Below are 72,089 nucleotides of genomic sequence, written 5' to 3'. Positions count from 1 at the left end.
AGTGCATAACTAGTGAGGAATTGAGGGAGTTCTCTAAGGCATGTTACTACATTCAAAATGTGTTTTAATTGATTAAATGCGAACTAGTGAAGGGTGACTATGATTAAGTATGTGCTTAAGGGGAAGTAAGACTAAAAGCTATGTGAGTAATGATTTTTGACATGTCATGTTTCATTGGAAATCCCTGAGGCAAACGTTGGAAGGTTTAGGTTATGTTTTGTTTGTTTTGTTTCGTATTGTTTACTTTAGTTGTTTTGTTTTGCTCGAGGACTAGCAAAAGTTAAGTGTGGGGGAATTTGATAGGAGCATATTCATGCGACTTAATTAGCTTGTTCTCGTGCATTTATGTTGTGTTTACTTAGTTGTTTTAGTGTTTAAGGCCACTTTTGTGTATTTTCAGATTATAAGGCCAAAGTGTGCAAGAAGATGCAAATTGGAGTCTTTTGGAGCGAAAGAGGAGTGAATGAGTTGAAGACTTGAAGAAACGACGAATTCCTACTCCAACGATGAATTCTTACCAAAACGAGGAATCCTGCTCAAACAAGGTTTCCTATTTTAGGAAAGTTAACCCTAAGTTTCCCGTTTTGGTAACCTTTCCTAATCTTAAACGTCCGTATTTTCTAGCCACTTTGAAGTCCTTGTAGGCGCTTTAGGACACAAAACGAAGGCCCTAGGGCCTCTAAAACCCTTTGCCATGGGCTTTAGCCCAATTCCTTTCCCTTGCCGTGCAAGGGGGGCATTTTAGGCCCATTCCATGCTTCTAAACCCTAACCCTAATTCCTTGCAGCCACTCTCCCTTTTATTTCTGAATTTTAACCTATTTCTCTCCTAAATTAAACCTAGCCGCACCCTAGGGGTTCAAATTATTCAGCCATATATTCAGCCACACCTTTCCCTCCTAAGCCGCACCCATTCTACCCTAATTCACTCTCTAGCCGTCACTTTCCCATTCATCCATAAGCCATCTGATTGATTCATTCAAAACCATCTCAGCCATTCATTCATTATTCACCCTAACTCTAACATGCAGCCACCAACTCATTCTCCCTCCTTCAATCCGTGCATCCATAACCCTAAAATTCCATCTAAGCCGCACCCTTTAATTGAACCTAGAATCCCATCCATTCATTCTATTCAGCCACAAATCTATCCTAGCCGTACCTTTTGTTTTAACCCTAGAGCCTATTCTATTCACTTCTAATTCACATATTATCATTCAGCCACCTTCATACCCTAATACACTTCAATCCACAGCCACCTTCACACCATATTCTCTCCATTGCCGTGCTATCCCCCTTCCATTCCAGCCAATTTCCACACACTTCCCACCATTGCCGCACCATTAAACCACCATAAAACCATCCCTAAACCAGAAACTCATCCCAAATCATCCCACAACCAATCTGCCGCAGCAAGGAGAAGAGGAAAGAGGAGCTTCGACGCGCACCAATTCACGTGGATTCGTTGGGCGTTCTAGGTGTAATCAATCCTTTGTGCTTTATGTTTAAATTCAATTGTATTTCTCTTTTTGTGAACATGAGAGGCTAAATCCCCCTAGTGAGCTAGGGGGTGATTCGAAACCATGTTTATGCTTGCATTATGAATTGATTACTTTTGGTTGGAATTTCATGAATGTTGGATTCAATTCGTTTAACTGTTTGATTGATAACTTGTTTGTGTATGTTTATTGAGAGTGCACGCTTAATGTTCATGCATGAATTTGACGCTAGAATATAAGTGAGTTTCACCTAATAGTTATGAACTTATATTCACAAGTAGTGGAGGTTGCTTATAAACAATCGCGTTAAATGAATTCTTGGCACTAGTTTCATGCTCATCATAGTAACGAATGCCTCGTCAACACTTATAGTTTTCATGATGCTTTAATGATCTTTAATTGTATCTTTATTGTGCTTTTCACGTAAAGGACTTTTGGAGAATGTTTTGAATTGCGTTGCGCTAACCCATCCAATTCATTAACTTAAGGAGAACTTGACGGTTAATTTAAGCGGACCTAATTAACCCGGAGTGTTGAGTTTCATAATTCATCGAAAGACCAACTGAAAATCAAAGTGTATGCAAGTGTGACATGTGTGGAGAAGAACCTTCTAGCTAGCATTCATCCATAATTTCATTCAATTCATCTTTAGAATCTGCCTTAATTTACAATCTGTGCATTTAATTTATTTTCGTCAAAAACTCAATCCCCCTTTACTTTACTGTCCAATTTAGTTAGAAAGTGTCTTAGTTTGTATTTATAAGTGTTTTGATTCATTTGATTACATAAATTCGTCCAAATTCACCAAAGTGCTCAAAACTGCCCAGAAAGTGATTTTAAGGCAGTTTTGAGTGTTTTGGGGCTGTTTTGAGTCTTTTGATTTGTTTGAGTGTTTTTATTGTTAGTTTTGCATTCTTTGAGTCTAGTTTAGTGTTTCAAACTTTATTTTACGTTTTTGAGTCAGTTTCCAAGTGATTTAGTAATCCCTCCTAATCCCCGGTCTAGAACGATCCCTACTTGCATCTTTACTACAATTGTCACAAGAGGGTTTTAATTTGTGTGCTTAATTAGTTCGCATCAGTTACCCAAACTGGAAACCTAGGGTTAACTTTCCTACTTCAAGTAGGAATCCTTGTTTGAGTAGGATTCCTCTTTTTGGTAGGAATTCATCGTTGGAGTAGGAATTCGTCGTTTCTCCAAGTCTTCAACTCATTCATTCCTCTTTCGCTCCAAAAGACTCCAATTTGCATCTTCTTGCACACTTTGGCCTTATAATCTGAAAATACACAAAAGTGGCCTTAAACACTAAAATGACTAAGTAAACACACATAAATGCACGAGAACAAGCTAATTAAGTCGCATGAATATGCTCCTATCATGCCGCAGCAAGGAAAGGAGAAAGAGGAGCTTGGACGCGTAGAAATTCAAGTGGATTCGTTGTGCGTTCTAGGTGTAATCAATCCTTTGTTCGTTATGTTTAAATTCAATTTTATTTCTCTTTCTGTGAACATGAGAGGCTAAATCCCTAGTTAGCTAGGGGGTGATTCGAAACCATGTTTATGCTTGCAAAATGACTTGATTACATTTGGTTGGAATTTCATGAGTCGTGGATTCAATTTGTTTAATTGTTTGATCGATAACTTATTTATGTATGTTTATTGAGAGTGCACGCTTAATTTTCATGCATGAATATGACGCTAGAATATAAGTGAGTTTCACCTAATAGTTATGAACTTATATTCACAAGTAGTGGAGGTTGCTTATAAACAATCGCGTTAAATGAATACTTGGCACTAGTTTCATGCTCATCATAGTAACGAATGCCTCGTCAACACTTATAGTTTTCATGATGCTTAATGATCTTTGATTGTATCTTTATTGTGCTTTTCACGTAAAGGACTTTTGGAGAATGTTTTGAATTGCGTATGCGCTAACCCATCCAATTCATTAACTTAAGGAGAACTTGATGGTTAATTTAAGCGGACCTAATTAACCCGGGGTGTTGAGTTTCATAATTTATCGAAAGACCAACTGAAAATCATCTTGTATGCAAGTGTAACTTGTGTGGAGAAGAACCTTCTAGCTAGCATTCATCCACAGTTTCATCACATTCATATTTACATTCTGCCTTATTTGCAATCTGTGCATTTAGTTTAATTTCGTCAAAAACTCAATCTCCCTTTACTTTTGTGTCCAACTTAGTTAGAAATTGTCTTAGTTTGTGTTTCTAAGTGTTTTGATTCAAGTTATTACCCAAATTCGTCCAAAGTAATCAAAGTGCTCAAAACTGCCCAGAAAGTGTTTTTAAGGCAGTTTTGAGTGTTTTGGTGCTGTTTTGAGTCTTTTGATTTGTTTTAGTGTTTTAAGTGTTTAGTCTTGCATTCTTTGAGTCTAGTTTTTGAACTTTATTTTACGTTTTTGAGTCAGTTTCCAAGTGATTTTGCAATCCCTCCTAATCCCCGGTTAAGAACGATCCCTACTTATACATATACTACAATTGTCACAAGAGGGTTTTAATTTGTGTGCTTATTTAGTTCGCATCAGGTGGAAGCAAAAGCCACCCGTACTAACGATTCGAAAGTGGTTGCAGATTTTGTGAAGTCTAACATTTTTGCTAGGTTCGGAATGCCTCGAGTCCTTATAAGTGATGGAGGTTCACATTTTTGTGATCGCACAATCGAGGCACTGCTCAAGAAGTACAACGTTACACATAGGGTTTCGACACCCTATCATCCTCAAACAAGCGGGTAAGCCGAGGTGTCGAATCGGGAGATAAAACAGATTCTTGAGAAGACGGTTGGGCCAACAAGAAAAGATTGGTGCTTGAGGTTAGAGGATGCATTGTGGGCTTATAGGACCGTCTACAAAACACCCATAGGAAAGTCCCCCTTTCGGCTTGTTTATGGCAATCCAAGTCACTTACCTGTGGAGTTGGAGTACAAGGCTCATTGGGTCGTGAGGAAGTTCAACATGGATGTAGATAAGGCGGGAATTCATCGTAAGCTTCAATTGAATGAACTTGAGGAGATACGAAATGAACCTTACGACTAGCAAAAGCTAAGTGTGGGGGAATTTGATAGGAGCATATTTAGGCGACTTAGTTTGCTTGTTTTCGTGCATTTATGTTATTAGTTCTTAGTTATTTTAGTTCTTTAAGCTTCTTTTGTGTGTTTTCAGGTTCATAAGACGTATTTGGCGAAAGGATGCAATTTGGAGCCTTTTGGAGCACTTGTGGGCACAAATTGGATAGCTTATGCTTGGAGCAAAAGGAATGGACGAAATTTAAGAGTTGATGTCGCAAGGATTCCTACTACGACAAGGATTCCTACTACAACGAGGATTCCAAGTACGAGAAGGTTTCCAAATTGAAGGAGGTTTCCCACTCACATGAGGATTCCTAGTTGGACGACGATTCCAAATCACACAAGGAGTCCTACTTGAAGTAGGAAAGTTAAACCAAAGTTTCCTATTTTGGTTGACCTTTCCTAAATCAAGAACGCTCTAAGATTTAGCACTTAAGATGGCTCCCGAGCACCCTTGGACAACAAACAAAGGTTCTTTGCAAACTTTCCCTTCCTTGCCGTGCAAAGAAGGTTGTTTCCCTTTCTTTGTGTAAACTTCCCTATTTTCCATGTGTTAGGACCTTTCCCTTATTCTAATACCTCTTGCTTTGTGCCTTCCCTTTCCCTAAGCTATGTGCCGCACCCTTCCCTTGTGTTTCCTGATTTCAATTTCTTATTTCCTAGTTTAATTCACTTTCCTAGTTCTAAAATTTTCCCTAAAGTCCTAATTTCTGATTTCTTGCAAGGAATTGAATTTTCCTTCCTTCTTTTGCACCAATTTCGTACCTTACCTTAAATTCCCTTTCCTTGCTGTGCAAGGGGTTTAATTTCTGATTCCTTGCAAGGCAAGGACATTCCTTACTTGTTTAAATTCGTGCATCCCCCTTTTCTGATTTTATTTAGACTTTATTCACTTACCTTTTCTGTTTAGACTAGGAAATCTGAATCATAACTCAATTAGGTATCTTATTAACTTCCCAAAACACATATAATCAGCCTTTGGCCGAACCCTAGGGTATCATTCACCACCAAAACTCGTCCATTCACTCCCACACACATAAAAACATCCCAAAACACCACTCTGCAACCCAGAAATACAACCAGCCGCTCCACCTTCTTCCACCATCATTGCCGAGTCTTCCACCCCCTTCCAACCCAGAAATTCATAACTTACTGAATTGATAACTGGAAATTGATTTACGTTGCATATATTTCATGTGTGGAGAAGAACCCCTTAGCTATTCCATCATCCATTGGTTTATCACAATTTGTCTTACAATCTGTCCATTTAATTTAATTTCGTCCAAACACAATCCCCCCATATTTTGTTAAGTCTTAGTCATTATAATCTGTTTTATTTTGTGTTTTTAAGTATTTGGAGTCACAAACACTTTCAAATTCGTCCAAATCAAGTTTTAGTTTCTGTTTGAGTCAATTTGATTGTTTTAGGCAGTTTTTAGTGTTTAAAATCTGTTTTGAGTCATAGTAGTCTAGTTAGAGTCTTTAAGTTTAGTTTTTGTGTTTTTAAGTCAATTTATATTAGATTAGCACCCCTAGTTAATCCCCGGTTAGAACGATCCCTACTTACATCTGATAGGAGCATATTTAGGCGACTTAGCTAGCTTATTCTTGTGCATTTGTGCTATTATTTCCTAGTTAATGTCGTATTATAACTCATTTTCGTGTGTTTGTAGGTCCTATGGGTCAAAGTACCAAGAAAGTGCATTTTGGTGCATTTTGGAGCAATTTTGGACACTATGTGGATAGCTTACATATGGGCCAACATGGATGGACGAATTTGGAGTTCAAGAGGCTAGAAATATGATAAGAAGATGAAGAAATTAAACTCAAGACAAAGTGGTTAAGGAATCAGCTCAAAAGGGGAAACATTATCCAAAACCTTATCTAACCTTATCTAACCTTATCCAACCTTATCCTATCTTATCCTAACCTAATCTTGTTCCACCTTAATCCTAGCTGCAAGTGGACCTAAAAACCTAATTTCTAGAAGCCTTATCTGACCCTAAAAGGGTGCCACACCCTTCCCCCTTTTATTTCTTCTAGAAAACCCAAAATCAGCCTCAAAACACCTAGTTTCTAGAAGGCCCAGTTTTGGACGAATTTCCTAAACCTTTTTCCTTTTGGATTCTGATTTGTTAGGCCTTAATCCTTGTGGATTTGGGTATACAAATCCTTTTATGAAACTAACTAATTGGGCCAAACCCTCTCCTAAGTGGATTTAACTTGCTTGTGCCAAACCCTAGGGCACTAATCCATAAAATCTGCTAAGTGTAACCCTAATCTACTTAACCCTAGGACTATATAAACATAAAATTAGCCAAAAATTCGTAGCACCCCTTAATACCATTCAGAAACCTTGTGCCGCAACCCCTATCATCCATTCTTCAACCTCCATACACCTCCATACACCTCCCTACACATCCATACATATCTGCCGCAACCCTACCACCATAATCAACCATCCTCCATCCCTCTAAACAAGAAAACACTATCCAAAACCCCTAAATCATCCACACACACCTTGTGCCGCAGCAAGGAGAAGGAGGAGAAGCCAAGCCGTGCGTCAAATCCATCTTGGAATTGCTGAGCGTTTAGGTGTAATCTTTCTTATGATTTCAATGTTTAATTTCAATACTCTTTGTTTTGCAAGCATGAGGAACTAATCCCCTTTTGGCTAGGGGGAATTTCAAAACCATGGTTATATTTGCATGATGATTTGATTACTTTCAGTTTTGATTTCATGAATGGTGAATTTAATTTACTTATCTGTTTTAATTAAAACTTGTTTATGTATATGAATTGAGAGTGCACACTTAATTTGCATGCATAAATATGATGCTAGGGTATAAGGAACCTTCACCTAATCGTTGGGAACTCATATCCATGAGTAGTTAAGATTGTTGGTCGCAATTATGTTAAGTAAATTCTTGGCATAAGTATCATGCGCTTTCATAGTTACGAATGCCTCGTCAATACTTATGATTTCCATAGAACCTAATGATCTTTGATTGTTTTTCTATTATGCGCTTTCATATAGAAAACTTCTAAGGAATAATTTGATTGCAATGTGCTAAATCCATTCAATTCAATGACCTAAGGGAAATCTGAGAGTTAATTTAAGCGTACCTAATTAACTTGGGGTGTTGAGGTTCAAAATTCATTGAATAAGCAACTGAAGATTGTGTTGTATTCAAGTATGCCATGTGTGGAGAAAAACCTCCTAGCCATCTCACTATCCACCTAATTCTATCAATTTCGCCTAAATCTGCCTAGTTTACATATTTGTTTTGTTTGTTTGATTTTCGTCCAAAACCAAATCCCCAATTGTCTTAGAGTGTCTAATTGGTCCAAATATGTTTTAGATTGTGTTTTTGAGAGTTTTGAGTCAAGTTAGAACCAATTTTCGTCCAAGTTTGTGTTTAGGCTCAAAACTGCCCAGATTGTGTTTTTAAGGCAGTTTTGAGTGTTTTGAGCATATTTTGAGTCTTGTGAACGTGTTTGAGTCTTTTTAAGTGAGTCAAGTGTTTTAAAGGTCAGTTTTATTTATTTGAATCAGTTTGGAGTGTTTAGCAATCCCTCCTAATCCCCGGTGTAAGAACGATCCGTACTTATTCATATGCTACAATTGTCAAAAGAGGGTTAATTTGTGTGTTAAGTTAATTTTCGCATCAAATTTTGGCGCCGTTGCCGGGGATTTGTAAAATTGCTAATCCCTCTGTTTGTTTGTTTATTTTTGTTTTGATATTTGATTTAGTTTTATTTCTTTGATTTTAGGTACTAGAGAAGCAAGACATGGCAATTGCTAATCTTCAAGCTCAAATAGGGAATCTTACTTCTCAGTTCTCACAGTATGCCGAAGGGTCCACAATCAGGGAGGATCACTATCCCCTCCCATTCATTGAGCCATGCTATGAACACTTTGAGAAGCATGCCGTGGAGGACAGATCCCTCTATGCCGTGGGTACTACTAGTGAAGCTTAGCATGGAATATTCGTCCGGCTGGAAGACGTTAAAGCAAGCGCTTCTTGGGAGGCAACCCATGCATTCGACAAGGAGAAGATGGAACTTCCACTCCAAACCCAGATTTGCGTTTCTAAAACCTTCTCCTTGCTGTTTATTTTATCATGCTTAGTTGATTGTTATTTGTTTGCTTTTATGTGAGTCTTTGTGTGAAACATTGAGGACAATGTTTGATTTAAGTGTGGGGGGTAAACAAGTGTTTTTATGCAAAATTCGTGGGATTCTATCACCTATCACTTCTAATGTTGTTTCTCACTGTTTTTAAGTGTTTTTAGTGCATTTTAAGCTGTTTTGGTGTGTGTTGAAGTAAAAATCCGAAAATTTGAAAAAAAATTGAAAAAAGTGTTTTGAAAAAGCCAAAAAGAGTTGTTTTTGTGTGTTTGTTTGTGTCTTAGGGTACCTTCCAACACAATGATGAGGATTTGGTTTTTAATGCATGACTGTTAAAGAGAGTTACAAACAATGATGGAAGTTGATTTGCTCCTTGGTTTATGCTTGGTTGTAGTTATAGTTTACGAATTCACATGTAATCACAAAGGATAAAATCAGTTTTTGTAACATGCTTGAAGGAAGAAACTCAAACTAACGCTACAACCCTGAGAGACTTGAGCCTAAACATTTATTTGGAGAGTTATTAATATGTGCATTCTTGTTTTCTAAAAGTCGTTGCATGATCTCATTATTCTTTGCTTGGTTGCTACTTAGAATGCGTTTCATCACTTTAGTTCCAAATACTAGAACTCATACCCGTTTCATTCAAAGCATGAAATTGATTAGCATAACAAATACCAAGATGAAGTTGTGTAGTAGTCACCACCATAGCCAAACTGCCGAATCAACCCTTGTCATTTGTATTGTAGGTTTAAACCCCTTTGAGCCTTATTTAGCCTAATTTCTTTGTTAACCACATCACCCTTACCTAGCCTAGAATAGGACTTTCCATACCCTTGTTCTTGAAGTATAGTGGAGCATAACGTAGAAGGAATTCCTTTTGAGTGACATTTATGCAGAAAACAAGTGTGGGGGAATTTATTTTGTAAGTGTGTGTGTGCCAAAGTCTTAAAAGAGGCACAGGAAAAAGAAAAAAAAAAGCGAAAAAAAAAAAAAAATTTGTGAAAAAAAAGAAGAAAAAGAGAAGAAAAAGAAAAAAAAAGAGTGAAAATAAGTGAGAATGAACTCACAAGTGATGATTGTTGAAGAAAGGGTCCAAAAAGTTTGAATATGGCCCTAAGTGTTGTGTGATTTCCCCTTGGGTGTTCAAAATTGACTTCTGCGTTCTAAAGGGAATTCTAAGTGCCTAATTCAATACTTTGCTCACTATTGCTTTAAGAATGTTTGTTTATCCTTTACCTTTCGTTGTTAGTCAATACCCTAGCCCCGTTACAACCCTTTGACTTCCGTCTTGATTGTTATGTGTTTCAATATGTGGAGTTTAGAATTGGTTTGAGCATATGGTATCCCTGGTTCTCGCATCTAAGTAGTAGCATTCCATTCATGAGATCATATACATGTCATTGACATAATTCCAGAAAGTGCTTTCCTTGTTATAACATATGTGAGTGTCGTCTACATGTTTACATCAATCTCCTCACATATACCTAGTGTAGGGAGTGTAGTTAGAAAATCTAAGTGAAAACAGAGAGTATATCCAGTGAGGAATTGAGGGAATTCTCTAAGGCATGTTACTGCATTCAAAATGTTGTTTTAATTGATTAAATGCGAGCTAGTGAATTGTGACTATGATTAAGTATGGTCGAGAGTAAGGATTGCTTAAATCTATGTGAGTGGTGATCTTTGACATGTCATGTTTCATTGGAAATCCCTGAGACGAACGTTGGAAGGTTTAGAGTTATGTTTTGTTTCTTTTTTTTATTTGTTTTGCTCGAGGACTAGCAAAAGATAAGTGTGGGGGAATTTGATAGGAGCATATTTAGGCGACTTAACTAGCTTATTCTTGTGCATTTATGCTATTATTTCTTAGTTAATGTCGCATTACAACTCAATTTTGTGTGTTTGTAGGTCCTATGGGGTAAAGTATCAAGAAAGGGCATTTTGGTGCATTTTGGAGCAACTTTGGACACTATGTGGATAGCTTACATATGGGCCAACATGGATGGACGAATTTGGACTTCAAGAGGCTAGAAATGTGATAAGAAGAGGAAGGAATAAGCTTGGGACAAAGTGGATAAGGTAGGAGCTCACAAGAGGAAACATTATCCAAAACCTTATCTAACCTTATCCAACATTATCCAAAACATCAAAACCTTATCTCATCTTATCCTGTCCAAACCTTATCATGTCTTAATCCTAATTGCATGGGGACCTAAATGGATAATTCTAGAACCTATTTCTAGAAACATCCTATTCTAGAAGGCCCAAATCTGCCACAAAACCTATTCTTTCTAGAAGCCCTAGAAAAGTGGCGCCCCAAACCTTTCTAGAAGGCTTGGGCTTGCCTTGCAAGCCAAGCAACCCTCTCCCCTAAACCTGCCGCACCTCCCTAGGCCCAATCCCTTTGGGATTCTGATTTCCAAGGCCTAATCCTTGGGGATTTGGGTATACAAGTCCTTTTATAAAACTATGTCGGCCAAAAACCTCTTCCTAAGTGGATTTGACAACCCATGGCCAAATTCTAGGGCCCTAATCCATAAAATCTGTTAAGTCCAACCCTAATCTACTTAACCCTAGGACTATATAAGCATAATTTCAGCCAAAAATTCGTACCACCCTTATGCTAGACAGAAAACCCTTGTGCCGCACCTCCATTCTCCATTCTTGACCTCCATACACCTCCCTACACATCCATACACATCTGCCGCACCTTCCCCACCATAATCAACCATCCTCCATCCCTCTAAACAAGGAAACACCATCCAAAACCACCAATTCCAGCACCCACACTTTGTACCGCAGCAAGGAGGAGGAAGAGGAGCCAATCTGTGCATCGAATCCATCTTGGAATTGCTGAGCATTTAGGTGTAATCTTTCTTATGATTTCAATTTTTAAATTCAATACTTTTTGTTGTGCAAGCATGAGGAACTAATCCCCCCTTTGGCTAGGGGGGAATTTCGAAACCATGGTTGTATTTGCTTGATGATTTGATTACCTTCAGTTGTGATTTCATGAATGATGAATTCAATTTACTTATCTATTTTAATTAAACATGATGCTAGGGTATGAGGGAACTTCACCTAATCGTTGGGAACTTATATTCATGAGTAGTTAAGATTGTTGGTCACAATTATGATAAGTGAATTCTTGGCATAAGTATCATGCGCTTTCATAGTTACGAATGCCTCGTCAACACCTATGATTTCCATAGAATCTAATGATCTTTGATTGTCTTTCTTTTATGCGCTTTCATATAGAAAACTTTTAAGGAATAATTTGATTGCAATGCGCCAATTCCATTCAATTCAATGACCTAAGGGAAATCTGAGAGTTAATTTAAGCGTACCTAATTAACTTGGGGTGTTGAGGTTCATGAATTCATTGATTAAGCAACTGGAAATTGTATTATGTGCAAGTATGCCATGTGTGGAGAAAAACCTCCTAGCCATCTCACCATCCATTTAATTCCACCAATTTCGTCCAAATCTGTCTAGTTTAAAGTTTTGTTTTGTTTATTTTATTTTCGTCCAAAATCAAATCCCCATTTAGTCTAGAGTGTCTAATTAGTTAGAATATGTTTTAGATTGTGTTTTTAAGAGTTTTGCATCAAGTTAGAACCAATTTTCGTCCAAGTTTGTGTTTAGGCTCAAAACTGCCCAGATTGTGTTTTTAAGGCAGTTTTGAGTGTTTTTAGCATATTTTGAGTCTTGTGAACGTGTTTGAGTCTTTCTACGTGAGTTTAAGTGTTTTAAAGGTTAATTTTATTTATTTGAGTCAGTTTAGAGTGTTTAGCAATCCCTCCTAATCCCCAGTGTAAGAACGATCCCTACTTATTCTTATGCTACAATTGTCAAAAGAGGGTTAATTTGTGTGTTAAGTTAATTTTCGCATCACATTGTCCATTCCGGAGGCGGAAAACTCCTTGATTGTACGGTTGTCCACTGCCATGGCTTGGACCTCTTCTTCCTCCCTTGCCATGGGCTCCTCTTCCTCCTCAAAGTTAAAGGCCGAACTAGAACTTGATGGGTGAAGTTTTGGGTCCTTCTTCTTTCTTCTCAAAGTGCGCTCAAAATCGTCGTCAAAATCCAAGATGTTTGCATGAATAGGTTGAGAACTACGAGTCATAAACTAGTACCTACAAACAAGAAAAGAAACACGGTCAGTAGCTAAAACAAAAAGATATGAAAAAGAAACAAAAAGAAACAATGGGGCATTAGCAAACTTTGCTAATCCCCGGCAACGCCGCCAAAAATTTCATGTGATAAATAATAGTACTCAAATTAAACCCTCTTTTTGACAATTGTAGTATAGATATAAGTAGGGATCGTTCTAGGCCGGGGATTAGGAGGGATTGCTAATCTAATGAAAACTGACTCAAAGACACAAAAACATGCTTAAAAACACTTAAACAAACTCAAAGACTCTAAACTAAACTTATATGACATGAAACAAACTTAAAAGACTCAAAACAACTCAAAACAATCAAAAAGACTCAATTTAGACTCTAGGACTTAATTTAGACGAAAATAGAATTGGTTTTGACTCAAAAGACGCAAAAACACTTGTTAGGACAGATTTGAAACAAGCAAGTAAAGGGGATTGGGTTTTGGACGAATTTAAGAGAAAAAAAAGTAGCTAAAAGACTTAAAAGCGAATTGGACGAATTTGGGAAAACCAATGCATGATTAAATAGCTAGAGGATACTTTTCCACACATGATACATTCAAACACAAGTTGATTTCCAGTTGCTTTTCCAATAAACCATGAACCTCAACACCCCAGATTAATCGTGACATCACTAATTAACCCTCTGATTTTCCTTAAGTTATTGGATTGGATGACATTATACGACAACCCAAAGCATTCTTCAAGAGTACCCTACATGACATCATAATAGAGATACAATCAAAGATCATTACGTTCAATGAAAATCATAAGTATTGACAAAGCACTTGTAACTATGACATCATGATACTCATGCTAGGAATTTACTTAAAATGATTGTGAAAACAACCTTAACTACTTGTGAATATAAGTTTGTGACGATTATGTGAAACTCCCTTATATTCTAGCACCAAATTCAAGCATGCAAATTAAGTAGGCCTCTCTAATCAACATACAAGAATAAGTTATCCATCAAACTGATGTGAAAATTACTTAACACACAAATTAAACCCTCTTGTTGACTATTGTAGTAGATATGTAAGTAGGGATCGTTCTTAAACCGGGGATTAGGAGGGATTGCTAAACACTCTAAACTGACTCAAAATCGTAAAAACAAAGTTTAAACACCAAACTAGACTCAAAGAATGCAAAACTAAACTATAAAACACCAAAACAAACCAAAAGACTCAAAACAGCAAACAAACACTCAAAACTGCCTTAAAAACACTTTCTGGGCAGTTTTGAACACTATACTCAAATCTGGACGAAATTAAGTTATCACTTGACTCAAAACACATAAAAACATCAACTAAATTGATTTCTAACTAATCTAACACTTTAAATTAATGGGGGAATTGGTTTTGACGAAAATTAAGTAAATTAAGACAAGGACAATGAAAACAGATTCTTTAGACTAAATTAGGTGAATTGATGAATGATGAGCTAACTAGAGGGTTCTTCTCCACACATGACACACTTGCATTCAAATTGATTTCCAATTGCTTCTTCCAATAAATCATGAAACTCAATATAGGAGCATATTCATGCGACTTAATTAGCTTGTTCTCGTGCATTTATGTTGTGTTTACTTAGTTATTTTAGTGTTTAAGGCCACTTTTGTGTATTTTCAGATTATAAGGCCAAAGTGTGCAAGAAGATGCAAATTGGAGTATTTTGGAGCGAAAGAGGAATGAATGAGTTGAAGACTTGAAGAAACGACGAATTCCTACTCCAACGATGAATTCCTACCAAAACGAGGAATCCTACTCAAACAAGGTTTCCTACTTGAAGTAGGAAAGTTAACCCTAGGTTTCCCGTTTTGGTAACCTTTCCTAAACTTAAACGTCCGTATTTTCTAGCCACTTTGAAGGCCTTGTATGCACTTTAGGACACAAAACAATGGCCCTAGCCCACTTTAAACCCATTTGCCGTGCCTTAACCCTATTTCCCTTCCCTTGCCGTGCAAGGGGGGGCAATTTTGTCCCCTTTTATGCACTTAAACCCTAACCCTTTTTCCTTGCAGCCACTCTCCCTTTTATTTCTGAAACTTAAACCTATTTCCCTCTCAAATCAACCCTAGCCGCACCTTGCCTCTGTAATTTCTGATTTTTTCCTAATTCTAGCATCCTTTAAATTAATTTTAGTTAATAAAAATAAGCTAGGGTTAATTTCTGGAACAAAACATATTTCAAACCCTAGGTTTTACACACTTAGCCGCACCTTTCCATATCCCCCCTTGAATCTGATAGGAGCATATTCATGCGACTTAAATGGCTTGTTCTCGTGCATTTACGTTATGTTTCTTTAGTTATTTTAGTCCTTTATGCTTCTTTTGTGTGTTTTCAGGTTCTAAGGGCAAAGTATGCAAAAGGGTGCATTTTGGAGTAGTTTGGGGCGTTAAATGGATTGCATATACTTGAAGCCAAGTAGATGGACGAAATTGAAGACCAAAGGAGGCCCTTTGTACCAAAAATTCACACCAACACATCCCATTTCAGATTGCATTCCAATCATTCCAGCCAAGCCACATGCACTCCCTTTAATTTATTCAACCTAGCTGTCAAAGCACATGCACATTCACCCTAATCATTCAACCAACTTTGCACATGCATTCATCATCATAACCTAGCTGTCATTACCCTTTAATCACATGCATAAATCAGCCACATGTATCTCCCATCACCATTCCAGATTTCCACCAAGTTCCTAGCTGTCATATTCCCTCCTTTTCACCTATAAATAAGCATCCATTGCAGCCACAATTCATTGATTCCCATTCATTCTCATACACTCTTCCATATTCAGAAATTCATCCATTCATACACATTCACACCATCAAACTATCCTTAGACCTTGTGCAGCAACAAAGAGGAAGAGAAGAGGGCCTAAACGTTCATACAATTCAAGTTTGAGTTGTTGGAATGTTTAGGTGTTTCTTTTCCTTTGATTTCAATGTTTAATTTCAATTCTCTTTGTTTTGGACGTATGAGGAACTAAACCCCCTTTGGCTAGGGGGGGATTCGAAATATATGTTTATGCTTGCATTTTGATTTGATTACTTCTAATTGCGTTTCATAAGTTGTGGATTCAATTTGTTTAACTGTTTGATTGATAACTTATTTATGTATGTTTATTGAGAGTGCACGCTTAATTTTCATGCATGAATATGACGCTAGAATATAAGTGAGTTTCACCTAATAGTTACGAACTTATATTCACAAGTAGTGGAGGTTGCTTATAAACAATCGCGTTAAACGAATTCTTGGCATAAGTTTCATGCAATCATAGTAACGAATGCCTCGTCAACACTTATAATTTTCATAGAGCGTAATGATTCTTGCTTGTATCTCTATTATGCAATCATGTAGGGGACTTGTGGGGAATGTTTTGGGTTGTCGTATGCAATCATCCAATTCAATAACGTTAGGAAGATTTGAAGGTTAATTAGTGCATCACGGTTAACTTGGGGTGTTGAGAATTCATGGTTTATTGAAATGCAATTGGAAAGCTTTTTATTATGCAAGTGTAACATGTGTGGAGATGAACCCCTTAGCTAGCCATCCCATCCATTCAATTCCATCACATTCATCTTTACAATCTGTTTTTAATTACAATCTGTGCATTTTAGTTAATTTCGTCAAAAACTCAATCCCCCTTTACTTTCTTGTTCTTTAGTGCTTAGAATCTGTTTAGTTTATGTTTTAAAATGTTTTGAATCAAGCCATAATCTTAAATTCGTCCAAAATTGGGTTTAAGGTCAGAAACTGCCTAGTTAGTGTTTTTAGGCAGTTTTGAGTCTTTTGAACTTGTTTTGAGTCCTTTGAGTCTTTGTATTGTCCAAATTAGTTAGAAAGTGTCTTAGTTTGTGTTTATAAGTGTTTTAATTCAATTTGTTGCACAAATTCGTCCAAATTCACCAAGGTGCTCAAAACTGCCCAGAAAGTGTTTTTAAGGCAGTTTTGAGTGTTTTGGGTGATGTTTGAGTCTTTTGGTTTGTTTTAGTGTTTTAAGCGTTTAGTCTCGCATTCTTTGAGTCTAGTTTAGTGTTTTAAACTTTATTTTACGTTTTTGAGTCAGTTTCCAAGTGATTTGCAATCCCTCCTAATCCCCGGTTAAGAACGATCCCTACTTATACTTATACTACAATTGTCAAAAAGAGGGTTTAATTTGTGTGCTTAACTATTCTCGCATCAAATTTTGGCGCCGTTGCCGGGGATTAGCAACTTTGCTAATCTCTTGGATTGTTTTATTTTCGTTTGTGTGTATATATTTTTAGTTTTATTTTGTTGATTTTTAGAAGCAAGACATGGCACTTGATAGTGCTTCTCTTTTGTCACAGCTTATGGAAGAGTACCAAACGCAAAGAGTTGGTACATTTGATCATAATCAATCAAGGAACGACGCGTTTTCCAATACTTACAATTCGGATTGGAGTGATTATTCAACTTCTATGTGGTGGGAACCTCAAAATGTTCAACAAGAAGGATATTGGCAGCCACCTCATATTCAATATGCCCAACCAAACTCAAGTTCGTCAATAGATTATAATCAAAAGCTTAATGAATTAATTTGTTTGGTGCAGGGCTCACAAAACCAACTCGAGGAGGCTCAACAAGGAGAATATTGGCAACCATATAATGAGTTCTATACAACACCTATGCAGCCACCACAACCTGCCCAAACAAATTCAAGTGAGTCTTTGTATAATGATACGGTTAGTAAGTTACTAACCAATTTGTCTCAGGGGCAAGAAGATCAAAACAAAGCATGGCAAAATCAAGACAAAAGGTTGGACCACTTGGAAAAGCAAATTGGGCAGATAGCGGAGTTCGTAGGACAATTTCAAGACCAAGGCAAACTCCCTATTTCAACCATGGCAAATCCGAAGGAAGGATTTGAAACTTCCAAGGAAATCATCTTGGGAAGTGGCAAGGAGGTTGGAACGGACCCTCAACCATCAAAATTGAATCACAAGGAGGATGAAAGATTGCAATTTGAGGAAGAGGAACACACCCAACACACGGCAAGGGAGGAAACACCTTTGCCGCAGGCACCTATTGCACCTACGCCATCCAATTCAGGTAAGGTTGTTCCAAAGTTAATTATTTCTAACCCCGTTCCACTGAATGTCCCTATTCCTTGCAGGATCATGCAATCCAAGGAAGAAGAGGGTGAGAAAGGCATCTTCGAATCTTTTCCAAAGAATCAAGAGCAAGATGTGACTGGGGAATGTCTAGAATTCATCAAAGAGGATATACTTGAGACAACAATTCGCAAAGAAATTGGATTTCATGACACAGGACAAGTCATAATGCTCAAAACACCAAATCCAGCTGAAATTTCTAGTCTTACAACTTTCGAATGGGTGTTTATTCTTGAGTTTATGTCGGAGCACACAGGTAAGCCACCTCCCCGAATTTCAATTTTGGTTTATACTAATATGTTGTTAATGATTCAGGCACCCACTTTAGAATTTGAACCATTACCGGATCATCTCAAGTATCACCCCCCATTCAAAGATAAATTCCATGCCGTGGGTTCCAATTGAGCCTAAGAAGGTCTCGTCCGGCTGCAAGACGTAAAAGAAAGCGCTACTTGGGAGGCAACCCAATGCACTGAATAAAACAAAGCATGTTCATTTATTTTCGAGAATTAGAAGTGCGAGAAAAAAAAAATAAAAAAATAAAAAAATAAAAAAATAAAAAAAATAATAATGTATCTAACAAAGAAAGAGAAAGACGGAGTCTTCACAAAGGTTGTGTACGTGAGGCCCCACTACGTGGCAACACTCTAGGAGCGGGAGGCATCGGAGCAGGAGGCATCGGAGCAAGAGGCATCGGAGCGAGAGGCATAGGAGCGGAAGGCATCGGAGATAGAGCATTCCAGGCCTCAATACTTGGCGGAACGCTGGATGACCCAGGAAAAAGGTGCCTCTGGAAGAAAGACGCAAGCCTTTGACGGTCACTTTGCATTCGACCTTGAGATTCTTGCAGCTCATCAAGCTTCCTCTTCATGCCCGACGAATAGTTATTTGCAAGCACATGCAAACTTCTATTCTTGTACTTAAGCTGTTTGATCTCCTGCTTAAGATTTTCCACCTCTGCCATCAATGATTCCACTTGGCGGGACCGAGCAAGCAGGCGTTGGCCCATGTTGGACACAGAGCCCGCACACTGAACACTGAGAGCGAGGGACTCTTGAACGGCCAACTCATCGGACCGTCCTGAAAGCAGCCTACTATCCTTAGGAGTGAGGAGGTTCCTAGCTACTATCGTAGCTGTTGTTGCATCCTGCATCACGGAGTCTTCACCTGTAAGAGGACCGTTAGAAGATAAGAAAGAAGGGCGCCATACGTTACCTTGACGCGGCGCGCCCGTATCACTGCTGAGACTCAATTCTAAGCTAAGGTTCAATGGGTTTGCCATTTTTCAAAAGTGTTCAAAGAGAAGGGCTGGATGGAGTTAAATTTCAAAGGGCCGGAGACGATTTTCACATATGGGCAGTCTTCAGAGTGTGTATGTTGGTGGTGATCGATAGCTCTATAAAAAGCCAAGGCGACGCGTTCACCGATTCAAAAAGCCGGAATTTCCTGCGTAAAGTTCGGCGACGCTCTCTCGGCTTTTCAGAAAACGCGTTCAACTTTGTCAAAAGATCTCTGACAAAGTTGAAGACACGTGGAGGCCATCATCGCAACTACACATCTTTAGCCAACAAGCGCAAAGTTCGGCGACGCTTTCTCTGCTTTTCAGAAAACGCGTGTAACTTTGTCAAAAGTGGCGCTCGTTCAGAAATCGAAGAGGCGTCATTCAGAAATCGAAGAGGCGCATTCAAAGATCGAAGAGTCGTCACTATTTCAAAAAGCCGGATTTGCGGGATCAAAACGTTTGTCGACAACGGTAAAAGAACAGTACCACCACTTTCTATTGGGAAGTCCCTATATATGTCGACCTTCATCTTTTATGGCAAGGCAGACCTGAAGAAAATGCCCAACTCTTTCTCACCTCTGAGGGCGCATGCCCAGCAAAGCCTTTCGAAATACTCAATTTTTTCTTCTTCCCCAAAGATGATACCAGATGCCTGGAGTACAGATGACCCAGGAGGAAACGGTAGACAAGCACAACAAATACATGTGCTGATTCATTCACCGCTTCTTCAAAAGCAAAGGTATCTCATATCATCAAGGTCAAAAGCAAAAGTATCTCATATCATGCTCTTTCCCTGTCTTTTTCTTTGTCCTTGTTCTTACTCACATGGCAAAGTAAAAGAAGCAATCAGCCGGCACTTGGAGTCAGTCTTTCGATCTGGAACCAACTGCCTGGAATCCCTTCCCTGATTGCTTACCTAGCGTTGCTCTCGAGTAGTCATCTTCAACGGTTGATACACTTCCAGAGAAGGGACCACTTCTGCAAAGGGGAGCAAGTAAGGCAAGTGAAATTGATACATTGAAGCATGTGGAGACAAGCAACAACTGCATATGCTGAGCTATCCTCTAACCCTCTTCAATACGAATTGGAGAGATTGAACAAAGAAACAGATAAAAGGAGTAAGCTCAGACCTTCGGGGGAGACCAAAAGAATCCTGCTGCCCAGTTCAAGAGTAGCACAAAGGAAAATCAACGAGTGGAGGAGACCAAAAGAATCCTCCAGCCCAGTTCAAGTGTAAGCCTGTGGAATCACAAAGATCAAAGCCTCAATGCAATCACTAAGGAGAAGAGGGAATTTACACTCCATAACCAGATTTGCGTCCCTAAACTTTTCTCTTTGTTAGTTACATTCTGCCATGTATAGTATGTTTAAGTGCTTTTTGTGTGTTTACTTATGTTTTGTGTGAATGTATGCTTAAAACATTGAGGACAATGTTTGATTTAAGTGTGAGGGGGTAACTAAGTATATTTAATGCAAATTCGTGGGATTGTATCACCCATTACTTCAAATGTTGTTCCTTGCTGTTTTAAGGTGTTTTTAAGTGTTTTAGTATGTTTTGTTTTTATAACTCCGAAAATCACATAAAAATTTGAAAAACATGTTTTGAAAAGCCTAAAAAGAGTGTTTTGAGTTGTTTTTGTGTGTTTGTGTCTTAGGGTACCTTCCAACACAATGATGAGGATTTGGTTTGTAATTGCATGACTGTTAAAAAGAGTTATAAACATAGAGAAAAGTTTGATTTACTCTTGGTATATGCTTGGTTATGGTTATAATGTATGACTTCACATGCAATCATAAAAGAAAAATTCGTTTTTGTAACATGCTTGAAGGACGGAACTCAAATAAACGCTACAACCCTGTGAGACTCGAGCCATTACCTTCTTTGGAGAGTTTTAATCTGTGATTCTTTGTTTTCTAAAGCTGTTGCATGATCTCATTATTCCTTGCTTGGTTGCTACTTAGAATGCAATTGTATCATGATAGAACTAAATGCTAGAACTTATATCCGTTTCATTCAAAGCATGACATTGAATTGCATAACATATATCAAGATGAAGTTGTGTAGTTGCCACCATAGCCAAATAGCCTTACTTCCCATATTTCGTATATGTTGTAAGTTTTACCCCCGTTGAGCTTTGTTTAGCCTTTATTCTTTGTTAACCCACATTATCCATACCTAGCCTAGTTTAGGACAATCCACACCCTTGTTCTTAAAAGATAGTGAGCATGACTTAAATGAATTCCTTTTGAGTTACATTATGCAAGAAAATGAGTGTGGGGGAAGGAATGTTTGTTCTTAAGTTTATATGTATGTTTTGAGATACAAAAGAAAAAAAAAAAAAGAAAAAAAAAATTGTGAAAAACATATGAAAAAGAAAAACATAAAAGAAAAGAAAGGAAAAAGAGCTTGTTCCCCCTGTTTGTTCAAAAGTTGAGTTTTCATTCAAAAGTGAATTCTAAGTTAATTCAAATGCTTTGCTCGCTATTTCTTTAAGAACCTTTGTTTTCCTTATCCCTTTTTTGTTAGCCAAACACCTTTAGCCCCGTTTCAACCCTTATGCTTCTATCTTGATCGTTATGTGTTCAATAATGTGGAGTTTGGAATTGATATGAGCTTATGAAATCACTGGTTCTCATTCTAAGTAGTAGCATTCCATTCATGAGATCATATTCATGTCATTATCGTAAATCCAGAAAATGCTTTCTTTTGTTATAACATATGTGAGATACTAGTCTTTCATGTTTACATCAATCTCTCACATATAACTAGTGTAGGGTGTGAAGTCAGAAAATCTGTGTGAAAATAGAGTGCATTCTAGTGAGGAATTGAGCAAATTCTCTAAGGCATGTTACTACATTCAAAACATGGTTTTAAATGCTTAATTGTGAACTAGTATGTGGTGACTATGAGTAAGAATGTACTTAAGTGTAAAGATGGCTAAAATCTGTGGGAATAATGAGTTTTAACTTGTCATGTGCATTGGAAATCCCTGAGACGATTGTTGGAAGGTGTAGGTTGTGTTTTGTTCGTTTTGTTTTGTTTTTGGTTTCTTTTGCTTTGTTTTGCTCGAGGACTAGCAAAAGCTAAGTGTGGGGGAATTTGATAGGAGCATATTCATGCGACTTAAATGGCTTGTTCTCGTGCATTTACGTTATGTTTCTTTAGTTATTTTAGTCCTTTATGCTTCTTTTGTGTGTTTTCAGGTTCTAAGGGCAAAGTATGCAAAAGGGTGCATTTTGGTGCATTTTGGAGTTGTTTGGGGCGTTAAATGGATTGCATATACTTGAAGCCAAGTAGATGGACGAAATTGAAGACCAAAGGAGGCCCTTTGTACCAGAAATTCACACCAACACATCCCATTTCAGATTGCATTCCAATCATTCCAGCCAAGCCACATGCACTCCCTTTAATTTATTCAACCTAGCTGTCAAAGCACATGCACATTCACCCTAATCATTCAACCAACTTTGCACATGCATAAATAACCTACATGCATCTCCCATCACCATTCCAGATTTCCACCAAGTTCCTAGCTGTCATATTCCCTCATTTTCACCTATAAATAAGCATCCATTGCAGCCACAATTCATTGATTCCCATTCATTCTCATACACTCTTCCATATTCAGAAATTCATCCATTCATACACATTCACACCATCAAACTATCCTTAGACCTTGTGCAGCAACAAAGAGGAAGAGAAGAGGGCCTAAACGTTCATACAATTCAAGTTTGAGTTGTTGGAATGTTTAGGTGTTTCTTTTCCTTTGATTTCAATGTTTAATTTCAATTCTCTTTGTTTTGTACGTATGAGGAACTAAACCCCCCTTGGCTAGGGGGGGATTCGAAATATATGTTTATGCTTGCATTTTGATTTGATTACTTCTAATTGCGTTTCATAAGTTGTGGATTCAATTTGTTTAACTGTTTGATTGATAACTTATTTATGTATGTTTATTGAGAGTACACGCTTAATTTTCATGCATGAATATGTGATAGGAGCATATTCATGCGACTTAATTAGCTTGTTCTCGTGCATTTATGTTGTATTTACTTAGTTGTTTTAGTGTTTAAGGCCACTTTTGTGTATTTTCAGATTATAAGGCCAAAGTGTGCAAGAAGATGCAAATTGGAGTCTTTTGGAGCGAAAGAGGAATGAATGAGTTGAAGACTTGAAGAAACGACGAATTCCTACGCCAACGATGAATTCTTACCAAAACGAAGAATCCTACTCAAACAAGGCTTCCTATTTTAGGAAAGTTGACCCTAAGTTTCCCGTTTTGGTAACCTTTCCTAATTCTAAACGTCCATATTTTCTAGCCACTTTATAGGCCTCGTATGCACTTTAGGACACAAAACCAAGGCCCTAGCCCTATTTCCCTTCCTAGCCGCACCTTTATATTTATGTTTTAATTTCCTATTTTCGTAAGCCTTTGATTTAATTTTAATAAGCTAGGGTTTATTTTCTAAAACCCTACACATTTTTACTCCCCTAGCCGCACATTATTCTTCATATATTCCATAATTCTTAAAAACCTAGCAACCATCCAAATCCATCCACTTTACCCGTGCATTCCATAACCATTATCCCATTCTTCTAAGCCGTGGCCCCCATTTATCATTAAACCTATTAAACCAAAAAATCAATCTAAGCCGTGTGTTTTTTCTCCATTCAATTCCAGCGGCATGCATTCATATTTTCAGAATTCATTCAGTCGTCACACCCTAGTAAACCTACAAGCCGCAACCTAATACTCTCCAAAAAAAGGCTCCCATAATTTTTCCCTAGCCGCCACCATCTACATTTGCTTCCATTTTCCTTCCATAAGCCGTGACCTCCACCATCCCATTTTTTTTTCCCATCAACCCGTGCATACACATACAGCAGCCTTCACACACAAAACATCACAGCCGCAGCAAGGAGAAGAAGAAGGAGGGCTTAGACGCGCAGAAATTCAAGTGGAATCGTTGGGCGTTCTAGGTGTAATCCATCCTTTATTCTTTATGTTAAATTCAATTTTATTTTTCTTGTTGTGAACATGAGAGGCTAAATCCCCCTAGTTAGCTAGGGGGTGATTCGAAACCATGTTTATGCTTGCAATATGAATTGATAACTTTTGGTTGGAATTTTATGAATGGTGAATTCAATTTGTTTAACTGCTTGATCGATAACTTATTTACGTATGTTGATTGAGAGTGCACGCTTAATTTTCATGCATGAATATGACGCTAGAATATAAGTGAATTTCACCTAATAGTTATGAACTTATTTTCACAAGTAGTGGAGGTTGCTTATAAACAATCGCGTTAAATAAATTCTTGGCATAAGTTTCATGCAATCATAGTAACGAATGCCTCGTCAATACTTATAGTTTTCATGATGCTTAATGATTCTTGCTTGTATCTCTATTATGCAATTCATGTAGGGAACTTGTGGGGAATGCTTTGGGTTGTCACATGCAATCATCCAATTCATTAACTTAAGGAAAACTTGACGGTTAATTTAAGCGGACCTAATTAACCCGGGGTGTTGAGTTTCATAATTCATCGAAAGACCAACTGAAAATCATTTTGTATGCAAGTGTAACATGTGTGGAGAAGAACCTTCTAGCTAGCATTCATTCCATATTTCATCACATTCATATTTAAATTCTGCCTTTAAATTACAATTTGTGCATTTAATTTATTTTCGTCAAAATCTCAATCCCCCTTTACCTTAGTGTCTAATTTAGTTAGAAAGTGTCTTAGTTTGTGTTTATAAGTGTTTTGTATTCTTTGAGTCTTTTGATTTGTTTTAGTATTTTATTGTTTAGTTTTACATTCTTTGAGTCTAGTTTAGTGTTTTTAACGTTTGTTTTACGTTTTTGAGTCAGTTTCCAAGTGATTTAGTAATCCCTCCTAATCCCCGGTCTAGAACGATCCCTACTTGCATCTTTACTACAATTGTCACAAGAGGGTTTTAATTTGTGTGCTTACTTAGTTCGCATCAAATTTTTGGCGCCGTTGCCGGGGATTAGCAACTTTGCTAATCCCTTGGATTGTTTAATTTCTGTTTATTTATTTATTTTGTTGAAGTTTCTGATTTTGTTTTATTTTCCTTGTTTTAGGTACTAGTGCATGACTCGGAGTTCTCAACTGATTCGTGAGCATATATCAGACTTTGACAGCGATTTTGAGAGGACTTTGAGACGGACGAAGAAGCATCACGAATCAAATCCGCCAAGCTCGGAACCTGAGCTTGAAGAACAAGTTCTAGAAGAGGAAGAAGAGGAAGAAGAGGCCACGGCAGGGATCTTTGAGGAACCCACGACAAGAGTATTTGAAGAAGTCCAAGACATGGCCGTAGACAACCGGACACTTAAGGAGCTTTCCGCTTCGGGATTGGCTAATGCAGCACCTTTGTGCATCCAATATCCCCCACCGGCTGAAGGGAAGACCGAGGAGTTTGAGTTGAAGTCAAGCTTGCTCCACCACATTCCGAAGTACCATGGGATGTCCATGGAGGATCCGAACAAGCATCTAAAGGAATTCGAGGTGGTGTGCTCAAGTATGACTCCCGTCAACGTTGACGGAAGTATATTGAAGATGAAGGCTTTTCCATTTTCTTTGATGGACAAAGCCAAGGATTGGTTGTATGACTTAGCTCCCGGAACCGTTACATCGTGGGAGAGCATGAAGAGGGCCTTTCTGGAGAAGTTTTTCCCAACTTCTCGAATCATCCTTTTACGAAAAAGGATAAGTGGAATCCAGCAAGAAGATGGTGAGTCTTTTCCTACGTACTATGAACGTTTTAAATCTCTTGTTGCTTCTTGTCCACAGCACCAGATGAAGGAGGAGTTGCTTCTGCAATACTTCTACGAGGGGCTCCTGCCAATCGAACGACAAATGCTCGACGCATCGGCGGGTGGAGCATTGGTGGACAAGACGCCCAGGGATGCCAAGGTCTTGATCGCGAACCGAGCGTTGAACGCTCAACAATATGAAGGAGTGGGACAAAGAGGACCCCCACGGCAGCAGGTTCATGAGGTAAGTTCCGCATCTGATATTCAGTCACAGTTAGCTAATCTTACCTCCATTGTGTCTCAGATGGCCGAAGGCATGAGGATGCAAGGACCAGTTGTATGCGGGGTGTGTTCGATCCAAGGACATGCGTCGGAGAAGTGCCCACAGCTCATAGAAAATGGTGGATGGGAAAGCGCCAACGCCATTGGATTTCAAAGCCAAAATCAGTCAAGACATGATCCATACTCCAACACGTATAATCCGGGGTGGCGAGACCACCCAAATTTCAATTGGAGGGATTCCCAGCAACCTCAGAACCAAGGAGGCTTTAGGCAACAACCCCCGAGGTTCTTTCCCAAAATCTACGGCCCACCCCAAAATCAAGCCCAATCCGGCCCAAGTGCCTCAGGTACGTCTCTTGACAATGATGCACTTATTAAGATACTAACTAAGTTGTCTAATGGGCAGGAAGATCAAGCGAAGGCTATGCAAAACCAAGATAAGAGGGTGGATCAACTTGAGAAACAAATTGGGCAGATTGCCGAGTTTGTAGGTAAGTTTCGAGATCCCGGACAACTCCCTAGTTCCACCATTCCAAATCCGAAGGGAGGTTTCGAATCAGCTAAAGCAATCACCCTAAGAAGTGGTAAGGAAGTTGGGGCAGGTCCTACATCAAAAACAGGTTATAACGAGGATGAAAAGCTGCAACATGAAGAGGAGGAAGCAAGCAAGCCCACGGCAAGGGTACAAACACCCTTGCCACAACTACCAAGGGACATTAATGCACCCAACTCATCTCATTCGGCCACCAAAGGTAAGTTGGGGTCAAAATTGATTAATTCTAACTTTGTTCCACCCAATGTTCCTTTTCCTAGCAGATTTTTGCAATCCACGAAAGAAGAGGAGGAAAAAGATGTTCTAGAGACATTTAGAAAAGTTCAAGTCAACATACCCCTTTTGGATGCAATCAAGCAAATCCCGAAGTATGCGAAGTTCTTGAAAAAGCTTTGTACAACAAGGAAACGGATTCAAGAAAAAGAGGTGGTTCATGTAAGTGAGAATGTCTCTGCCATCTTGCAACGTAAACTACCTCCCAAATGCAAAGATCCAGGTAGTTTCACTATTCCTTGTGTAATTGGAAATACAAAGTTCGAACATGCCATGCTAGATTTAGGTGCCTCAATTAATGTCATGCCATATTCTGTTTATGCATCTATGAATCTAGGAGAGCTTAAAAAGGATGGTGTTATTATTCAATTAGCTGATAGATCTAATGCATACCCGAAAGGAGTTTTGGAGGATGTTTTGGTGCAGGTAGACCATTTGATTTTTCCTGCAGATTTCTATGTGCTTGACATGGAAGATTCGGCACACTCTCCATCATCACCACTCTTACTTGGACGACCTTTCATGAAAACGGCTCAAACCAAGATTGATGTGGCCAAGGGAGCAGTCACTATGGCCTTTGGTGGTGATATGATTAACTTTAAGATTCCTGAATCGATTGAGACTACTAATGATGTTCGTTCTTGTTGTGCCATTAATGTAATTGAACACATAGGGACGGAGTGTTCAACAAAGATCAAGAAGGATGTTTCTCGAACTACCACCGAGAAGGAACTTGGAGTAGAGAACAAGGAATGCACGGCTCCAACCTTGAAAGGACCACAATTGGCCATGAGCAGCTCTTGTGCATCCGTCCATTGTGCTACCACTTCTTTGCCGTACAAAGGTAAGCCACCTATTCCAAATTTGATTCCCATTTCAACTAATAGGTTGTTACCTCGTGTGGTGCAGGTACCGAATCGAATTAAACGTCGTGGGAGAATTCGTGTTGATGTAGAAAAGAAAAACACGACAATAAGAAAGGATCATTATCCCACTCCATTCAAGGACCCAAAGCATGAAGTGGTTCGTCGGACAGATTGTAGTTGCACCCCTCTATGCCGTGGGGTTCCATAAACCTTCAAGTGGAAGTTTCGTCCAGCTGGAAGACGTTAAAGCAAGCGCTACTTGGGAGGCAACCCATGCAATCAACAAAGGAAGAACTTGGGAATCGCTCCACACTCAGATTTGCGTCCCTAAACCCTTTCCTTTGTTGCTTACTTTATGCTTTGTGTAATGTTTTTAATTGTGTCTAAAACATTGAGGACAATGTTTAGTTGAAGTGTGGGGGGGTAACATTCTGTTTTGATATAGTTTTGCATGAAATTCGTAGGGTTTTACCACCTAACATGTCTAAACTTGTTCCTTGCTGTTTTTAAGTGTTTTTAAGCTATTTTAGAGTGTTTTAGAGTGTGTTGACTTAAAAATCCGAAAATACAATAAAAATTTGAAAAAATTGCTTTGAAAAACCCAAAAAGAGTTGTTTTTGTGTGTTTGTTTGTGTCGTAGGTCACCTTCCAACACAATGATGAGGATTTGGTTTTTAATTGCATGATGGTTAAAGAAAGTTACAAACATGGTTGGATGTTGATATACTCTTTGGTTTATGCTTGGTTGTAGTTATAGTTTACGAATTCACATGTAATCACAAATGATAAAAATCAGTTTTTGTAACATGCTTGAAGGAAGGAACTTAAACAAACGCTACATCCCTGTGAGACTTGAGCCTAAACGTTATTTGGAGAGTTAAAATCTGTGCATTAATGTTTTCTAAGTCGTTGCATGATCTCATTATTCTTTGCTTGGTTACTACTTAGAAGGCGTTTCATCACTTAGTTCCAAATGCTAGAACTCATGCCCATTTCATTCAAAGCATGTCATTGATTTGCATAACACGTATTCAAGATGAAGTTGTGTAGTGAACACCATAGCCAAATTGCCATATTTCCCTTTTCATTTGTTTTGTAGGATTTAACCCCGTTGAGCCTTGTGTAGCCTACTTTCTTTGTTAACCCACATTATCTTCAGCTAGCCTAGATTAGGACCATCCGTACCCTTGTTCTTGAAGCATAGTAAGCATGAATGAATTCCCTTTGATTAATGTGTGCAGAAAATAAGTGTGGGGGAAGGATTATGGATGTGAGTTTTTGTGCCATAGGCACGGTTAGAAAAAAAAAAAAAAAAAGAAGAAAGAAAGAAAAGAAAAGAAAAAAAAAATGATGAAAAAAAAAAAAATTGAAAAGTATTGGTTGTTGAAGTAAGGGCCCAAAACAATGAATTAGGCCCTAAGAGTTGTTTGAATCTCCCCTATTTGTTTAAAAGTTGATTTCTGCATTCTAAGGGAATTCTAGGTCTTAATTTCATTACTTTACTTATTATTGCTTAAAGAACATTTGTTTATCCTTACCTTCCCTTGTTAGCCAAAACCCCAAGCCCCGTTACAACCCTTGACTTCTATCTTGAGTGTTGTGCATTTCAATTGTGGAGTTTGAATTTGGTATGAGCATATGGTGTCACTGGTTCTCGCATCTAAGTAGTAGCATTCCATTCATGAGATCATATCCAAACACGTTTAATTACTCTAGAAATTGCTTTCTTTGTTATAACATATGTGAGTACTAGTCTTTCATGTTACATCAATCTGCTCACATATAACTAGTGTAGGGTGTGTAGTCAGAAAATCTGAGTGAAAATTGAGTGCATAACTAGTGAGGAATTGAGGGAATTCTCTAAGGTATGTTACTACATTCAAAATATGTTTTAATTGATTAAATGCGAACTAGTGAATGGTGACTATGATTAAGTATGTGCTTAAGGGGAAGTAAGACTAAAAGTTATGTGCGTAATGATTTTTGACATGTCATGTTTCATTGGAAATCCCTGAGGCAAACGTTGGAAGGTTTAGGTTATGTTTTGTTTGTTTTGTTTCGTCTTGTTTAATTTAGTTGTTTTGTTTTGCTCGAGGACTAGCAAAAGTTAAGTGTGGGGGAATTTGATAGGAGCATATTCATGCGACTTAATTAGCTTGTTCTCGTGCATTTATGTTGTATTTACTTATTTATGTATGTTTATTGAGAGTACACGCTTAATTTTCATGCATGAATATGACGCTAGAATATAAGTGAGTTTCACCTAATAGTTACGAACTTATATTCACAAGTAGTGGAGGTTGCTTATAAACAATCGCGTTAAACGAATTCTTGGCATAAGTTTCATGCAATCATAGTAACGAATGCCTCGTCAACACTTATAATTTTCATAGAGCGTAATGATTCTTGCTTGTATCTCTATTATGCAATCATGTAGGGGACTTGTGGGGAATGTTTTGGGTTGTCGTATGCAATCATCCAATTCAATAACGTTAGGAAGATTTGAAGGTTAATTAGTGCATCACGGTTAACTTGGGGTGTTGAGAATTCATGGTTTATTGAAATGCAATTGGAAATCTTTTTATTATGCAAGTGTAACATGTGTGGAGATGAACCCCTTAGCTAGCCATCCCATCCATTCAATTCCATCACATTCATCTTTACAATCTGTTTTTAATTACAATCTGTGCATTTTAGTTAATTTCGTCAAAAACTCAATCCCCCTTTACTTTCTTGTTCTTTAGTGCTTAGAATCTGTTTAGTTTATGTTTTAAAATGTTTTGAATCAAGCCATAATCTTAAATTCGTCCAAAATTGGGTTTAAGGTCAGAAACTGCCTAGTTAGTGTTTTTAGGCAGTTTTGAGTCTTTTGAACTTGTTTTGAGTCCTTTGAGTCTTTGTATTGTCCAAATTAGTTAGAAAGTGTCTTAGTTTGTGTTTATAAGTGTTTTGATTCAATTTGTTGCACAAATTCGTCCAAATTCACCAAGGTGCTCAAAACTGCCCAGAAAGTGTTTTTAAGGCAGTTTTGAGTGTTTTGGGTGATGTTTGAGTCTTTTGGTTTGTTTTAGTGTTTTAAGCGTTTAGTCTCGCATTCTTTGAGTCTAGTTTAGTGTTTTAAACTTTATTTTACGTTTTTGAGTCAGTTTCCAAGTGATTTGCAATCCCTCCTAATCCCCGGTTAAGAACGATCCCTACTTATACTTATACTACAATTGTCAAAAAGAGGGTTTAATTTGTGTGCTTAACTATTTTCGCATCAGAATCCGTAGCCATTCATTCTATTCAGCCACAAAAGCATCTCAGCCACAAAAATCCTTTTCAGCCGCACGTATTTTCTAACCCTAGAGCCTATTCTCTCATGCATATCATTCAGCCATTCACATATCCCCCCTTTAAGCCGTCACTCCCATAATCATTCACCCTAATTCACCTTAAGCCGCAGCCACATTCTCTCCCATTTTCTCATTCAATCCGCAGCCACCAACCCTCCATTCCAGCCATTACCCAACCTTTTCCACCATTGCCGCAGCCATCTCTATCCTTCCAGCCACCTTCCACACCTCCATACTCCTTCCTACCACCTTGCCGCACCACCTAACTTCCCTAAATCCATCTATAACCCAGAAAACCATCCAAAAACACCATAAAACCTCTCTGCCGCAGCAAGGAGAAGAAGAAAGAGGAGCTTAGACGCGCAGAAATTCAAGTGGATTCGTTGGGCGTTCTAGGTGTAATCAATCCTTTGTTCGTTATGTTTAAATTCAATTTTATTTCTCTTTCTATGAACATGAGAGGCTAAATCCCTAGTTAGCTAGGGGGTGATTCGAAACCATGATTATATATGTGAAATAAGTTGATTACTTCCAGTTATCGTTGTATAAGTCGTGAATCCAATTTGCTTAACCGTTTGATTTAGAACTTATTCTTGTATGTTGATTGAGAGTGCACGCTTAATTTGTATGCTTGAATTTGGTGCTAGGATATAAGTTTGTTTCACCTAATCGTTACGAATTTATATTCACAAGTAGTGAAGGTCGCTAGTCACGACCATGTTAAGTAGATTCCTGGCAAGAGTATCATGCTTTTCATAGTTACAAATGCCTTGTCGATGCTTATGATTTCCAAAGAACGTAATGATTCTCACTTGTATCTTTATCATGCTGTTCATATAGAGAACTTGTTAGGAATAATTTGTTTGCGATGCATATTCATCCAATTCAATGATTCTAGGGAAATTTGAAGGTTAATTTAAGCGGACCTAATTAACTTGGAGCGTCGAGGTTCATAACTTATTGAATTGATAACTGGAAATTGATTTACGTTGCATATATTCCATGTGTGGAGAAGAACCCCTTAGCTATTCCATCATCCATATTTTCATCACATTCGTATTTAAAATCTGTCCTTAATTACAATCTGTGCATTTAATTTAATTTCGTCAAAAACTCAATCCCCCTTTACTTTAGTGTCCAATTTAGTTAGAAAGTGTCTTAGTTTGTGTTTATAAGTGTTTTGATTCAATTTATTACACAAATTCGTCCAAATTCACCAAAGTGCTCAAAACTGCCCAGATTGTGTTTTTAAGGCAGTTTTGAGTGTTTTGGTGCTGTTTTGAGTCTTTTGATTTGTTTTAGTGTTTTAAGTGTTTAGTTTTGCATTCTTTGAGTCTAGTTTAGTGTTTTAAACTTTATTTTACGTTTTTGAGTCAGTTCCAAGTGATTTTGCAATCCCTCCTAATCCCCGGTTAAGAACGATCCCTACTTATACATATACTACAATTGTCACAAGAGGGTTTTAATTTGTGTGCTTATTTAGTTCGCATCACTCAATACCCCAAGTTAACCGTGAACAGCACTTTTTTAACTTTCAAGTTTTCCTTAAGTTATTGAACTGGATGGGAATGCGCATACAACAACTCAAAACATTCTCTAAAAGTCCCTTACGTGAAAAGCACAATAAAGGTACAATCAAAGATCATTAAGTTTCATGAAAACTATAAGTATTGACGAGGCAATTGTTACTATGAAAAGCATGAAACTTTTGCCAAGAATTCACTTAACGCGATCGTCGATAAACGACCTCCACTACTAGCAAATATAAGGTTATAACTATTAGGTGAAATTCCCTTATATTTTAGCTTCAAATCCCTGCATGAAAAACTAAGTGGCCACCTTAATCAACACACAAGAATGAGTTATCAATCAAACAGTTAAGCAAATTGAATTCACAACTTATGAAATAACAATTGGATGTAATCAATTCATCTTGCAAGCATAATCATGGTATTGAATAGCCCCCTAGCCAAAAGGCTTAGTTCCTCATGTTCACAAAACAAAGGAAAACCGATTTATACATTGTAAATATAAGAAAGAGGACACCTAAATACTCTAACGATCCAATGTTGAATAGCTAGAATCTTCAAGCAATCTTCTTCCTCTCCTTTGCTACGGCACAAGAGGTTCTGGTGAGTTTAGGGGGTTATGGATGATGTAGAATGATGGATTTAGGTTTGGGATGGATGTAGGGGACGGCAAGGGTTGGTTTTGGGCAGAAAATATGGAGAATGGTGAAGTATGGATGTGTTAGATGGATGGGATGATTTTCTGGCGTGAATGGTGAATGAATCCCCTTTTGCGGCTGCAACAAGGATGTTTATTTATATGATTTCAGGAGTTCAAACCCTAGGTTATTTAGGTAAACAGAAATTAAGTCAAAAGCTTCTAGAAATAGGAAATCAAATCAAAAATTTAAAGGAAACTAACTAAAAGTTGCGGCAATGGCATAAAACACAAAAGGAATGTGTTTTAATGCAAGGAAATAGGAAAGAACCATCTCCCTTGCACGGCAAGGAAGAGGAAAGGTCAAGGGAGGTACGGATGTGATATAGGAAAGGTTTAAATGTCCTAAAACTAAAGGAAACAAGGTTCCCTTGCACGGCAAGGGATGATGATAAAGGGGAAGTTGACATGGTGCACAGCAAGGGAAGGAAAAGATGCAAGAGACCTTTGTTTTGTGTCCTAGAATGCATATGAAGTCTTCAAAGTGTTTGGGACATAAGGACAATTAGAATTTAGGAAATGTCAAACCAAGATAGGAAACCCTGGGCTTAACTTTCCTACTTCAAGTAGGAATCCTTGTGTGATTAGGAATCCTCATCCAACTAGGAATCCTCATGTGAGTGGGAAACCTCCTTCAATTTGGAAACCTTCTCGTGATAGGAATCCTTGTCGACTTCAAGTCTTCAATTATGTCCAATCCTTGTGCTCCAAGCATGTGATGATCATTCCAAGCCCAATTTTGCTCCAAAAGGCACCAAAATGCATCTTTTCACCAACTCCATCATATGAACCTGAAAACACACAAAAGAAGCATAAAAGACTAAAATAACTAAGGAAACACAACGTAAATGCACGAGAACAAGCCAATTAAGTCGCATAAATATGCTCCTATCACAAACGGTTAAGTAAATTGCATTCACAATTTATGAAATCATGACTGGACTTAATCAACTCATATCTTAAACGTAATCATGGTTTCAAAGCCTCCCTTAGCTAAAACGAGTTTAGCCTCTCATGTTCACAACAAAACAAAGGAAAATTGAATTAAACATTGAAAACAGAAGATAGATTACATCTAAAAACACTTCAACACTCTAACTTGAATGCACAAACGTCCAAGGCTTCTTCTTCTCTTCTTCTTCCTTGCAAAGCTGTGGCATAAGAGTTTTAGGATGATTTTTGGATGGATTTCTGGGTTGTGAATGGACTTAGGTTGGTAGGGTGGTGAGGCAAAGGTTAGGGAATGGTGTATGGGTGTTTGGGTGAAGGTATGGAAGTGTATGAATGGTGGAGGAAGGGTTGGAAGGCTGCGGCAAAGGGTTTGAATGAAAAGGAATGTGATTTAATGCTGAATTAAGGCAAGGATTTGGGATAGAAAAGGTATGTAAGGTGCGGCTGAGATTGGGGTGAAAAGGAATGTGGTTTTATGACATAGAATAGGAAACAAGAACCTCCCTTGCACGGCAAGGAAGGGAAAGTCAATGGGGTGCACGGCAAGGATTGTTAGGTTGCAAGGAAGCCTTGGTTTGTGTCTCAAAATGCATAGGAGTCTTCAATGTTGCTGAAACATGAGGTCTTTAAGGATTAGGAAAGGTTAAATCAAAATAGGAAACCTCGGCTTTAACTTTCCTACTTCAAGTAGGAAACCTTCTTTGACTAGGATTCCTCTTTTCATTAGGAATCCTCTTGTGATTAGGAATCCTAACACCTTTATGTCTTCAATTTCGTTCATTCCTTTTGCTCCAAGCATATGCTATCCGTTCCAAGTCCAATTTTGCTCCAAAATGCACCATTTTGCTTCCTTAGCCATATGAACCTAAAAACACACGAAAATAGCTTAAACTACTAAAATAACTACGAACTAACAACATAAATGTACGAAAACAAGCTAACTAAGTTGCCTAAATATGCTCCTATCACCTTTTGCTCCAAGCATATGCTATTCATTCCAAGTCCAATTTTGCTCCAAAATACTCCAAAATGCACCTTTTTTGCTTCCTTAGCCATATGAACTTAAAAACACATGAAAATAGCTTAAACTACTAAAATAACTATGAACTAACAGCATAAATGTACGAAAACAAGCTAACTAAGTCGCGTAAATATGCTCCTATCAAATTACCCCACACTTAGCTTTTGCTAGTCCTCGAGCAAAACAAAATAAAAGAAACAACAACCAAAACAACTCTAGACCTTCCAACATGTACCTCAGGGGTTTCCAACGAACATGACACATTAAAAAGCATCATTCCCACGGTTTTTGGCTTTCTTGACACTTTAGCAAACACTTAACCATAGTTACCACTTACTAGTTCACATTTAATCAATTAAAACAACGTTTTGAATGTAGTAACATGCCTTAGAGAATTCCCTCAATTCCTCACTCGAATGCTCTCTATTTTCACACAGATTTTCTAACTACACACCCTACACTAGGTATATGTGAGAAGATTGATTTAAACATGAAGACTAACACTCAGATATGTTATAACAAAGAAAGCATTTTTTGGATTTACGACAATGACATGTATATGATCTCATGAATGAAATGCTGCTACTTAGAACGAGAACCAGTGATTCCATATGCTCATACCAAATTCAAACTCCACATATTGAATACATAACATCAAGATAGAAGTTGAGGGTTGCAACGGGGCTAAGGGTATTGGCTAATAAAGAAAGGTAAAGGATAAACAAAGGTTCTTAAAGCAATATGAAGCAAAAAAATGAAATTGACACTTTTGATGGCAGAAATTAACTTTTAAACACAAGGGAAGACTCATGCAACATTTATGGTCAAATTCACTCTTTTGGACTCTTCCTTCAATAACCCACACTTGTGAGATCATTCTCACTTATTTTTCAACTCTTTTTTTTTTCTTTTCACCACTTTTCTATTTTCTTTTTATTTTTCCACGAATTTTTTTTATTTTCTTCTTTGCCGTGCCCTATTATCCTCCCCCACACTTGTTTTCTGCAATATGTTAATCAAAAGGAATTCATTCTAAGTCATGCTTCACTATCCTTTAAGAACAAGGGTATGGAAAGTCCTAATCTAGGCTAGGTAAGAATGATGTGGTTAACAAAGAAAATAGGCTTGAAAAGGCTCAAAAGGGTTAATCCTACAATACATATGCAAAAGGGTTAGGCTTTTTGGCTTTGGCTTAACTAAACAACTTCATCTTATTTTATGTTATGCAATCAATATCATGCTTTGAATGAAATGGGCATGAGTTCTAGTATTTGGAACTATAATGAAATGCATTCCAAGTAGCAACCAAGCAAAGAATGATGAGATCATGCAACGACTTTAGAAAACAAGAAATCACAGATTTATAATCTCCAAAGAACGTTATAGGCTCAAGTCTCTCAAGGATGTACGTTAGTTTGAGTTCCTTCCTTCAAGCATGTTACAAAAACTGATTTTCTCTTCGTAATTACATGTGAATTCGTAAATTATAACCATAACCAAGCATAAACCAAAGCGTAAATCAAACTTCCATCCATGTTTACAACATTCTTTAATAGTCATTCAATTAAAAACCAAATCCTCATCATTGTGTTGGAAGGTACCCTAAGACACAAACAAACACACAAAAACAACTTTAAAACAACTCTTTTTGGGTTTTTCAAAACTATTTTGCAATCTTTTTGTAAATGTTCGGATTTTCTGATCCAAACACATGAAAACACTTCAAAACACAATAAAAACACTTAAAAACTGTGAGAAACAACATTATAAGTGATAGGTGATAAAATCCCACGAAAATCATGCAAAATCATGCAAAAACAACTTGTTCACCCCTCCACACTTAAATCAAACATTGTCTTCAATGTTTCAAACAAAGACTCACATACAAACAACATAAACTAACTAGCATGACGAAATAAAAGCAATAAAGAGAGAGATAGTTAGGAATGCAAATCTGTTTGTTTGGAATGAATTGTTGGATTGCCTAAGTCCTCTCTAGTTGAATGCATGGGTTGCCTCCCAAGAAGCGCTTGCTTTAACGTCTTGTAGCCGGACGAACGTTCTTCTTAGCCTCAAGTAGAACCCACGGCATGGATGGTGACATCCTCCACAACCTGCCCTTCAACACTTGCATAATATGGCTTCAAACGATGCTGATGTGAAAATTAACTTAACACACAAATTAACCCTCTTTTGACAATTGTGGCATATAAATAAGTAGGGATCGTTCTTACACCGGGGATTAGGAGGGATTGCTAAACACTTTAAACTGACTCAAATAAATAAAACTGACCTTTAAAACACTTGACTCACTTAAAAAGACTCAAACAAGTTCACAAGCGCATTGAAATCAAATTATTCCTTAAAAGTTTTCTATATGAAAGCGCATAATAGAAAGACAATCAAAGATCATTAGGTTCTATGGAGATCATAGGTGTTGACGAGGCATTCGTAACTATGAAAGCGCATGATACTTATGCCAAGAATTTACTTAACATAATTGTGACCAACAATCTTAACTACTCATGAATATAAGTTCCCAACGATTAGGAGAAGTTTCCTTATACCCTAGCATCATATTTATGCATGCAAATTAAGTGTGCACTCTCAATTCATATACATAAACAAGTTTTAATTAAAACAAAAAAGTAAATTGAATTCATCATTCATGAAATCACAACTAAAAGTAATCAAATCATCACGCAAATATAACCATGGTTTCGAAATTCCCCCTAGCCAAAAGGGGATTAGTTCCTCATGCTTACACAACAAAAATTATTGAATTTCAACATTGAAATCATAAGAAAGATTACACCTAAACGTTTCAGCAATTCCAGGTCGAATGGCATGCACGACTAAGGGCTTTCCTCCTTCTTCCTTGTTGCAGCACTTGGTGTGGGTGGTGGTTTTGGGGGTTGTGAATGGTGTGTTCTGATAAGAGCATATTCATGCGACTTAATTAGCTTGTTCTCGTGCATTTATGTTGTGTTTACTTAGTTATTTTAGTGTTTAAAGCCACTTTTGTGTATTTTCAGATTATAAGGCCAAAGTGTGCAAGAAGATGCAAATTGGAGTCTTTTGGAGCGAAAGAGGAATGAATGAGTTGAAGACTTGAAGAAACGATGAATTCTTACTCCAACGATGAATTCCTACCAAAACGAGGATTCCTACTCAAACAAGGATTCCTACTTGAAGTAGGAAAGTTAACCCTAAGTTTCCCGTTTTGGAAACCTTTCCTAATCTTAAACGTCCGTATTTTCTAGCCACTTTGAAGGCCTTGTAGGCACGTTAGGACATAAAACGAAGGCCCTAGGCCCCTTAAACACCCTTGCCGTGCCCTTTTATCTTCTCCCCTTCCCTTGCCGTGCAAGGGAGGGCAATTTTGTCCTAGGTTTGCATTTAAAACACATGCTTCTAAACCCTAGCTGCATCTTGCCCTTTTATTTCTGAATTAAACCTATTTCTCTCCCAAATTCAATCCTAGCCACACCTTTATATTTCTGATTTAATTTCCTAATTTTGTAAGCCTTTGATTTAATTATAATAAGCTAGGGTTTATTTTCTGAAACCCTACACATTTTACAACCTTAGCCGCACCCTTGGAGGCTCTAAAAATCATTCATTCTTCTCCTCCCATATCAGCCGCAAGTCCCCATCCATATTTCACCCTAAGCCTTCTAAATCTATCTCCGCCGCACCCTTTAATTGACCCTAGAATCTCATTCATATATATTCTATTTTTCAGCCATTCACCCTAATTCACCCTAATTCTCCCCCATCAGCCGTAGCCACCATCTTACACATATTCTCTCCCAAAACCGTGCATCCCATCACCCAAAAACCCAACAGCCGCAGCCACCCATTGCTCTTCTCCATTCAATCTGTGCATTCACCACCAATTCCAGCCACAATCCAACCTGATGCGAAAATTAACTTCACACACAAATTAACCCTCTTTTGACAATTGTAGCATATAAATAAGTAGGGATCGTTCTTACACCGGGGATTAGGAGGGATTGCTAAACACTCTAAACTGACTCAAATAACTAAAATTAACCTTTCAAACACTTAAACTCATGTAAAAAGACTCAAACACGTTCACAAGACTCAAAATAGACTAAAAACACTCAAAACTACCTTAAAACACAATCTGGGCAGTTTTGAACCTAACCACAAACTTGGACGAAAATTGGTTCTAACTTGACTCAAAACTCTTAAAAACACAATCTAAAACATATTTGAACCAATTAGACACTCTAAGACAATTGGGGATTTGGTTTTGGACGAAAATAAACAAAACAAAACAAATATGTAACCTAGGCAGATTTGGACGAATTTTGTGGAATTAAATGGATGGTGAGATGGCTAGGAGGTTTTTCTCCACACATGGCATACTTGCACATAATACAATTTCCAGTTGCTTAATCAAAGAATTTATGAACCTCAACACCCCAAGTTAATTAGGTACGCTTAAATTAACTCTCAGATTTGATAGGAGCATATTCATGCGACTTAATTAGCTTGTTCTCGTGCATTTTTGTTGTGTTTACTTATCTATTTTCGTGTTTAAGGCCACTTTTGTGTATTTTCAGATTATAAGGCCAAAGTGTGCAAAAAGATGCAAATTGGAGTCTTTTGGAGCGAAAGAGGAACGAATGGGTTGAAGACTTGAAGAAACGACGAAATCTTACTCCAACGATGAATTCTTACCAAAACGAGGAATCCTACTCAAACAAGGTTTCCTATTTTAGGAAAGTTAACCCTAAGTTTCCCGTTTTGGTAACCTTTCCTAATCTTAAACGTCCGTATTTTCTAGCCACTTTGAAGTCCTTGTAGGCACTTTAGGACACAAAACGAAGGCCCTAGCCCAAATTCTAGCCTAAGCCGTGCCTTTCCCTTTCTTTCCTTCCCTTGCCGTGCAAGGGGGGGTACTTTGGTCTCATTTCATGCATTAAACCCTAAACCCTAATCACCCTAATTACCTTGCAGCCGCACCTATTCTCTTTTCACCCTAGATCATTCAGATTTTAACCCTTTTATTTCAACCTAGCCGCACCCTTTAATTCACTCTAGCGTCTGATTCATTCATTCAAAATCATCTCAACCATTTACTCATAAACCCTAAACTACAACTTTGTAGCCGTCACTTCCATTCCCCATTGATTCACCCTAATTCTCCCATTCATACACTAATCAGCCACCCTTACACCATAATTCCATAAACCGTATCCATTCAACCTAATTCATCATTCACCCAAAAATCCCATAAGCAATACACACATTCCATTCTCTCCAAGCCGCAGCCACCATCCATTCTCTCCCAATCCGTGCATTCTACACATTCACCCTAACATAATCAGCCACCATAATCCAAAATTTCCCCCTTAAGCCGTGACCCCCATCTTCCCATTCTCTCCATTCTCTCCTATTCTACACACACTCATCATCCCATCACCCTAATTCACCCTACAACCCGCAGCCAACATCACCTATTCTCCCTTTGCCGCAGCAAACACCACCAATTCCAGCCACTTCCAAGCCTTGCCGTGCCATCTCCACCACTCTCCACCACCTTACAAACCTTCTTACACAACCAAATAACCTTGCCGCATCATTAAACCACCATAAAACCATCCCTAACCCAGAAACTCATCCCAAAATCATCCAAAACCCAATCTGCCGCAGAAAGGAGAAGAGGAAAGAGGAGCTTCAACGCGCACCAATTCAAGTGGATTCGTTGGGCGTTCTAGGTGTAATCAATCCTTTGTGCTTTATGTTTTAATTCATTTGTAATTCTCTTTTTGTGAGTATGAGGAACTAAACCCCCTTGGTTAGGGGGGAATTCGAAACCATGTACATGCTTGCAATATGATTTGATTACATTCAGTTGTTATTTCATAAGTTGTGGATTCAATTCGTTCATCTATTTGATTGATAACTTATTTGTGTATGTTGATTGAGAGTGCACGCTTAGTTTTCATGCATGAATATGATGCTAGATTATGAGGGAGTTTCACCTAATAGTTACAATCTTATAATCACAAGTAGTGAAGGTCGCTTGAAAACGATCGCGTTGAATGAATTCTTAGCATAACTTTCATGCAATTCATAGTAACGAATGCTTCGTCAATGCTTATGTTTTTCATAGAACTTAATGATTCTTGCTTGTATCTCTATTATGCAATTCATGTAGGGAACTTGTAGGGAATGTTTTGGGTTGTGGTATGCAATCATCCAACTTAATAACTTGTGGAAAAACTGAGGGTTAATTAGTGCAATTCACGGTTAATTTGGGGTGTTGAGTATTTATAATTTATTGAAAGAACAACTGAAAATCGCTTTGTTTGCAAGTGTGACATGTGTGGAGAAGAACCTCCTAACTAGCCTTTTATCCATCCTTTTTATCCAAAAACATTCTACAATCTGTTTAGTTTAAAGTTTCTGTGCATTTAATTTATTTTCGTCAAAAATTCAATCCCCCTTTACTTTAATGTCCAATTTAGTTAGAAAGTATCTTAGTTTGTGTTTTTAAGCATTTTGATTCATTCTATTACTCAATTTCGTCCAAAGTTACCAAAGTGCTCCAAACTGCCCAGAAAGTGATTTTAAGGCAGTTTTGAGTGTTTTGGGGCTGTTTTGAGTCTTTTGATTTGTTTGAGTGTTTTTATTGTTAGTTTTGCATTCTTTGAGTCTAGTTTAGTGTTTCAAACTTTATTTTACGTTTTTGAGTCAGTTTCCAAGTGATTTTGCAATCCCTCCTAATCCCCGGTTAAGAACGATCCCTACTTATTCATATACTACAATTGTCACAAGAGGGTTTTAATTTGTGTGCTTACTTAGTTCGCATCAAATTTTTGGCGCCGTTGCCGGGGATTAGCAACTTTGCTAATCCCTTGGATTGTTTAATTTCTGTTTATTTATTTATTTTGTTGAAGTTTCTGATTTTGTTTTGTTTTCCTTGTTTTAGGTACTAGTGCATGACTCGGAGTTCTCAACCGATTCGTGAGGATATTTTGGACTTTGATAGCGATTTTGAGAGAACTTTGAGATGAAGGAAGAAGCATCACGAATCAAATCCGCCAAGCCCGGAACCGGAGCTTGAAGAACAAGGCCTAGAAGAGGAAGAAGAGGCCACGGCAGGGATCTTTGAGGAACCCACGGCAAGGGCATTTGAAGAGCCACAAGTTATGGCCGTAGACACCCGGATACTTAAGGAGATTTCCGCCTCAGGTTTGGATAATGCCGCACCCTTGTGCATTCAATACCCCGGCTGCCCAAGGTAAGACAGATGAGTTTGAATTAAAGTCAAGTTTGCTTCATCATATTCCTAAATGCCATGGCTTGTCCATGGAAGATCCTAACAAACATTTGAAAGAATTTGAAGTAGTTTGCTCTAGTATGACTCCCGTCACTGTTGACGGAAAGATCTTGAAGATGAAGGCTTTTCCATTCTCTTTGATGGATAAAGCCAAAGATTGGTTATATGAGTTAGCTCCCGGCACTGTTACTTCTTGGGAGAGTATGAAGAGAGCGTACTTGGAGAAGTTCTTTCCAACTTCTCGCATCATCCTCCTACGCAAAAAGATAAGTGGAATCCAACAAGAAGATGGTGAGTCTTTTCCTACGTACTATGAACGTTTTAAATCTCTTGTTGCTTCTTGTCCACAGCATCAGATGAAGGAGGAGTTGCTCTTGCAATATTTCTACGAGGGTCTCCTACCCCTAGAACGTCAAATGCTTGACGCATCGGCGGGTGGAGCATTGGTGGACAAAACGCCCAGGGATGCCAAGGTCTTGATCGCTAACCGAGCATTGAACGCTCAACAGTATGAGGGAGTAGGCCAAAGAGGACATCCACGGCACCAAGTACATGAGGTAAGTTCAACGTCCGATCTTCATTCACAATTGGCTAATCTTACTTCTATTGTTTCACAGATGGCCGAGGGAATGAAGATGCAAGGACCTGTGGTATGTGGCGTATGTTCTATCCAAGGACATGCCTCCGAAAAGTGTCCTCAACTCATCGAGAATGGCAGATGGGAGAGTGCGAATGCCATTGGGTTTCAAAGCCAAAATCAGTCAAGACATGATCCATACTCCAACACGTATAATCCGGGTTGGCGAGACCACCCAAATTTCAAGTGGAGGGATTCCCAGCAACCTCAGAACCAAGGAGGCTTTAGGCAACAACCCCCGAGGTTCTTTCCCAAAACTTACGGCCCACCCCAAAATCAAGCCCAATCCGGCCCAAGTGCCTCAGGTACGTCTCTTGACAATGATGCACTTCTTAAGATACTAACTAAGTTGTCTAATGGGCAGGAAGATCAAGCGAAGGCTATGCAAAACCAAGATAAGAGGGTGGATCAACTTGAGAAACAAATTGGGCAGATTGCCGAGTTTGTAGGTAAGTTTCGAGATCCCGGACAACTTCCGAGTTCTACCATTCCAAACCCCAAGGGAGGTTTCGAAAGCGCAAAGGCCATACTTTTGAGAAGTGGAAAAGAAGTCGGGGCAGGTCCTACACCATCACCATCAAGCCCCGAAGAGGATGAAAAATGAAGAATCGAAGAGGAGGAATCAAGGCAACCCACGGCAAAGGTGGACATACCTTTGCCGCAAGTTTCAAATGACTCCAAATTGTCCAATTCGGCCAATAAAGGCAAAAATGTGTTAAATTCAGTTCCTACTAATGTTTTCCCTTCGAATGTCCCTTTTCCTAGTAGGTTCAGGCAAACGAAGAAAGAAGAAGCTGAAAAGGACATCCTTGAGACGTTTCGTAAAGTTCAAGTGAACATACCCCTGTTGGATGCAATAAAGCAAGTCCCGAGGTATGCCAAGTTCTTAAAGGAGCTTTGCACCACGAGGAAGAGGATGTCGACCAAGGAAGTGGTAAAGGTAGGTGAAAATGTATCTGCCATCTTGCAACGCAAACTACCGCCCAAATGCAAGGATCCAGGTAGCTTTACCAATCCTTGTGTCATTGGGAATACTAGATTTGAATCTGCCATGCTTGATTTAGGTGCTTCTATAAATGTTATGCCATATTCCATTTATGCATCTATGAACTTAGGAGCATTGAAAAATGATGGGGTAATAATACAATTGGCCGATAGATCTAACGCCTATCTAAAGGGAGTTTTGGAAGATGTTCTTGTGCAGGTTAATCATTTGGTCTTCCCGGCGGATTTCTATGTCCTCGAAATGGATGAATCGGACCATGCTCCTTCGTTGCCCATTCTACTTGGAAGGCCATTCATGAAGACGGCCCGGACGAAGATTGACGTGTATAGTGGAACTTTGTCCATGGAATTCGATGGGGAAGTGGTTAATTTTAATCTTTCTGATTCCATTAAATACCCTAGTGAGGACCATTCATGCTTTTCTATTGATATAATTGACTCTTTGGCGCAGGGATATCTCGACGATTTGAATGACGATGCGCTTGAAAAAGTTCATTACACGAGGCATGGAACTCAAAACAAAGGGGGCAGATTGCATGCATGCCCACGGCATACAAGAGTCATCCCATGCCGTGCCCCCTAGTGAGGAATTACTTGAAGTTGTGGCTGCCCTTGAGTCCTCACCTAAGCTTGATGGTAAGTATACTAACCATGAGTCCATTCCCATTTCGACTAACAAATTGCTTCCATCTATAATTCAGGCACCTACCCTTGATCTCAAACCATTACCGGGCCATTTGAAGTACATATTCTTGGGGGAAGAGGAGACGTTACCGGCCATCATTTCTTCATCACTCACGGCACAAGAAGAGGAGAAACTAGTGCATGTTTTGAAGGAGTTCAAATCTGCCCTAGGTTGGACGTTGGCCGATATCAAAGGTATTAGTCCTGCTACATGCATGCATCACATATTTCTTGAGGAGGGGGCCAAACCAACTAGAGAGGCTCAACGCCGTCTTAACCCTCCGATGATGGAAGTTGTGAAGAAGGAGATAATCAAGCTGTTAGATTGTGGAGTTATCTATCCTATCTCGGATAGTAAGTGGGTTTCGCCTATCCAATGCGTGCCGAAGAAATCTGGAGTGACGGTTGTGGAGAACGCGGAGAATGAGCTAGTGCCCACTCGAATCCAAACCGGTTGGCGCGCATGCACGGATTATAGGAAGATAAACGCCACCACGAGGAAAGACCACTTCCCATTGCCGTTCCTAGATCAAATGTTGGAAAGGTTAGCGGGTCATTCATTTTATTGCTTTCTTGATGGATACTCTGGTTATAACCAAATTGTTATTGCCCCGGATGATCAAGAAAAGACCACTTTTACATGCCCCTTTGGTACATTTGCTTATCGTCGCATGCCATTTGGTTTATGTAATGCACCTGCTACATTTCAAAGATGCATGATGAGCATATTTTCTGATTATGTCGAGAAAATTATTGAGGTTTTTATGGATGATTTCAGTGTGTTTGGTAATTCGTTTGATGGTTGTTTGAATAATCTTAGTTTGATTTTGAACCGTTGTGTTGAAACAAATCTTGTGCTTAATTGGGAAAAATGTCACTTCATGGTTAAACAAGGTATTGTTCTAGGCCATATTATTTCTGAAAAAGGCATTGAAGTAGATAAATCTAAGGTAGACCTTGTTCGTCACTTACCCTCTCCAACTTCGGTTAGAGAGGTTCGTTCGTTTCTTGGTCACGCAGGTTTTTATAGGCGATTCATAAAGGATTTCTCAAAGATTGCACAGCCACTATGTCGATTGCTGCAAAAAGAGGTGGCGTTCGAGTTTGATGATGCATGCTCCACGGCTTTCAAGCACCTCAAGGAGGCTCTCACTTCGGCTCCCATTATCACACCTCCAGATTGGAGCCTTCCATTCGAGTTGATGTGCGATGCTTCGGAATATGCGATTGGTGCTGTTTTGGGGCAACGAAAGGACAAACAACCTCATGTTATTTATTATGCATCTAGAACATTAAATGATGCTCAATTAAATTACTCAACCACTGAAAAAGAATTACTTGCTGTGGTATTTGCATTAGATAAGTTTCGGTCATACTTACTTGGGACTAAAGTTATTATTTTTACTGATCATGCAGCTCTCAAGTATTTCCTCACGAAGAAGGAGCCCAAGCCTAGACTAATTCGATGGCTTTTGCTCTTACAAGAGTTTGACATTGAGATTCGGGATAAGAAGGGCGTGGAGAATGTGGTGGCTGACCACCTAAGCCGAATGGTGCATAATGAGGAGTCCCTACCCATTGCAGAGACATTCCCCGATGAACAATTGCTGTCCATAAAGGTTAGTACACCTTGGTATGCCGATATAGTTAATTTTTTGGTGTCAAAACGTATTCCAAGTGAGTTCATTAGGCACCAACGTAACAAACTTAGGCATGATGCACGGTTTTATGTGTGGGATGATCCATACTTATGGAAATTTTGTCCCGATCAGATTATACGTCGTTGTGTGCATGATTCTGAATGTCATTCAATCTTGAGTTTTTGTCATACATATGCATGTGGAGGGCACTTTGGCACACAACGCACGGCCCTCAAAGTGTTACAATGTGGATTTTATTGGCCTAGTATTTTTAAGGATGCTAGAACGTTTTGCTTAACATGTGATAAATGCCAAAGAATGGGTGGCATTAGTGCAAAGGACCAAATGCCGCAGGTTTCTATCCTAAATGTTGAAATTTTTGATGTTTGGGGTATTGATTTTATGGGTCCCTTCCCTTCATCATATGGTTTCATGTATATTTTGCTTGCAGTTGATTATGTGTCAAAATGGGTGGAAGCCAAAGCCACCCGGACTAATGATTCTAAAGTGGTTGCAGAGTTTATTAGAACTAACATTTTTGCAAGGTTTGGAATGCCACGAGTGATCATTAGTGATGGAGGGTCACACTTTTGCAATCGGACCATTGAAGCGTTATTAAGGAAATACCATGTCACCCATAAGGTTTCTACACCTTACCATCCTCAAACGAATGGCCAAGCCGAGGTTTCCAACCGAGAGATCAAGCAAATACTTGAGAAGACTGTTGGGCCAACAAGGAAGGATTGGAGCTTACGGTTAGATGATGCACTTTGGGCGTATCGTACGGCGTACAAAACTCCCATTGGGATGTCCCCCTTTCGACTTGTCTATGGCAAGGCGTGCCATCTTCCCGTTGAATTGGAGCACAAAGCACTTTGGGCCATCAAGAAGTTTAACATGAACCTCGATGAAGCAGGAAGTCAAAGGAGATGGCAATTAAATGAGCTTGATGAGATAAGGCACGAGGCGTATGATAATGCAAGCATTTACAAGCAAAAGACCAAAGCTTTCCATGACAACATGATCCGTGGGAAATCATTCTCAATTGGGCAGAAAGTGCTATTGTTCAATTCCCGTTTACGTTTGTTTCCTGGTAAGTTACGTTCTAAGTGGATTGGACCATTTGTTATTACTAATGTTTTTGTTCATGGTGCAGTCCAAATCCAAAGCTTGAAAACGGGACATGAATTCAAGGTGAACGGGCATCGTTTGAAGCCCTATTATGACACCTTTGTGGAGCATGCCGTGGATGACATACCCTTGGAAGCCGTGGGCCCTAGTAAGGAGTGAATAAGGTCTCGTCCGGCTGGAAGACGTTAAAGCAAGCGCTTCTTGGGAGGCAACCCATGCAATCAACAAAGGAAGAACTTGGGAATCGCTCCACACTCAGATTTGCGTCCCTAAACCCTTTCCTTTGTTGCTTACTTTATGTTATGTGTATTGTGTTTTTAATTGTGTCTAAAACATTGAGGACAATGTTTAGTTTAAGTGTGGGGGGGTAACATTCTGTTTTGATATATTTTTGCATGAAATTCGTAGGGTATTACCACCTAACATGTCTAAACTTGTTTCCCACTGTTTTTAAGTATTTTTAAGTTATTTTAGAGTGTTTTAGAGTGTGTTGACTTAAAAATCCGAAAATACCATAAAAATTTGAAAAATTGTTTTAAAAACCCAAAAAGAGTTGTTTTTTGTGTGTTTGTTTGTGTCTTAGGGTACCTTCCAACACAATGATGAGGATTCGGTTTGTAATTACATGGCTGTTAAAGAGAGTGATTAACATGGATGAAAGTTTGATCTACTCTTTGTTTATGCTTAGTTGTGGTTATAACTTATGAATTCACATGCAATCATAAAGAAAAAAAAAATCAGTTTTTTGTAACATGCTTGAAGGAAGGAACTCAAACTAACGCTACAACCTTGTGAGACTTGAGCCTAAACGTTTATTTAGTTCCAAATGTTAGAACTCATGCCCATTTCATTCAAAGCATGTTATTGATTTGCATAACACACATTCAAGATGAAGTTGTGTAGTGACCACCACCTTAGCCAAAAAGCCGTGTGCCCTATGTCATTATGTTTTGTAGGTTTTTAACCCCATTGAGCCTTGTTAGCCTTCATTATTTGTTAACTCATGTTTTCCTCATCTAGCCTAGATTAGGACTATCCATACCCTTGTTCTTGAAGCATAGCAAAGCATGATTCAAATTGAAGTCCTTTTTGATTTATGTTGGCAGAAAACAAGTGTGGGGGAAGTGTTTTTCATGAGGAATTGTGTGCTATAGGCACGGAAAAAAAAAAAAAAAAAAAAAAAAAAAAAAGAGAAAGAAAAAAAAAAAAAAAAGAAAAAAAAATTCGTGGAAAAAGAAAAAAAAAATGAAGAAAAAGTTGAAAAGTTGGGAAAAAGAGTTCCAAAGTATTGTTTGTTGAAGTAAGGGTCCAAAACAATGAATTCGGCCCTAAGGAGTTGTCTAAATCTTTCCCTTGTGTTTTAAAGTTAATTTCTGCAATCTAAGTGAATTCTAAGTCTCAATTTCATTGCTTTGCTTACTATTGCTTGAAGAACGTTTGTTTTCCCTATCCTTTCCTTGTTAACCAACACCCCAAGCCCCATTACAACCCTTAACTTCTATCTTGAGTGTTATGTGTTTCAATTTGTGGAGTTTGAATTTGGTATGAGCATATGGTGTCACTGGTTCTCGCATCTAAGTAGTAGCATTCCATTCATGAGATCATATCTAAACATGCTTCTTAACTCTAGAAATTGCATTCGTTGTGAAACATATATGTGAGCATTAGTTTTCATATCTACATCAATCTTCTCACATATGACTAGTATAGGGTGTGGAGTTAGAAAATCTGAGTGAAAATAGAGTGTATATCTTGTAAGGAATTGGGGGAATTCTCTAAGGCATGTTACTACATTCAAAGCATTGTTTTAATTGATTACTTGTGAACAAGTGAGTAGTGGTTTTAATTAAGTATGTGCTTGTGTAAAGAGGACTCAAATCTGTGGGGATAACGATCTTTAACATGTCATGTGCATTGGAAATCCCTGAGGCAAATGTTGGAAGGTTTAGGTTATGTTTTGTTTGTTTTGTTTCGTCGTGTTGACTTTAGTTGTTTTGTTTTGCTCGAGGACTAGCAAAAGTTAAGTGTGGGGGAATTTGATAGGAGCATATTCATGCGACTTAATTAGCTTGTTCTCGTGCATTTTTGTTGTGTTTACTTATCTATTTTAGTGTTTAAGGCCACTTTTGTGTATTTTCAGATTATAAGGCCAAAGTGTGCAAGAAGATGCAAATTGGAGTCTTTTGGAGCGAAAGAGGAACGAATGGGTTGAAGACTTGAAGAAATGACGAAATCTTACTCCAACGATGAATTCTTACCAAAACGAGGAATCCTACTCAAACAAGGTTTCCTATTTTAGGAAAGTTAACCCTAAGTTTCCCGTTTTGGTAACCTTTCCTAATCTTAAACGTCCGTATTTTCTAGCCACTTTGAAGTCCTTGTAGGCACTTTAGGACACAAAACGAAGGCCCTAGCCCAAATTCTAGCCTAAGCCGTGCCTTTCCCTTTCTTTCCTTCCCTTGCCGTGCAAGGGGGGGTACTTTGGTCTCATTTCATGCATTAAACCCTAAACCCTAATCACCCTAATTACCTTGCAGCCGCACCTATTCTCTTTTCACCCTAGATCATTCAGATTTTAACCCTTTTATTTCAACCTAGCCGCACCCTTTAATTCACTCTAGCATCTGATTCATTCATTCAAAATCATCTCAACCATTCACTCATAAACCCTAAACTACAACTTTGTAGCCGTCACTTCCATTCCCCATTGATTCACCCTAATTCTCCCATTCATACACTAATCAGCCACCCTTACACCATAATTCCATAAACCGTATCCATTCAACCTAATTCATCATTCACCCAAAAATCCCATAAGCAATACACACATTCCATTCTCTCCAAGCCGCAGCCACCATCCATTATCTCCCAATCCGTGCATTCTACACATTCACCCTAACATAATCAGCCACCATAATCCAAAATTTCCCCCTTAAGCCGTGACCCCCATCTTCCCATTCTCTCCATTCTCTCCCATTCTACACACACTCATCATCCCATCACCCTAATTCACCCTACAACCCGCAGCCACCATCACCTATTCTCCCTTTGCCGCAGCAAACACCACCAATTCCAGCCACTTCCAAGCCTTGCCGTGCCATCTCCACCACTCTCCACCACCTTACAAACCTTCTTACACAACCAAATAACCTTGCCGCATCATTAAACCACCATAAAACCATCCCTAACCCAGAAACTCATCCCAAAATCATCCAAAACCCAATCTGCCGCAGAAAGGAGAAGAGGAAAGAGGAGCTTCAACGCGCACCAATTCAAGTGGATTCGTTGGGCGTTCTAGGTGTAATCAATCCTTTGTGCTTTATGTTTTAATTCATTTGTAATTCTCTTTTTGTGAGTATGAGGAACTAAACCCCCTTGGTTAGGGGGGAATTCGAAACCATGTACATGCTTGCAATATGATTTGATTACATTCAGTTGTTATTTCATAAGTTGTGGATTCAATTCGTTCATCTATTTGATTGATAACTTATTTGTGTATGTTGATTGAGAGTGCACGCTTAGTTTTCATGCATGAATATGATGCTAGATTATGAGGGAGTTTCACCTAATAGTTACAATCTTATAATCACAAGTAGTGAAGGTCGCTTGAAAACGATCGCGTTGAATGAATTCTTAGCATAAGTTTCATGCAATTCATAGTAACGAATGCTTCGTCAATGCTTATGTTTTTCATAGAACTTAATGATTCTTGCTTGTATCTCTATTATGCAATTCATGTAGGGAACTTGTAGGGAATGTTTTGGGTTGTGGTATGCAATCATCCAACTTAATAACTTGTGGAAAAACTGAGGGTTAATTAGTGCAATTCACGGTTAATTTGGGGTGTTGAGTATTTATAATTTATTGAAAGAACAACTGAAAATCGCTTTGTTTGCAAGTGTGACATGTGTGGAGAAGAACCTCCTAACTAGCCTTTTATCCATCCTTTTTATCCAAAAACATTCTACAATCTGTTTAGTTTAAAGTTTCTGTGCATTTAATTTATTTTCGTCAAAAATTCAATCCCCCTTTACTTTAATGTCCAATTTAGTTAGAAAGTATCTTAGTTTGTGTTTTTAAGCATTTTGATTCATTCTATTACTCAATTTCGTCCAAAGTTACCAAAGTGCTCCAAACTGCCCAGAAAGTGATTTTAAGGCAGTTTTGAGTGTTTTGGGGCTGTTTTGAGTCTTTTGATTTGTTTGAGTGTTTTTATTGTTAGTTTTGCATTCTTTGAGTCTAGTTTAGTGTTTCAAACTTTATTTTACGTTTTTGAGTCAGTTTCCAAGTGATTTTGCAATCCCTCCTAATCCCCGGTTAAGAACGATCCCTACTTATTCATATACTACAATTGACACAAGAGGGTTTTAATTTGTGTGCTTACTTAGTTCGCATCAAGATTTCCCTTAGGTCATTTAATTGAATGGAATTAGCGCATTGCAATCAAATTATTCCTTGAAAGTTTTCTATATGAAAGCGCATAAAAGAAAGACAATCAAAGATCATTAGATTCTATGGAAATCATAGGTGTTGACGAGGCATTCGTAACTATGAAAGCGCATGATACTTATGCCAAGAATTCACTTATCATAATTGTGACCAACAATCTTAACTACTCATGAATATAAGTTCCCAACGATTAGGTGAAGTTCTCTCATACCCTAGCATCATGTTTATGCATGCAAATCAAGCGTGCACTCTCAATTCATATACATAAGCAAGTTTTAATTAAAATAGATAAGTAAATTGAATTCATCATCCATGAATTCTTGGCACTAGTTTCATGCTCATCATAGTAACGAATGCCTCGTCAACACTTATAGTTTTCATGTTGCTTAATGATCTTTGATTGTATCTTTATTGTCCTTTTCAGGTAAAGGACTTTTGGAGAATGTTTTGAATTGCATATGCGCTAACCCATCCAATTCATTAACTTAAGGAGAACTTGAAGGTTAATTTAAGCGGACCTAATTAACCCGGGGTGTTGAGTTTCATAATTAATCGAAAGTCCAACTGAAAATCATCTTGTATGCAAGTGTGACATGTGTGGAGAAGAACCTTCTAGTTAGCATTTCATCCATATTTTCATCCCATTCGTATTTATAATCTGCCCTTAATTACAATCTTTGCATTTTACTTAATTTCGTCAAAACCTCAATCCCCCTTTACTTTAGTGTCCAATTTAGTTAGACAGTGTCTTAGTTTGTGTTTATAAGTGTTTTGATTCAATTTATTACACTAATTCGTCCAATTTCACCAAAGTGCTCAAAACTGCCCAGATTGTGTTTTTAAGGCAGTTTTGAGTGTTTTGGTGCTGTTTTGAGTCTTTTGACTTGTTTTAGTGTTTTAAGTGTTTAGTTTTGCATTCTTTGAGTCTAGTTTAGTGTTTTAAACTTTATTTTACGTTTTTGAGTCAGTTTCCAAGTGATTTTGCAGTCCCTCCTAATCCCCGGTTAAGAACGATCCCTACTTATACATATACTACAATTATCACAAGAGGGTTTTAATTTGTGTGCTTATTTAGTTCGCATCAAATTTTTGGCGCCGTTGCCGGGGATTAGCAACTTTGCTAATCCCTTGGATTGTTTACTTTCTGTTTATTTAGTTATTTTGTTAAAAGTTTCTGACCTAGTTTTGTTCTTCTTGTTTTAGGTACTAGTGTATGACTCGGAGTTCTCAACCGATTTGTGAGGATATCTTGGACTTTGATAGCGATTTTGAGAGGACTTTGAGATGAAGGAAGAAGCAACACGAATCAAATCCACCAAGCCCGGAACCTGACCTTGAAGAACAAGTCCTAGAAGAGGAGGAGGAACCCACGGCAAGGATCTTTGAAGAACCACAAGAAATGGCCGTGGACAACCGGACACTCAAGGAGCTTTCCGCTTCGGGATTGGATAATGCCGCACCTTTGTGTATCCAATATCCCCCACCTGCTGAAGGGAAGACCGAGGAGTTTGAGTTGAAGTCAAGTTTGCTTCACCACATTCCGATGTACCGTGGGTTGTCCATGGAGGATCCGAACAAGCATCTGAAGGAATTCGAGGTGGTGTGTTCAAGCATGACTCCCTTCAACGTCGACGGAAGTATTTTGAAGATGAAGGCTTTTCCATTCTCTTTAATGGACAAAGCCAAGGATTGGTTGTACGATTTAGCTACCGGAACCGTCACATCCTAGGAGAGTATGAAGAGGGCTTTTCTGGAGAAGTTTTTCCCAACTTCTCGAATCATCTGTTTACGTAAAAGGATAAGTGGAATTCAGCAAGATGAAGGTGAGTCTTTTCCTACGTATTATGAACGTTTTAAATCTCTTGTTGCTTCTTGTCCACAACATCAGATGAAGGAGGAGTTGCTTCTGCAATACTTCTAAGAGGGGCTCCTACCAATTGAACGTCAAATGCTCGACGCCTCGGCGGGTGGAGGATTGGTGGACAAGACACCCATGGCTGCAAAGGTCTTGATTGCTAACCGAGTGTTAAACGCTCAACAATACGAAGGAGTAGGCCAAAGAGGACCCCCACGGCAGCAAGTGCATGAGGTAAGTTCCACACCCGATATTCATTCACAATTAGCTAATCTTACTTCCATTGTGTCTCAGATGGCCGAAGGTGATAGGAGCATATTTATGCACCTTAGTTTAGCTTGTTCTTGTGCATTTATAGTGTTTTTCCTTAGTAAAGTAGTCTTTTAAGCTAGTTTTATGTATTTTCAGGTTTTAAGGGCAAAGTATGCAAAATGATGCATTTTGGAGCCTTTTGGAGCAAATTAGAGCTTGGAATGGACATCATATGCTTGGAGCCAAGAGGATGGACGAAAGTGAAGACTTGAAGATGATGATTCCTACTTGAGCAAGGTTTCCTAGTTGAAGTAGGAAAGTCCCTAATGAAAATGGGTTTCCTAGTTGAAGATGGATTCCTAGAAGAATGAAGATTCCTACTCAAATAAGGTTTCCTACTTGAAGTAGGAAAGTCAAAATCCAAATGGTTTCAAGAGAAGCAACTAAGAAGTTTTCCAAGTCCAAGAAGGAAAAGGAGTCCAAGATGAAGAAGGAATGATGAAGACAAGGTTTCCTAATCCTAATAGGCAAAGTTTCCAAGTACAATGAGGAGTCCTTATCCATTTAGGGCACCTTATCCATTTAGGACACCCTATCCTATCCTTGCCACGTTTTATCCAATTCCCCTTAGTTTTAGGCTTTCTAGAAGCCCTAAACATTATCCCTAAGCTTTGCCGCACCCTTATCCCTTTTTCCCTACAAATTTGGCACTTAAAGCATGATTTTAGGAACCTTATCTTATCTCCTACAAAGGTGGCGCCCAAACCCTTCTAGAAATCTGATTTCCCTTGCCTTGCAAGGCATTCTAGAAACCTTATCACCTTATCCCATACCTGCCACACCTAGGAAGCATTATCCCTCTCTATTTCTGATTTCTAAGCCTCTTTCCTAGTGGATTTGGGTTATTCAAGTCCATATCTGATTACCCTAGGGTTTTAAGTGCCTATAAATACTCATATTAACCCCTAGATCAGAGGACCACCTCTCATACACCTTCATTCACTCCAGAAATTCGTCCAAACCTCTCCACACCCTTGCCGCAGCCACCAAACACCTTTCTCCTTAGTTTTAGACCTTGGCCGCACCATCCCCTTCCCCTAAACACTACTACATCCCTCCATAACCATACATCCATACACCTAAGGCCCTAAAACCTGTCCCTAGACCCTTGCCGCACCAAGGAGGAGGAGAAGGAAGCTCGGAAGTTCATGCAATTCAAGTTCGCGTCGCTGGAATTTCTAGGTGTTTCTTTTCCTTTGATTTCAATGTTTAATTTCAATTCTCTTTGTTTTGTGCGTATGAGGAACTAAACCCCCCCTTTGGCTAGGGGGGGATTCGAAACACATGTTTATGCTTGCAATATGATTTGATTACTTCTAATTGCGTTTCATAAGTTGTGAATTCAATTTACTTATCTATGTGAATTACATTGATTTGTGTGTGTTGGTTGAGAGTGCACGCTTAATTTTCATGCATAAATTGGATGCTAGGATATAAGGAAATTTCACCTAATCGTTATGGAATTATATTCACAAGTAGTAAAGGTTGATGATCTCAATCGCGTTAAGTAAATTCTTGGCATAAGTTTCATGCAATCATAGTAACAAGTGCTTCGTCAATGCTTATGGTTTTCATAGAACTTAATGATTCTTGCTTGTATCTCTATTATGCAATCATGTAGGGGACTTGTGGGGAATGTTTTGGGTTGTCGTATGCAATCATCCAATTCAATAACGTTAGGAAAATCTGAGGGTTAATTAGTGCAATTCACGGTTAATCTGGGGCGTTGAGAATTCATGGTTTATTGAAAAGCAATTAGAAATCGTTTTGTATGCAAGTATAACATGTGTGGAGATGAACCCCTTAGCTAGCTTTCCATCCATTCATTAAATCCAAATTCGTTTAAAATCTGCGCTTTTTACAAAGTTTTAAGTTTTGTTTTCAAATTCGTCAAAAATCAAAATCCCCCTTTACTTAGAGTGTCAAATTAGTTAGAAATCAATTTAGTTTGTGTTTTTAAGTGTCTTAGGTCAAGTTAAAACCAATTTTCGTCCAAAGTTGTGTCTAGTGCTCAAAACTGCCCAGATTGTGTTTTTAAGGCAGTTTTGAGTGTTTTGGTGCTGTTTTGAGTCTTTTGGTTTGTTTTTGTGTTTTAAAGTTTAGTTTTGCATTCTTTGAGTCTAGTATAGTGTTTTATATTGTGTTTCTACGTTTTTTGAGTCAAATCCAAGTGATTAACAATCCCTCCTAATCCCCGGTCCAGAACGATCCCTACTTACATTCTTCACTACAATTGATAAAAAGAGGGTTTAATTTGTGTGCGTATAATTCTCACGTCAAATTTTGGCGCCGTTGCCGGGGATTAGCAACTTTGCTAATCCCTTGGATTATTACTTCCTCTTTAGTTTTATTTTGTTTCTGTCTATATTTTAGTTTTGTTTTGTTGATTTTAGGTACTAGAGAAGCAAGACATGGCACTTGATAGTGCTTCTCTTTTGTCACAGCTCATGGAAAGGTCCCAAATGCAAAGAGTTGGTACATTTGATCATAATCAATCAAGGAATGACGTGTTTTCCAATACTTATAATTCAGATTGGAGTGATCATTCAAACTCTATGTCGTGGGAACCTCAACATATTCAACAAGAAGGATATTGGCAGCCATATGAGGAGTTCTATTCAACGTCTATGCATCCACCACAACCTCATATACAATATGCCCAACCAAACTCAGGTTTGTCAATAGATTATAATCAAGTTCTTAATGAATTAATTTCTTCGGTGCAGGGCTCACAAAACCAAGTCAAGGAGGCTCAACAAGGAGAATATTGGCAACCATATGAGGAGTTCTATACAACACCTATGCAGCCACCACAACCTGCCCAAAGCTATGTAGGTAATTCAAGTGATAATGATAAGATTTTTCAATTACTTACTACTTTGACGCAGGAAGTCCAAACTCAAAACAAAGAGAGGCAAATCCAAGACAAGAGGGTGGACAACTTGGAGAAGCAAATTGGGCAGATAGCGGAGTTCGTAGGACAATTTCGTGACCAAGGCAAACTCCCTAGTTCAACCATTGTAAATCCGAAGGGAGGATTTGAAACCACCGATGCTATCACGTTAAGAAGTGGCAAAGAGGTTGGAACGGACCCTCAACCATCAAAATCACATCACAAGGAAGATGAAAGATTACAATTTGAGGAAGAGGAGTTGGACAAAACCACGACAAGGGTGGAAACACCTTTGCCGCAGCCACCTCAAGATCCCAATTCGCCCACCATAGGTAAGGTTGTTCCAAATTTAATTATTTCTAACCCCATTCCACCAAATGTCCCTATTCCTTGCAGGTTCATGAATTCCAAGGAAGAAGAAAGTGAAAAAGACATATTGGAAGCCCTTCAAAAGGTGAAAAGTAGGGAATATCAAGAATTCATCAAAGAGGATGTTCTTGCGACAAACAACCCCAAAGAAGTTGAATTTTATGACACAGGACAAGGAACAATCCTCACACCAAATCTGGCCAAGTGCAAAGTTCCTGAAACATTCAAAGAAGATGTGTTTATCCTTGAGTTCTTGTTGGAGGACATAGGTAAGCCACCTCCTCCAATTTCAAATTCGTTTTATACTAATAGGTTGTTGATGATTCAGGCACCCAATCTTGAATTTAATCCATTACCGGATCATTTCAAGTATCACCTCCCATTCAAAGATCACCTCCATGCCGTGGGCACTAAGGGAGCTTAAAATGAGGTCTTCGTCCGGCTGTACGACGTTAAAGCAAGCGCGACTTGGGAGGCAACCCATGCATTCAACAAAGGAAGACCGAGAAAGCACTCCAATTCCAGATTTGCGTTCCTAAACTCTTCTCTTTGTTGTTGATTTTGTTTCTGCCATGTTAGGATGTTTAGTTGTTGTTTTGTTTGTTTGTTTGTTTGTTAATTGTGTGAGTCTATGCTTGAAACATTGAGGACAATGTTTGATTTAAGTGTGGGGGGGTAACCAAAGTGTTTTGATGCAAATTCGTAGGGTTTTGTCACCCATAATTCCAAATGTTGTTTCTTGCTGTTTTTAGGTGTTTTTAGGCTGTTTTGGTGTGTTTTAGTACTTGTTGTTCTAAAAATCCGAAAATCCCAGAAAAAATTAAAAAAAATTGTTTTGAAAACCCAAAAAGAGTTGTTTTAAGTTGTTTTTGTGTGTTTGTTTGTGTCTTAGGGTACCTTCCAACACAATGATGAGGATTCGGTTTGTAATTGCATGACTGTTAAAGAGAATGATTAACATGGATGAACGTTTGATTTACTCTTTGTTTATGCTTGGTTGTGGTTATAACTTATGACTTCACATGTAATCAAAAAGAAAAAAATTAGTTTTTGTAACATGCTTGAAGGAAGGAACTCAAACAAATGCTACAACCTTGTGAGACTTGAGCCTAAACGTTTATTTGGAGAGTTCAAATCTGTGCATTCTTGTTTTCTAAAGTCGTTGCATGATCTCATTATTCGTTGCTTGGTTACTACTTAGAAGGCGTTTCATCACTATAGTTCCAAATACTAGAACTCATACCCATTTTATTCAAAGCATGAAATTGATTAGCATAACAAATAACAAGATGAAGTTGTGTAGTAGTCACCACCATAGCCAAATAGCCGAATCCACCCTTGTCATTTGTATTGTAGGTTTAAACCCCTTTGAGCCGTATTTAGCCTATTTTCATTGTTAGCCACATTATCCTCACCTAGCCTAGATTAGGACTTTCCATACCTTTGTTCTTAAAGGATAGTAAAGCACGACTTAGGGTGAACTCCTTTGGTCAATATATGGCAGGAAACGAGTGTGGGGGAAGATGATAGGGCACGAAAAAACAAAAGAAAAAAAAAAAAAAAAAAAAAGAAGAAAAGAAGAGAAATTCGTAGAAAAATCAAAAGAAAATAGAAAAGTGTTGAAAAGAAAGAAAAAGAGTTGAAAAATAAGTGAGAATGAACTCACAAGTGTTGGTTGTTGAAGGAAGGGTCCAAAAGAGTGAATTTGACCCTAAATGTTGCATGAATCTTCCCTTGTGTGTACTAATTGATTTCGGCCATTTGAAGAGAGTTTAAGTGTCAAATTCATTACTTTGCTTACTATTGCTTTAAAGAACGTTTGTTTTATCCTTTACCTTTCTTTGTTAGCCAATACCCCTAGCCCCGTTACAACCCTTGACTTTAATCTTGAGTGTTATGTGTTTCAATTTGTGGAGTTTAAAATTGGTACGAGCATATGGTGTCACTGGTTCTCGCATCTAAGTAGTAGCATTCCATTCATGAGATCATATAGATAAACATGCTATTTAACTCCGAAAAGTGCTTTCTTTGTCATACATATATGTGAGCATTCGTTTTCATATTTACATCTATCTTCTCACATATAACTAGTATAGGGTGTGTGGTCAGAAAATCTGTGTGAAAATTGAGTGCATATCTAGTAAGGAATTGAGGGAATTCTCTAAGGCATGTTACTACATTCAAATCATGTTTTAAATTGGTTATTTGTGAACTAATGAGTAGTGACTATGATTAAGTAAATGCTTAAGCGTAAAGATGGCTAAAATCTGTGGGAATGATGATTTTTAACATGTCATGTGCATTGGAAATCCCTGAGGCAATTGTTGGAAGGTGTAGGTTGTGTTTTACTCGTTTTAGTTCGTTTATTTACTTTGTTTCATTTTGTTTTGCTCGAGGACTAGCAAAAGCTAAGTGTGGGGGAATTTGATAGGAGCATATTTATGCACCTTAGTTTAGCTTGTTCTTGTGCATTTATAGTGTTTTTCCTTAGTAAAGTAGTCTTTTAAGCTAGTTTTATGTATTTTCAGGTTTTAAGGGCAAAGTATGCAAAATGATGCATTTTGGAGCCTTTTGGAGCAAATTAGAGCTTGGAATGGACATCATATGCTTGGAGCCAAGAGGATGGACGAAATTGAAGACTTGAAGATGATGATTCCTACTTGAGCAAGGTTTCCTAGTTGAAGTAGGAAAGTCCCTAATGAAAATGGGTTTCCTAGTTGAAGATGGATTCCTAGAAGAATGAAGATTCCTACTCAAATAAGGTTTCCTACTTGAAGTAGGAAAGTCAAAATCCAAATGGTTTCAAGAGAAGCAACTAAGAAGTTTTCCAAGTCCAAGAAGGAAAAGGAGTCCAAGATGAAGAAGGAATGATGAAGACAAGGTTTCCTAATCCTAATAGGCAAAGTTTCCAAGTACAATGAGGAGTCCTTATCCATTTAGGGCACCTTATCCATTTAGGACACCCTATCCTATCCTTGCCACGTTTTATCCAATTCCCCTTAGTTTTAGGCTTTCTAGAAGCCCTAAACATTATCCCTAAGCTTTGCCGCACCCTTATCCCTTTTTCCCTACAAATTTGGCACTTAAAGCATGATTTTAGGAACCTTATCTTATCTCCTACAAAGGTGGCGCCCAAACCCTTCTAGAAATCTGATTTCCCTTGCCTTGCAAGGCATTCTAGAAACCTTATCACCTTATCCCATACCTGCCACACCTAGGAAGCATTATCCCTCTCTATTTCTGATTTCTAAGCCTATTTCCTAGTGGATTTGGGTTATTCAAGTCCATATCTGATTACCCTAGGGTTTTAAGTGCCTATATATACTCATATTAACCCCTAGATCAGAGGACCACCTCTCATACACCTTCATTCACTCCAGAAATTCGTCCAAACCTCTCCACACCCTTGCCGCAGCCACCAAACACCTTTCTCCTTAGTTTTAGACCTTGGCCGCACCATCCCCTTCCCCTAAACACTACTACATCCCTCCATAACCATACATCCATACACCTAAGGCCCTAAAACCTGTCCCTAGACCCTTGCCGCACCAAGGAGGAGGAGAAGGAAGCTCGGAAGTTCATGCAATTCAAGTTCGCGTCGCTGGAATTTCTAGGTGTTTCTTTTCCTTTGATTTCAATGTTTAATTTCAATTCTCTTTGTTTTGTGCGTATGAGGAACTAAACCCCCCCTTTGGCTAGGGGGGGATTCGAAACACATGTTTATGCTTGCAATATGATTTGATTACTTCTAATTGCGTTTCATAAGTTGTGAATTCAATTTACTTATCTATGTGAATTACATTGATTTGTGTGTGTTGGTTGAGAGTGCACGCTTAATTTTCATGCATAAATTGGATGCTAGGATATAAGGAAATTTCACCTAATCGTTATGGAATTATATTCACAAGTAGTAAAGGTTGATGATCTCAATCGCGTTAAGTAAATTCTTGGCATAAGTTTCATGCAATCATAGTAACAAGTGCTTCGTCAATGCTTATGGTTTTCATAGAACTTAATGATTCTTGCTTGTATCTCTATTATGCAATCATGTAGGGGACTTGTGGGGAATGTTTTGGGTTGTCGTATGCAATCATCCAATTCAATAACGTTAGGAAAATCTGAGGGTTAATTAGTGCAATTCACGGTTAATCTGGGGCGTTGAGAATTCATGGTTTATTGAAAAGCAATTAGAAATCGTTTTGTATGCAAGTATAACATGTGTGGAGATGAACCCCTTAGCTAGCTTTCCATCCATTCATTAAATCCAAATTCGTTTAAAATCTGCGCTTTTTACAAAGTTTTAAGTTTTGTTTTCAAATTCGTCAAAAATCAAAATCCCCCTTTACTTAGAGTGTCAAATTAGTTAGAAATCAATTTAGTTTGTGTTTTTAAGTGTCTTAGGTCAAGTTAAAACCAATTTTCGTCCAAAGTTGTGTCTAGTGCTCAAAACTGCCCAGATTGTGTTTTTAAGGCAGTTTTGAGTGTTTTGGGGCTGTTTTGAGTCTTTTGGTTTGTTTTTGTGTTTTAAAGTTTAGTTTTGCATTCTTTGAGTCTAGTATAGTGTTTTCTATTGTGTTTCTACGTTTTTGAGTCAAATCCAAGTGATTAACAATCCCTCCTAATCCCCGGTCCAGAACGATCCCTACTTACATTCTTCACTACAATTGATAAAAAGAGGGTTTAATTTGTGTGCGTATAATTCTCACGTCAGAAGGCATGAGGATGCAAGGACCAATTGTATGCGGGGTGTCTTCGATCCAAGGACATGCTTCTGAGAAGTGCCCACAACTCATAGAAAATGGTGGATGGAAAAGCGCCAACGCAATTGGATTTCAGGGACAAAACCAACCAAGGAACGATCCGTACTCGAACACTTATAATCCAGGTTGGAGAGACCACCCGAACTTCAAATGGAGGGAGCCCCAACAACCACCACAACAAGGAGGCTTTAGGCAACAACCCCCGGGCTTCTACAACAAGCCATACGCACCCACACAAGCACCTCCACAATCTGCCCCAAATGCTTCAGGTATGTCCTTAGACAATGATACACTTCTTAAGTTACTAACTAATTTGTCTCAGGGCAAGAAAATCAAGCCAAGGCCATGCAAAACCAAGACAAGAGGGTGGAGCAATTGGAGAAACAAATTGGGCAGATTGCAGATTTTGTAGGGAAGTTTCGTGAGCAAGGCCAACTTCCTAGTTCTACCATTCCAAACCCCAAAGGAGGCTTCGAAAGTGCAAAGGCCATACTCTTGAGAAGTGGAAAAGAAGTCGGGGCAGGTCCTACACCATCACCATCAGGTCTTAACGAGGATGAAAAACAAAGAATTGAAGAGGAGGAAGCAAGCCACCCCACGGCAAAGGTGGAAACACCTTTGCTGCAAGTTTGTATTGATCCAAAAGTGTCCAATTCGGCCAAAAGGGGTAAGAATGTGTCAAATTCGGTTCCTACTAATGTTGTTCCTTCGAATGTGCCTTTTCCTAGTAGGTTCATGCAAACGAAGAAAGAAGAAGCTGAAAAGGATATCCTTGAGACGTTTCGGAAAGTTCAAGTAAACATACCCCTTTGGGATGTAATCAAGCAAGTCCCGAGGTACGCGAAGTTCTTAAAGGAGCTTTGCACCACTAGGAAGAGGATGTCGACCAAGGAAGTGGTAAAGGTAGGTGAAAATGTCTCTGCCATCTTGCAACGCAAACTACCCCCAAAATGCAAAGATCCGGGTAGTTTTACCATTCCTTGTGTGATAGGTAATACTCGTTTTGAATCTGCCATGCTAGACCTAGGTGCTTCTATAAATGTCAAGCCATATTCAATTTATGCATCTATGAACTTAGGAGTATTGAAAAACGATGGTGTAATCATACAATTGGCCGATAGACCTAATGCTTATCCAAAGGGAGTTTTGGAAGATGTGTTAGTGCAGGTAAATCATTTAATCTTTCCGGCGGACTTTTATGTGCTCGAGATGGATGAATCTGACCATGCCCCTTCGTTGCCAATCCTACTTGGCCGGCCATTCATGAAGACGGCTCGGACAAAGATTGATGTGTTTAATGGAACGTTGTCCATGGAATTTGATGGGGAAGTTGTTAATTTTAGTCTTTCTGATTCTATTAAGTATCCTAGTGAGGATCATTCATGTTTCGCCATTGATATAATTGACTCTTTGGCGCAGGGATATATTGAAGATTTGAATGCCGATGCGCTTGAAAACGTCATTACAAGAAGCATGGAGCTCAAAACCAAGGGAGGGGGATTGTTGCTAGGCCACGGCACACACACTCCATTGCATGTCGTGCCTTTTAGTGAGGAATGCTTGGAGTTGGTTGCTGCCCTTGAGTCATTACCTAAGCACGAGGGTAAGTTTTCTAACTTTGAGTCAATTCCCATTTCGACTAATAAGTTGCTTCCATCCATAGTTCAGGCACCCACCCTTGATCTCAAACCACTACCAAGCCATTTGAAGTACATTTTCTTGGGGGAAGAGGAGACATTACCGGCCATTATTTCTTCATCACTCACGGCACAAGAAGAGGAGAAACTAGTGCGTGTTTTGAAGGAGTTCAAATCTGCCCTAGGTTGGACGTTGGCCGATATCAAAGGTATTAGTCCCGCCACATGCATGCATCATATATTTCTTGAGGAGGGGGCCAAACCAACTAGAGAGGCTCAATGCCGTCTTAACCCTCCAATGATGGAAGTTGTGAAAAAGGAGATAATCAAGCTTTTAGATTGTGGAGTCATCTATCCAATCTCGGATAGTAAGTGGGTTTCACCTATCCAATGTGTGCCGAAGAAATCTGGAGTGACGGTTGTGGAGAACGCGGAGAATGAGCTGGTGCCCACTCGAATCCAAACCGGTTGGCGCGTATGCATTGATTATAGGAAGATAAACGCCACCACGAGGAAGGACCACTTCCCATTGCCGTTCCTAGATCAAATGTTGGAAAGGTTAGCGGGTCATTCATTTTATTGTTTTCTTGATGGATACTCTGGTTATAATCAAATTGTTATTGGCCCGGATGATCAAGAAAAGACCACTTTTACATGCCCCTTTGGTGCATTTGCTTATCGTCGCATGCCATTTGGTTTATGTAATGCACCTGCTACATTTCAAAGATGCATGATGAGCATATTTTCAGACTATGTTGAGAAAATTATTGAGGTTTTTATGGATGATTTCAGTGTTTTTGGTAATTCATTTGATGGTTGTTTGAATAATCTTAGTTTGATTTTGAACTGTTGTGTTGAAACAAACCTTGTGTTAAATTGGGAGAAATGTCACTTCATGGTTAAGCAAGGTATTGTTCTAGGACATATTTTTTCTGAAAAAGGCATTGAAGTGGATAAATCTAAGGTAGACCTTGTTCGTCACTTACCCTCTCCAACTTCGGTTAGAGAGGTTCGTTCGTTTCTTGGTCACGCAGGTTTTTATAGGCGTTTCATAAAGGATTTCTCCAAGATTGCACAGCCACTATGTCGATTGCTGCAAAAATAGGTGGCTTTCGAGTTTGATGATGCATGCTCCACGGCATTCAAGCACTTAAAAGAGGCTCTCACTTTGGCTTCCATTATCACACCTCCAGATTGGAGCCTTCCATTCGAGTTGATGTGCGATGCTTCGGACTATGCGATTGGTGCTGTTTTGGGGCAGCAAAAGAACAAACAACCTCATGTTATTTATTATACATCTAGAATTAATCAATTTTGACCCCAACTTACCTTTGGTGGCCGAATGAGATGAGTTGGGTGCATTAATGTCCCTTGGTAGTTGCGGCAAGGGTGTTTGTACCCTTCTCAAGGTAATTGCGTTGGCAGTTTCAAAACCTCCCTTCGGATTTGGAATGGTTGAGCTAGGGAGCTTGCCTTGGTCACGAAATTGTCCTACGAACTCCGCTATCTGCCCAATTTGTTTTTCCAATTGATCCACCCTCTTTTCTTGATTCTGCATTGCTTTGGCCTGATTCTCTTGCCCCTGAGACAAATTCGTTAGTAACTTAAGAAGTGTACCATTGTCTAAAGTGTTACCTGAACTTGTTTGGTCAGATTGTGGAGGTGCTTGTGTGGGTGCGAATGGCTTGGTGAAGAAGCCCGGAGGTTGTTGCCTAAAGCCCCCTTGTTGTGGTGGTTGTTGGGGCTCTCTCCATTTGAAGTTCGGGTGGTCTCTCCAACCTGGATTATAAGTATTTGAGTAAGGATCGTTCCGTGGTTGGTTTTGGCCATGAAATCCAATGGCGTTGACGCTTTCCCATCCACCATTTTCTATGAGCTGTGGGCACTTCTCAGACGCATGTCCTTGGATAGAACACACCCCGCATACAACTGGTCCTTGCATCCTCATGCCTTCGGCCATCTGAGACATAATGGAAGTAAGGTTAGCTAACTGTGAATGAATATCAGGTGCGGAACTTACCTCATGAACCTGCTGCCGTGGGGGTCCTCTTTGGCCTACTCCCTCATACTGTTGAGCGTTCAATGCTCGGTTAGCGATCAAGACCTTGGCATCCCTGGGCGTCTTGTCCACCAATGCTCCACCCGCCGATGCGTCGAGCATTTGTCGTTCGATTGGCAGGAGCCCCTCGTAGAAGTATTGCAGAAGCAACTCCTCCTTCATCTGGTGCTGTGGACAAGAAGCAACAAGAGATTTAAAACGTTCATAGTACGTAGGAAAAGACTCACCATCTTCATGCTCTCCCACGATGTGACGGTTCCGGGAGCTAAATCGTACAACCAATCCTTGGCTTTGTCCATTAAAGAGAATGGAAAAGCCTTCATCTTCAGAATACTTCCGTCTACGTTGACAGGAGTCATACTTGAGCACACCACCTCGAATTCCTTTAGATGCTTGTTCGGATCCTCCATGGACATCCCATGGTACTTCGGAATGTGGTGGAGCAAGCTTGACTTCAACTCAAACTCCTCGGTCTTCCCTTCGGCCGGTGGGGGATATTGGATGCACAAGGGTGCTGCATTAGCCAATCCCGAAGCGGAAAGCTCCTTAAGTGTCCGGTTGTCTACGGCCATAACTTGTGGTTCTTCAACTACTCTTGCCGTGGGTTCCTCAAAGATCCCTGCCGTGGGTTCCTCCTCCTCTTCTAGGACTTGTTCTTCAAGCTCAGGTTCCGGGCTTGGCGGATTTGATTCGTGATGCTTCTTCCTTCGTCTCAAAGTCCTCTCAAAGTCACTGTCAAAATCTAAGATGTCCTCACGAATCGGTTGAGAACTCCGAGTCATGCACTAGTACCTAAAACAAGGAAAACAAAATAAGGTCAGAAACTTAACAAAAATAAAGTAAACAGAAAATACAATCCAAGGGATTAGCAAAGTTGCTAATCCCCGGCAACGGCGCCAAAAATTTGATGCGAACTAATTAAGCACACAAATTAAAACCCTCTTGTGACAATTGTAGTAAAGATGAAAGTAGGGATCGTTCTAGACCGAGGATTAGGAGGGGTTACTAAATCACTTGGAAACTGACTCAAAAACGTAAAATAAAGTTTGAAACACTAAACTAGACTCAAAGAATGCAAAACTAACAATAAAAACACTCAAACAAATCAAAAGACTCAAAACAGCCCCAAAACACTCAAAACTGCCTTAAAATCACTTTCTGGGCAGTTTTGAGCACTTTGGTGAATTTGGACGAATTTATGTAATCAAATGAATCAAAACACTTATAAATACAAACTAAGACACTTTCTAACTAAATTGGACAGTAAAGTAAAGGGGGATTGAGTTTTTGACGAAAATAAATTAAATGCACAGATTGTAAATTAAGGCAGATTCTAAAGATGAATTGAATGAAATTATGGATGAATGCTAGCTAGAAGGTTCTTCTCCACACATGTCACACTTGCATACACTTTGATTTTCAGTTGGTCTTTCGATGAATTATGAAACTCAACACTCCGGGTTAATTAGGTCCGCTTAAATTAACCGTCAAGTTCTCCTTAAGTTAATGAATTGGATGGGTTAGCGCAACGCAATTCAAAACATTCTCCAAAAGTCCTTTACGTGAAAAGCACAATAAAGATACAATTAAAGATCATTAAGCATCATGAAAACTATAAGTGTTGACGAGGCATTCGTTACTATGATGAGCATGAAACTAGTGCCAAGAATTCATTTAACGTGATTGTTTATAAGCAACCTCCACTACTTGTGAATATAAGTTCATAACTATTAGGTGAAACTCACTTATATTCTAGCGTCAAATTCATGCATGAACATTAAGCGTGCACTCTCAATAAACATACACAAACAAGTTATCAATCAAACAGTTAAACGAATTGAATCCAACATTCATGAAATTCCAACCAAAAGTAATCAATTCATAATGCAAGCATAAACATGGTTTCGAATCACCCCCTAGCTCACTAGGGGGATTTAGCCTCTCATGTTCACAAAAAGAGAAATACAATTGAATTTAAACATAAAGCACAAAGGATTGATTACACCTAGAACGCCCAACGAATCCACGTGAATTGGTGCGCGTCGAAGCTCCTCTTTCCTCTTCTCCTTGCTGCGGCAGATTGGTTGTGGGATGATTTGGGATGAGTTTCTGGTTTAGGGATGGTTTTATGGTGGTTTAATGGTGCGGCAATGGTGGTGGAAGGTGTAGAATGGTGTGGAATGTGTTGGAGAGGCTGCGGCAATGGTGGGAAGTGTGTGGAAATTGGCTGGAATGGAAGGGGGATAGCACGGCAATGGAGAGAATATGGTGTGAAGGTGGCTGCGGATTGAAGTGTATTAGGGTATGAAGGTGGCTGAATGATAATATGTGAATAGAATAGGCTCTAGGGTTAAAACAAAAGGTACGGCTAGGATAGATTTGTGGCTGAATAGAATGAATGGATGGGATTCTAGGTTCAATTAAAGGGTGCGGCTTAGATGGAATTTTAGGGTTATGGATGCACGGATTGAAGGAGAGAGAATGAGTTGGTGGCTGCATGTTAGAGTTAGGGTGAATAATGAATGAATGGCTGAGATGGTTTTGAATGAATCAATCAGATGGCTTATGGATGAATGGGAAAGTGACGGCTAGAGAGGGAATTAGGGTAGAATGGGTGCGGCTTAGGAGGGAAAGGTGTGGCTGAATATATGGCTGAATAATTTGAACCCCTAGGGTGCGGCTAGGTTTAATTTAGGAGAGAAATAGGTTAAAATTCAGAAATAAAAGGGAGAGTGGCTGCAAAGGAATTAGGGTTAGGGTTTAGAAGCATGGAATGGGCCTAAAATGCCCCCCTTGCACGGCAATGGAAAGGAATTGGGCTAAAGCCCACGGCAAAGGGTTTTAAGGGCCCTAGGGCCTTCGTTTTGTGTCCTAAAGCGCCTACAAGGACTTCAAAGTGGCTAGAAAATACGGACGTTTAAGATTAGGAAAGGTTACCAAAACGGGAAACTTAGGGTTAACTTTCCTAAAATAGGAAACCTTGTTTGAGCAGGATTCCTCGTTTTGGTAAGAATTCATCGTTGGAGTAGGAATTTGTCGTTTCTTCAAGTCTTCAACTCATTCATTCCTCTTTCGCTCCAAAAGACTCCAATTTGCATCTTCTTGCACACTTTGGCCTTATAATTTGAAAATACACAAAAGTGGCCTTAAACACTAAAACAACTAAGTAAACACAACATAAATGCACGAGAACAAGCTAATTAAGTCACATGAATATGCTCCTATCAGTAACCTTTCCTAAACTTAAACGTCCGTATTTTCTAGCCACTTTGAAGGCCTTGTAGGCACTTTAGGACACAAAACCAAGGCCCTAGCCCACTTTCCAACCCATGCCGTGCCTTTCCCCTAATTCCCTTCCCTTGCCGTGCAAGGGGGGGTAGTTTTGTCCCATTTTATGCACCTAAACCCTAACTCTAAACCCTAGCCGCACCCTATGCTATTCTCTCATTCATTCTATTCAGCCATATATTCAGCCACAAACACATCTAAGCTGCATCTCCCATCCATCATCCAAAAACCCTAAGCCTTCTAATTATAATCTCAGCCGTACCCTTTTAGTTTCACCCTAGCCGACCTAATTCATTCCATTCATCAAATCATCTCAGCCATTCACCCTAATAACCCTAGTTCCACACCTAGCCGCACCCTTTAATTCACCCTAGCATCTGATTCACTATCATTCATATTATCATTCAGCCGTCACTCCCATTTCTCATTCATTATTCAACCCTAAGCCGTGGCCATTCCTTCCTTTCTCTCCCAAAACCCGTGCATTCCATCACCCAAAAACCATCAGCCGCAGCCTTCAACCACCCATTCTAGCCTTCCCCCATCCTTGCCGTAGCCATCTCCACCCTTTCAGCCACCTTCCACACCTCCAAACACCTTCCCCCATCCTTGCCGCAGCCCTTCACTTCCCTAAATCCATTCCCAACCCAAAATAACATCCAAAAACCGCCCATACCATCTCTGTCGCAGCAAGGAGAAGAAGAAATAGGAGCTTGGACGCGCAGAAATTCAAGTGGATTCATTGGGCGTTCTAAGTGTAATCAATCTTTTAATCTTTATGTGTAAATTCAATTTTATTTCTCTTTCTGTGGACATGAGAGGCTAAATCCCTAGTTAGCTAGGGGTGATTCGAAACCATGATTATATATGTGAAATAAGTTGATTACTTCCAGTTATCGTTGCATAAGTCGTGAATCCAATTTGCTTAACTGTTTGATTTAGAACTTATTCTTGTATGTTGATTGAGAGTGCACGCTTAATTTGTATGCTTGAATTTGGTGCTAGGATATAAGTTTGTTTCACCTAATCGTTATGAATTTATATTCACAAGTAGTGAAGGTCGCTAGTCACGACCATGTTAAGTAGATTCCTGGCAAGAGTATCATGCTTTTCATAGTTACAAATGCCTTGTCGATGCTTATAATTTCCAAAGAACGTAATGATTCTAACTTGTATCTTTATCATGCTGTTCATATAGAGAACTTGTTAGGAATAATTTGTTTGCGATGCATATTCATCCAATTCAATGATTCTAGGGAAATTGGAAGGTTAATTTAAGCGGACCTAATTAACTTGGAGTGTCGAGGTTCATAACTTATTGAATTGATAACTGGAAATTGATTTACGTTGCATATATTTCATGTGTGGAGAAGAACCCCTTAGCTATTCCATCATCCATATTTTCATCAAATTCATATTCAGAATCTGCCCTTAATTACAATCTGTGCATTTAGTTTATTTTCGTCAAAACCTCAATCCCCCTTTACTTTAGTGTCCAATTTAGTTAGAAAGTGTCTTAGTTTGTGTTTTTAAGTGTTTGGATTCAATTTATTACCCAAATTCGTCCAAATTCACCAAAGTGCTCAAAACTGCCCAGAAAGTGTTTTTAAGGCAGTTTTGAGTGTTTTGGGGCTGTTTTGAGTCTTTTGATTTATTTTAGTGTTTTACGGCAGAGAGGTTTTATGGTGTTTTTGGATGGTTTTCTGGGTTATAGATGGGTTTAGGGTGGTATGATGGTGCGGCAAGGAGTGTGGATGGTATGTGGATGTGTGGATGGTGGTAGGAAGGGTTATGGTGGCTGCGGCAATGGTGGGAAAGGTGTGGAAGATGGCTGGAATGGAGGGGGATGCACGGATTGAAGGGAGAAAGGGTGATGGTGACTGCGGCTTAGAGGAGAGAATGGGAGTGACGGCTTAGGGGTTTTTGTGGGTGAAGGTGGCTGCGGATTGAATGAATGGGAGAGAATGGGAGAATTAGGGTGAATGATAAATATCAGAAGTGAATGAATGAGAGAAAAGCCTATGGTAAAAATAAAAGGTACGGCTGAGATGATTGTGGGGTGACGGCTAGGGTGAATTAGGGTGAAATAAAATATGAATGAAAGTGAATAAATCAGAAATAGGGTGCGGCTGCAAGGTTGTAGTTTTTATATAGGGTTATAAAAAGTAAAACCCTAGCTTATTAAAATTAAATCAAAGGCTCACAAAATTAGGAAATTAAAATCAGAAATTAAAGAGGGAATGATTAAAGGGTGCTGCTAGGATTGATTTGAGAGGGAAATAGGTTAAAGTTTCAGAAATAAAAGGGAGAGTGGCTGCAAGGAAAAAGGGATTGGGTTTAAGTGCATAAAATGGGCCCAAAATGCCCCCCCTTGCACGGCAAGAAAGGGGAAATAGGGTTAAGGCACGGCAAATGGGTTTAAAGTGGGCTAGGGCCATTGTTTTGTGTCCTAAAGTGCATA

This window comes from the organism of the source record quoted next, unplaced genomic scaffold (assembly GCF_019419815.1).
Source record: "Pyrus x bretschneideri cultivar Hongxiangsu unplaced genomic scaffold, Pyrus_bretschneideri_v1 Contig30, whole genome shotgun sequence".
NCBI lineage: Eukaryota > Viridiplantae > Streptophyta > Magnoliopsida > Rosales > Rosaceae > Pyrus > Pyrus x bretschneideri.
Note: the sequence above shows the minus strand (reverse complement) of the source record.